The sequence below is a fragment of the Lagenorhynchus albirostris genome, chromosome 10, assembly GCF_949774975.1.
Source record: "Lagenorhynchus albirostris chromosome 10, mLagAlb1.1, whole genome shotgun sequence".
NCBI classification, from domain to species: domain Eukaryota; kingdom Metazoa; phylum Chordata; class Mammalia; order Artiodactyla; family Delphinidae; genus Lagenorhynchus; species Lagenorhynchus albirostris.
The window spans coordinates 63,270,747-63,327,419 of NC_083104.1; the positions used below are offsets into that span (position 1 = coordinate 63,270,747).

Here is a 56,673-nt window from a genome sequence, read left to right on the forward strand (position 1 = left end):
AAGATTTTGACAAAATTCAACATCCATTTATGATAAAAACCCTCCAGAAAGTGGGCATAGAGGGAACTTACCTCAACATAATAAAGGCCATATATGACAAACCCACAGCCAACATCATTCTCAATGGTGAGAAACTGAATGCATTTCCTCTAAGATTAAGAACAAGACAAGGATGTCCACTCTCACCACTATTATTCAACATAATTTTGGAAGTCCTAGCCACGTCAATCAGAGAAGAGAAAGAAATAAAAGGAATACAAATTGGAAAAGAAGAAGTGAAACTGTCACTGTTTGCAGATGACATGATACTATACATAGGGAATCCTAAAAATGCCACCAGAAAACTACTAGAGCTAATCAATGAATTTGGTAAAGTTGCAGGATACAAAATTAATGCACAGAGATCTCTTGCATTCCTATACACTAACAACGAAAGATCAGAAAGAGAAATTAAGGAAACAATCCCATTCACCACTGCAACAAAAAGAATCAAATACCTAGGAATAAACCTACCTAAAGAGGTAAAAGACCTGTACTCAGAAAACAATAAGACACTGATGAAAGAAATCAAACATGACACAAACAGATGGAGAGAGATATACCATGTTCTTGGACTGCAAGAATCAATATTGTGAAAATGACTATACTACCCAAAGCAATCTACAGATTCAATGCAATCCCTATCAAATTACCAATGGCATTTTTTACAGAACTAGAATAAAAAATCTTAAAATTTGTATGGAGACACAAAAGACCCCGAATAGCCAAAGCAATATTGAGGGAAAAAAAAACAGAGCTGGAGGAATCAGACTCCCTGACTTCAGACTATACTACAAAGCTACAGTAATCAAGACAATATGGTACTGGCACAAAAACAGAAATATAGATCACTGATACAGGATAGAAAGCCCAGAGATAAACCCATGCACCTATGGTCAACTAAGCTATGACAAAGGAGGCAAGGATATACAATGCAGAAAAGACAGCCTCTTCAATAAGTGGTGTTGGGAAAACTGGACAGTTACATGTAAAAGAATGAAATCAGAACACTCCCTAACACCATACACAAAAATAAGCTCAAACTGGATTAGAGACCTAAATGTAAGACCAGACACTATAAAACTCTTAGAGGAAAACATAGGAAGAACACTCTTTGACATAAATCACAGCAAGATATTTTTTGATCCACTTCCTAGAGTAATGGAAATAAAAACAAAATAAACAAGTGAAACCTAATGAAACTTTTGCAAAGCAAAGGAAACTACAGTCAAGACGAAAAGACAACCCTTAAAATGGGAGAAAATATTTGCAAATGAATTAACGGACAAAGGATTAATCTCCAACATATATAAACAGCTCATGCAGCTCAATATTAAGAAAACAAACAACCCAATCAAAAAATGGACAGAACACATAAATAGACATTTCTCCAAAGACATACAGATGGCCAAGAAGCACATGAAAAGCTGCTCAACATCACTAGTTATTAGAGAAATGCAAATCAAAACTACAATGAGGTATCACCTCACACCAGTTAGAATGGGCATCATCAGAAAATCTACAAACAACAAACGCTGGAGAGGGTGTGGAGAAAAGGGATCCCTCTTGCACTGTTGGTGGGAATGTAAATTGATACAGCCACTATGGAGAACAGTATGGAGATTCCTTAAAAAACTAAAAATAGAATTACCATATGACCCAGCAATTCCATTACTGGGTGTATACCCAGAGAAAACCATAATTCAAAAAGAAACATGCACCCCAATATTCGTTGCAGCACTGTTTACAAGAGCTAGGTCATGGAAGCAACCTAAATGCCCATCAACAGACAAATGGATAAAGAAGATGTGGTACATATATACAATGGAATATTACTCAGCCATAAAAAGGAACGAAATTGGGTCATTTGTAGAGACGTGGATGGATCTAGAGACTGTCACACAGAGTGAAGTAAGTCAGAAAGAGAAAAACAAATATCGTATATTAACGCATACATGTGGAACCTAGAAAAATGGTACAGATGAGCAGGTTTGCAGGGCTAAAATAGAGTCACAGATGTAGAGAACAAACATATGAACACCAAGGGGGGAAACTGATGGTGGGGGGTGGTGATGGTGGGATGAATGGGGAGATTGGGGTTGACATATATACACTAATATGTATAAAATAGATAACTAGTAAGAACCTGCTGTATAAAAAATAAATGAAATAAAATTAAAATTTTTTTAAAAGAGAAAGAAAGGGAAATATCCCCAATTAAATGAGGAAGTCAAAAAGGGAACTAGGAGGAATGGATTGATCACTTTTTCACATAAAATATTAATTATTCTAAAGCAGAGTTGCTGTGCCAAAGGCTGATTTGAGTCCTTTATCAATCTCTCAGCCCCCTGTAGAATGTGATTTAGACATTGACCCTATTACATTGTTAGTTACATGCCCTACAAAGGTACCTTCAAGAACCTCCATTCCACATGGAGGGTCTTGTAGAATGTGATTTGGACATTGACCCTATTACATTGTTATTTACATGCTCTACAAAGGTACCTTCAAGACCCCCCATTCCACAAGGATTGCCCCCGATAAGCCGCTTTCTCTATGTGTATCCTGGAGGTCCCACTAAACTCAGTGACAGTATCTGGAGACAATCCTGAAAAACTTGGGTGACCATCGCTGACCAGCACAGAGCTGGCTCACAATAGGGCCCCAGTTAAAATGTTACAAATACAACCGGATCAAACCTTTAAAGCACGAAATTAAAACAATCCTCCTAACGAAGGAAATCTGAGTTTCAAAAGAGGAACTTCATATTGAGTATCTAACCAGCAACTGATGATGATATTCACAGATGAATCTGATTGGTTCTCCAAAACTGAGACGACCCAATCCAGGAACAAAGAAATGAGTTCCTTGGTTGGTAATGTTTGAGATGTGGGTTGGAGGAGGGTCCTAGTCCTCACTGAGATTTGTCTGCTCCCCTGCACCCTGTCTTCTTCTCTTCTTCTGCATGGTGTGCCTTTGGTTCCCCGCAGGCTCCTGGACAGTAATACTGACAGTGATACTGATGGTGCTGAGCCCGCTCCTGGCTTGGGCTGGAGAGGTAAGCGCACACCTTGGATGGTGAGCTATTTTGGGGTGTGGGGGAAGGGAGGGAGTTAGCTTTGTCTGGGTCCAGGCCATGTCACTTAAAACACCGACATCTTCTTCAGTGACTACTTACCTTTATCACATGGATCCTCAATTCCTTCCACAAACAAAAGGAGCCTGGATACTTGCCCTCTTTATAAGACCAGCATAAGGTGCCTTCGTATATATACATATAGGCTATTTCTTGTCAACTCTCTTCTAATAAAACCTCTCCAGCCTTATATCCCATTCCCTCGGGGTTTTGAGAGGATTTAGAAATGCTTTCAAAAATAATCTAAAATGATTATTAATGATTTCAAAACAATTCCCATCCGTGGTTCCCTTTATTCTGTTGAGTTATGCCAGAAAATGGGAATAATCCTCTGAAAATTTTATGGGGACTCAAAAGGAATTAGAAAGATCTCTCCTAGAAGATCCTGTGTTATGTCCATGGGATCTGTGATGCGGCTACCTCTCACTAATACGTGAGGATGTATCAAGAGACCTCACCATTGTCTCCTTTTCTTTTCTTTTTTTTAAGTTGAAGTATAGTTGATTTACAATATCAAGTTAGTTTCAGGTATACAGCACAGCACTTCAGTTATATATATATATTATATATTATACATATATATATTCTTTTACAGATTTTTTTCCCTTATAGGTTATTACAAAATATTGAGTAGAGTTCCCTGTGCTGTACAGTAAGTCCTTGTTGGTTATTTATTGTCTCCTTTTCTTTCTCCCTAAACCCCACTGTTCATAAGGCCTGTATGCCTGTACTGGAGGTACTCTGACAAAAGCTGGGGTTAGTTTTCTCCCTATTTCTCCTGCATAAAGCACTCTGGACCTGAAGCAGGGATCCTTAGTACTAAGAATGACCCTGTAGTTAAGGAGCATCTAAGGGGCATTCTGTGATGCCTTAAAGAACTCGTAAGAACTGAAAACCTGACACAGGTTAGTTCTTATTAGTGCTTATTCTATTTTGAACCTTTCTATCCTATCAGTTTCTCCTATATCTCCTCTTTCTGTGGCCTGAACCCACAAGAAGAGATTCAACTAGTATAGAATAAATTATGAAATTATATTTTTATAAACTCCAAATAGTCAAATATCAGCAATTTCATATGGTTCAAACCATACACCCTGAGCAGGATACAGAGCATGTGAAGGCTGTTTCCATCCCATAGGGCTGAAAGCCACTAAGGAAATCAAGGGAACTCATTGACCTCTTGGAGTCTTGGGCCCAAATTTCATAGGTTCATTCATCATGCCATCTATTTTCCATAATTAGCCGTCTTTGGTTACCTCTCCTTCCAGTTTTTCCCTATTCTTTCCCCTACTATGTCGTCACCGTTACTAAAAATCCCCGGTTTGCACAAACCCTCAGCACTATAACAGACGCATTGGATGAAATGAAACTTCATGAAATGTTCCCTATCTCTTAAAAATCACCTTTTCCTTACCTGTGAATGTTTCTTCCAAGTAGTAAGAGGAGAAAGAGGAAGTTAGTCTGAATTTCTCACAGGAAAGTAGAAGAGACATAGGTGTCATGATTACAAAAGTGTGTTGGAACTGGAGCCCCTTCTTGCTTTACCAGGAGTCCCACAAAGATCCATTCCCAAAACTATGGCTTTATTCATTTAGATGACAAATACTTCTTTGAGCAACTATTATATACTGGGCTCTGTCCTAGGCACAGGGGATTCTATTTGAATAACAGAAAAAAAAGTCCCTTATGATCATGGAAGTTACCTAATGACAAGAGAGAAAGACAACAACCCAATAAACATTGAACCAAGAAGAACATTTCAAACAGCAATAAATGTTCTGAAAAAAAATATAAGGGTTAAGGGACTGAGAAAATTGTATTCACCTGACTTCAGTGCAAGTGTCTACAGGGCTCTTCCTGTGACATTCAATTGAGACATAAATGATGAGAATAAGCCAGACATGGGAAGGATCTAAGGGACAAATGCTCCAGGGAGAGGAACCAGGGGAAAGGTCAAAGTGTGGGAAGATGTTTGCTGTGTTTAAGGGATGGAAAGAAGGTTAGAGGAGCTGAAGCAGAGAAAGCAAGTTGGGGAGTGGAATAAGATGAGGTTAGAGAGAAAGTCAGGAGTCAAATCATGTTAGGCCCTGATGGCCATAGTGAGAAATTTGACTTTTATTTACAGAGCTATGTGAAGCTACTAAGGGGTTACAAGGAGAGTCCATTTATATTTATTTTAAAAACTAATTCTAGCTACCACATGGAGATTGGATTGCAGGGGTTCCAAGTGAAGTTACAGAGACCAGTTAGGGGAGAGTAGAAGGGTTCTCCAGGGAAGATGTGCCTGTGACTTCATTTAGTGTAGTAGCGATGAAGTGAACAGATTTGGGATAGATTGTTGAGTGACTTGTTAATGAATTAAATGGTGGGAGTTGGAAGATAGAAAATCAAAAGCTTATCCCTCAGGATTTTGTCTTGCATGATAACTAGGTGGATGGTGGCGCTGTTTATTGAGATAGGGAGGACTATGGACCAGTACATCTCCTTAGACTGGATCCAAAAGTCACCTAATTAATATAAAAGACTCATTTATTGATTTTACCCCTTAGGAAATTTCCAGGGTTTTAGGAGACCTGTGGCAGAAACGGGGATGAAGAACAAATACATGTTTCTTATCATAAATCACAATATCACAGTGACTAATTGCCAAGGCAAAGAAATCAGTCAACTTTGGTTGGACTGAACAAATTTATTTTATTGGATAAAACAGCTCTTCACTGGGACCGGCTTCCCAAAAAACATATTTCATGTAGGACCAAGATTTTCAACAGAAATAATATTGGCAAATTTTTCTATGTCACTCTCAGCTGCTCCATACTTGAGAGTGGTTTCTCCAGGACAGTTTTTTCATATGATTTACACCCATGGTTCTCACCCAACGACAGCTCAGCACTCTTTCTCCCCGTTCCTTCACCCGCCGCAGAACACTGGCTCCAGATAGCGCCATTTTTAGTTGTCACACAGGGGGTTTCTTTTGACAACTAGTGGGTAGAGGCCAGGAAAGCTGATAGACAGGCTACTATGCACAGAACAGCTCCCTCTCCCCAGCCACAAAGAACCACCTGGTCCAAAATGTCTATAGTGCTGAGGTTGAAAACACCGCTTTATATACACTATGCTGCTTCTAGAAATTCTAGACTTACACTTTCTACACACATTCACCTTCCAGTTCAACTCTTCATGGTTTTATTTAGCTTGTTTCATTACCCCCAAAACTAGACAGTTGAACAAATTCATTACTTTCTTGTTGAATCCATTCAATCAAAGCAAGTTCAAGATCTTCATTTTTATTTTTTGCCTTACGCCATGTTTTTCAAAATGTCACGAGTTCTTGGTCATCACATCTCTATTTGATTTCAACAACTTGTCTTTTTAAGTCATAAATAGTGGTGGCTGTTACAATATTTTTCAGTAAAATGCCTCAAATTTCTGCAGCAATGCTACTTTCCACACTATTAATGATATCAGAAACTTCCATTTATTCTTCTTACCTTTAACCACAGGGTTATTCTTTAACTCTTTTTGACATTTTCACAATTCAACTAAATCTAAACACAAAAATATTTTCATTTTTGAAAGAAACAAAAACATTCATTTGAAAACATACATGCAACCCAATGTTCACTGCAGCATTATTTACAAATATCCAAGATGCAGAAGCAACCTAAGTGTCCATCAACAAATGAATGGGTAAAGATGTGGTTTGTGTGTATATATATATATATATATACACACACACACACACACACACACACAGAGTGGACTATTACTCAGCCATAAAAAAGAATGAAATTCTGCCATTTGCAACAATGTGGATGGACCTACAGAGTATTATGGTTAGTGGAATAAGTCATATAGAGAAAGTCAAATACTCTATGTTATCACTTATAAGTGGAATCTAAAAAATAAAACAAATGTATATGACAAAACAGAAACAGACTCACAAAGAGTAAACTAGTGGCTACAAGTGTGGAAATGGAAGGGGAGAGGGGCAAGATAAAGGTATGGGATTAAGAGATACAAACTACTGTGAATAAAATAAATAAGCAACAAGATATACTGTACAACACAGGGAAATATAACCATTATTTTGTAATAACTTTAAATGGAGTATAACTTTTAACAATATTGAATCATTATGTTGTACACTTGGAACTAACATAATGTTAATGATACTGTAATTTAATACCAAAAAATCAAAAATATGTGCATTCATATGATATATATGTGTATATTTATGTCTATATGTATCTTTACACACAGTGAAGCTACAGAACCATATGTAACCAATAAGAGCTCTGAGACACGTTTGACCCCTTCCCTCAGCAGGTCAGATTTGCCAAACGAATTTTTGCAGCAAATTTTTAGAAAATCTGATTTTCTGAGCTATCCAGATTTGGAAATGCAGAAAAGGCATTGTGGACCTGTATTGGGGTTATGGTTTTAATCGCCTAAAACTCTTCAATAGTTCTCATTACGTTTAGCATAAAGTCAAAATCCTAATGTCACCTACAAGGAATTTAAGTGCCTGGTTCCATGTGATTTTTCCAGTCTAATCTTTTCCCCTCCTTCCTCTCACTCTCTGTGCTTCAGTGAACTTTCTAGAGGAAGTTCATCAATTCTTTCAGCTTTCCACACAGTATTACCATTACCTAAAATGTGTCTCTTTTTCCCCTAAACACACACACACACACACACACACACACACACACACACATTTCCTCTAGCTCACATCCACGTAACCTTTTATGTTACCACTTAAAGTGGTCTTCAGAGACCACTTCTCTGGCACCCTAACCTAATTTAGGTCATCCTATCATTCTCTGCTATAGAACGCCACACTTTTATCCTGACTTTTCTCACTTCTGTATAAATTCTTGCGTGTTTGGCTTTTGTCCATCACTTTCACTAAATTTTAAGCTCCACAAGTAGAGGGGAGACGGCTGTGTTCCCTTCCTCGGAGTCCCAAGGGACAGCGAAATTTGGACACAAGCACAGCCCTAACCAAGTACTTACAGAATGAAGGAGGCTCCTAAGAGGAGATGGTGATGGGGCAAATCCCAGTCCAGTTCACACTTGGAGATGTCCAGGCGAGCATGGAAGCCAAGTGGAGCCCGAATGGCTCAGGAGCAGAGGGGTCTCTTCCGCCCAGCACGTCCTTCCTCCACCTCTGGCAGGTGGAAGATGAACCCGTGGGGTGCCGGTAGAGCCTCCGAGGGAGTCCTAGCGCCCCCCGCCTGCGCTCGGGCGCCTGTCATCGGTGGGCGTCACCGCCAGTCTCTTCCCATGCGCGCGGGTGACAACATCATTTCTGTCCCCACAGCACTTTTCATGGTGCAGGTAAAGTCCGAGTGTCATTTCTCCAACAGCACGCGCGGCAGGTGCACTTCCTGGACAGGTACCTCTATAACCGGGAGGAGCTGATGCGCTTCGACAGCCACGTGGGGGAGGACCCGGCGGTGAGCGAGCTGGGGCGGCCGGCCGCGGAGCTCTGGAACCGCCAGAAGGATGCCCTGCAGCGGGCGCGGGCCGCCGTGCACACCTTCTGCAGGATCAACTACAAGTTCTTGGAGAGAAGCAGCGTGCGGCGGCGAGGTCGTGGGGGGGCGGGGGGGCGGTGACAGAGACAGAGAGACACAGAGACAGAGGGACTGAGTCCAGGGTGAGTGTGTAGGATTGTGGACAAGTGCAAGTTACGAGGGTACACGTGAGAGCCTTCTGTGGGAAAACTAAAGTGAGATTTTGTCGACGTGTGCTGGTGAGAGGGGAGAGAGTGTATGTATGGTGGGGGGAGTGGGCCTGGGGTCTGAGAGGACCGGGTGGGAGGGGGGTATGGGGAGAGGGATGCAGGAGCGAGGGCTCCAGGCAGCCTCCGCTGCCGCCCTGGGAGAGTCTGGGGGAGGGGAGACGAAGGAAAAGGCTGACTGGGGTGGGTGGTCAGAGATGCGGGAAGGAACCTCCAGGTGTCTCTGCTTGGGGGAGGGTAGGGGAGGAGAGGTGAGGAATGTAAGAGGTTTAGGAGAACGTGAGAGGAGCCCCAGTCTGCTCTGGTCACACACCCTCTTACTCCTGAAACCCCTGAAATTAAATGTGCCGGCGTGGCGTCTGTGTGCAGGCGCGTTTCTTTGAGAATGAAATTTGTGAGGGAGACTAATCTCTAGGGGTGCAACGGAGAAGAACCTTCCACTCACCTCCGACCTTTCTGAGGCTACTTTTAGGTCTAAATTTCCAACTACTCTTTTGTTTTCTTAGTGTGTATATTTTTACATACTTGAAATTATTGTGAAGCTAGCTTTTCAGATATAATTTTGTTACTTAATAATACCATACTGATGTTACTATTTTTATAATGCTAATAGTACTTAGGTAGTTGTGTTTTCCCTTTGTATGGCTGTAAGCAATTTACCTCACATTCCCCATTGTTAGATTTTATTTTCCATATTGCCACTTAGTTAGAAATTTATATCTTATTATTTTTAACTTACATTTCTTTTATTTCTAAAATTCTTCTCTCTTTTTTTCCCCCCCAATTTTAATGACTGCCCAAAGCATTATCTATTAATCTGTTGCCACTAGGGTCCTAGTGTTTTTCTCAGTAATTTTATGGGTTGTCTATGCAGTAAGATTATTAACACTTTGCTGATACTTGATTCAACATTTTCTCCAGTTTGTGGTTTCTACTAGATTCTGTTCAATATTTTCCATGTTGAGAATTTAACGTTTTTTACTTACTGAAATAGAAACTGAAAAATTGTGACTAATGATTTACCATCGATCTTAAATCTGCTATTTTGTGGTACTGTACAAATGTGTCCCCCATTTCTCCTTTCTTTTTTTTTTAAATTAATTTATTTATTTATTTATTTTATTTTGACTGTGCTGGGTCTAGTTGCCACACGACGGCTTCTCTAGTTGTGGCACGCAGGCTTAGTTGCAGTATGTGGGATCTTAGTTCCCCAACCAGGGATCAAACCGAGGCCCTGAGCATTGGGAGGGCGGAGTCTTAACCACTGGACCTCCAAGGAAGTCCCTCTCCTTTCTTTTAAAATAATTGTATTTATTGAGGGCCTGAGAGTGCTAGAGGCTGTCTCAGACGTGAAGAGTCCCAGACCCTGCCCTGATCTCAAATGTCAGTTTAGAAGGAGAGAGAATTCTAAAATGATAACAATTGAAAAACTAGATGTGGCTTTTTTGGGGGAAAAAAAAAAAAGAGCGAGAGAGAGAGAGATCCATCAGCTGAGTATAAAACAATAAAAACTTTTTAAATGATTAACTTTCCTTGTTCCTTTTCCTCTGCAGGACTCATGCTTTCCTTGAGACACAACTCATAGAGTTAGAGAATGACCTCTGTTTATTTCTGCTTCTCAGGGGAAGAACCATTTCTGTGCTGTTCTAAGATGTGAGTCCATTGAGGCAGTGTAACCAGGATTTCACACTCTACACCTCTATCTACCCCACTACTGTTCCCTAATTTACCCTTAAGCTGTGAATCACACTTTCTTTCACAGTAAAAACATTCAATAAGTAACTGACGTATACTGAAGGCTAAGTTCTGGTCATTTCTTTTTTTTCTTTTTTGGCCCTCCCTGTGCGGCTTGTGGGACTTTACTTCCCTGACCAGGGACTGAACCTGGGCCTTCAGCAGTGAGAGCGCAGAGTCCTAACCACTGGACCGCCAGGGAATTCCCCCAACCATTTCCTTACATAGTTTAAGTCCATTAACTCTTTTTTTTTAATATGATGATCAATATTTTTTATTGAAGTATAGTTGATTTACAATGTTGTGTTAATCTCTGCTGTACAGCAAAGTGATTCAGTTATACATATATACATCCTTTTTAAAATATTCTTTTCCATTATGGTTTATCATAGGATATTGAATATAGTTCTCTGGGCTATACAGTAGGACCTTGTTGTTTATCCATTCCATATACAGTATAATAGCTTACATCTGCTAACCCCAGCCTCCCACTCCATCCCTCCCCCAGCCCCACCCTCCTTGGCAACCACAAGTCTGTTCTCTATGTTCGTGAGTCTGTTTCTCTTTCGTAGATAAGTTCATTTGTGTCATATTTTAGATTTCACATATAAGTGATATCATATGGTATTTGTCTTTCTCTTTCTGACTTACTTCACTTAGTATGATCATCTCTAGGTCCATCCATGTTGCTGCAAATGGCATTATTTTGTTCTTTTTTATGGCTGAGTAGTATTCCATTGTATATATGACTCATTTAACTTGAAGAGGTAAATTCATATCATTATCCTCCTTTATAGGAGAGAAACTGAGGCACAGAGGGATTTAAAAACTCTCGCAGGATTAACCAGTTAGAAGTAAAGCCTGGATTTGAACACAGGCAGCCTAGTTACAGAAATCACCCTTTTATTGAATGCACCCTGTGTCTTGCAAAATTTGTAAACACTTCAACAATAGGTAACTGTTTCAAATTATGAAAAGAAACCCCACAATTTTGCTCAACATCTCTCAACTCTAATAGGCCCTGTTATAGGGGTTAAATTCAAGACCCATGACACTGACTTCTCCTAAGCCACATGGCAGTCTGGTCTGCCCAAGGCTACATCTGGTCAGGAGGCTTACTGTCTCCCTCACTATTCCCTCTACATTTTCTCTCCTACTGGAGCCTACAGTGACTGTGTATCCTGCAAAGACCCAGCCCCTGTGGCACCACAGCCTCCTGGTCTGCTCTGTGAATGGTTTCTATCCAGGCCACACTGAAGTCAGGTGCTTCCAGAATGGCCAGGAAGAGGAGGCGGGGGGTGGTCTCCACAGGCCTGATCCCTAATGGAGACTGGACCTTCCAGACCATGGTGATACTTGAAATAGTTCCTCAGAGTGGAGGGGTCTACACCTGCCACGTGGAGCACCCCAGCTGGACGAGCCCTGTCACAGTGGAATGGAGTGAGAAGCTTTCTGACCTTGAAAATTCCTTACCCATCAGGGAGGAGACTTGCTTACCCCCGAGTGTCAGGTTTCTCCTCTCCCCACAGCATATGTGCATTTTCTCCATGTTCTTCTCTCCTTCAGCTTAGGTTATTGGGGCAGCCCTGTGATATCCTGTGATAGAAATCCCCTGATTGTTTACAGACATCCCGTGATGGTTTCTACAAATACCTATACTCCCTGGGGAGGCAGTTCTGCCTGACAAGCAGAATAGAGGATGTCCCTGTTTTGAGCCTCCCATGACATCACAGGTCGTGGTCACCCCTTGGCCCTGGGCACCAGTCCCCTGCGTCGGGCTGGGCTTGTGCTTCTGACACTGAGTTGTTATTGTGACCTGAGAAGGGGCACATCCTCTACAGGGATGTTCCTGTCCTGAGGGGAGTTCAATCTCAACCAGTCCCAGGCTCCTCGTCCATCAGATGTTGAGGACGTGTGGCCTTATGCCAGGGCTGTGATATTTAAGCGATTCACTGCCTGAACCTTGTAGCCATTCCTTTTCTAGGAATGGCCAATTATTCTAGTTCTTTCATATCAGGCTTCTCCCCCCAGTCAAAGCTCTCAGAGTCTCAGAGAAGTTGGATTCAGGGTAAAAATCACCCAAACTAGCTTCTTTTCTCAGGGACACGGTATGAGCCTTCACGAGGCAAGATGCTGAGTAGAATCCGGGCCTGTGTCATGGGTCTGCTCTTCCTTGGGGTGGGGCTGCTCTTAATCAGGAATTAAAATGGTAAGGAAGCTGTTAGCAGCTGAGATGCCCCGCAGGTTTCTTGGAGGAAGAAATATGGCTTTGCTCAGTGAGTTCTCTGAATATCAATGACCCTATCCTACAGGGTCATCGTACAGGGTCATCGATATTCAGAGAACACATCGAGCAACACTTACCTAGTCAATCTCAAATTTCCTGGAAATCCAGAAATCAACAGTCCGCGGTTATTTATGAGTGAAATATAAGAGGTGATGGCCTGTACAGATAAGAGAAGGGTTATCATGCATGGAGATCTCAGATGGAGATCCTGGGGCAAATGCAGGAAGAACCGCTAAGCCTGATGAAATGATGCTGGATTTGCGTGACGGAAGCTTCCTAGGTCACATGCTCTCAGGGTCTGCTCTCCTCTCCACCCTGGCATCAGGTGATATGGATGGTGATGTAGAGAAATCTCAGGTGAGGGGGGAAGTCAGGGGCTGGGGACATTGTATCTGGGAACAGACTTGCCTCCGTATCTTTTAAGTATACATCCTCCCTTCCCTTTCCTAGGATACTCTGGACTTCAGCCAACAGGTAATGCCCCTTCAGCCTCTTTTAGAGATGGATTTGGTCTCCTAGAAACGGTGGTGGAGATGACAAGACAGGAGACAGACAAAATGAGAAAGACTTTGAATTCTGATTAGGTGGTTTGCAATAAAGCTTTGCACCAGCTAGTAAGAGAACAGACTTGTGTTTGCCAAGGGGGAGGGGGTGGGGGAGGGATGGATTGGGAGTTTGGGGTTAGCAGATGCAAACTATTACATATAGGATGGATAAACAACAAGGTCCTACTGTATAGCACAGGGAACTATATTCAGTATCTTGGGATAAACCATAAGGGAAAAGAAAATGTGTGTGTGTGTGTGTGTGTGTGTGTGTGTGTGTGTGTGTGTGTAACTGAATCACTTTGCTATACAGCAGAAATGAACACAGCATTGTAAATCAACTATACTTCAGTTAAAAATAAATAAATAAATAATATAAGAGGCTGTGCTCTAAAGTATCTTTGGCTCAGGGAGGCTTAAGAATGATTTCCCGGGCTTCCCTGGTGGCGCAGTGGTTGAGAGTCCGCCTGCCGATGCAGGGGACACGGGTTCATGCCCCGGTCCGGGAAGATCCCACATGCCGCGGAGCGGCTGGGCCCGTGAGCCATGGCCCTGAGCCTGCGCGTCCGGAGCCTGTACTCCACAACGGGAGAGGCCACAACAGTGAGAGGCCCGCGTACCGCCAAAAAAAAGAGAATGATTTCCCCCTTCTTACTACAGGGCTTTAACGTGAGGCCCCCCAAAAGAGGGAACGAAGCAGCATGAAGAGGTAGGTCTGGAAAAAACCCTCTCCTCTGTCTCCTGTAGGACTCCTGAGCTGAAGCGAAGATGGTGACACTCAAGCAAGAACCTTCTGTCCCATCAACTAGAGGTGATCACACTAAGTGAAGTAAGTCGGAAAGAGACAAATACCATATGATGTCACTTATATGTGGAATCTAAAATATGGCACAAATGAACCTATCTACAAAAGATAAACTGACTCATAGACATAGAGAACAGATTTGTGGTTGTCAAGGGGGAGGGGAGGTGGGGGAAGAATGAAGTGGGAGTTTGGGATTAGCAGATGCAAACTATTATATATAGGATGGATAAACAACAAGGTCCTAATGTATAGTGCAGGGAACTATATCCAGTCTCCTGTGATGAAGCATAATGGAAAAGAATATAAAAAAGAATGTCTATATGTGTATAACTGAGTCCCTTTGCTGTACAGCAGAGATTGGCACAGCACTGTAAATCAACTCTACTTCAATAAAAAAAAATTTTAAAAACAAAGAAGAACCTTCTGTCCCAGCTTCTTCACAGCACGAAAAGTTTTCCTGCTTAGCACTCATTCTTCACAACAAGAGTACTTTCTCAGGATCTGGTTTGCTCAGGATCTGGTTGAATGACCCTGCAGGAAATGTCCTGGATGGCTTCCTCAGCCCTAACCTGGACCTGGAAGTTCCCAGTGTTGATTCCAGTACCTTATTTCATTCTTTCCTGATCCTCTTTGCTTTCTACCCTTGCTGCCTCCTTTGGCCCTCATTTCCTTATATTTATTTTCTGAAATACACAGGGAGTGAATCTTCTGCTTCATACAGCATCAAGGACAAGAAACAGAAGGAAAAGAGAAAGGAAGAGTTGCATCACAAAACAAAGATCGTTTTCATTTACATTCCGGAATTTTGGACACATGTGATCTGGAAGGTTTCCTTGCTTCCTTCCCTGTTTTATCTCGGGGGTTTTCTGCATTCTGTATTTAGGCGTGTTGCCCTGAGCTAGGAGAAAGCCCTTACTGAACCCACTTCCTGGTCTCCTACATCTTTGCATTCTCAAAGACAAACACACAAGTCCCTTCACACCATGGGATACAGAAAGGGGACAACAAATACAAGACATGCAGGTAACTTGTAAGTATATGATGCCTTCAATCACATTCTTTTGTCTCTTTTCCCTGATTTTTTTAAAAGAAAATATCTAAACCTGGGTACTTCTAGAACTTTCCTTTTATTATTAAGGGTAGACTTCAACACCTCAATTTTTTTTTCTATCTCTTGAATAAAAATCAGTGGCATGCTGACTCTGACTTGGGATGTGCTCTTTTCAGAAAGCTATCAGGACAAAGCCACTGTAGTGGAAAAAGATGTATTTCTGAGGCCCCCCACCAGATAGTGTGACAAACTGTCTGTCATGAGAGAATCCTGTGTGGACCTTACCTTAGCAGAAAACAGAAAATGCTGGGAAACAAAAGGGAATGCATGAATACACTGATATAAACGATGAAGTACCCTGCAGCTAGAAAAAAATGAGAAGCTCTCTGTACCCTGCTATGGAATAATCTCCAAAATATATTTGGAGCAAGGTACAGGAGAGTATGTGTAGTATACAACATTTTGCTTAATAAATTAGAGGAGGAGAATAAGAATATCTAGCTATACCCATTCTATTCCATTATATTCTACTCACATGTGTATATAGAAACAATGGAAGGTTTGTAAAAGTGGTTGCCTAAATGACAATGAGAAAATACGTTGTAACGGACAGATTTGAAAGCTTGACTTGTCTGAATATCTTATTTAATCATTTTAAATTGAAGAACATTCAAATATTTTATGTAATCAAAATTTTATTTTTTTATATCACTAAACACTAAATATAGTGTGCACCAATAAATTAATTAGTTGATTAATTTATTCAGCAAACATATATTAAAAACCCCTTTTATATTAGGTACAACTTTATTTTTTTTTCTTATTAGTCATCTATTTTATACACATCAGTGTATACATGTCAATCCCAATTGCCCAATTCATCACACCCCCACCCCCACCCCCCACCGCTTTCCCCCCTTGGTGTCCATACGTCTTTTCTCTACATCTGTGTCTCAATTTCTGCTCTGCAAACCAGTTCATCTGTACCATTTTCTAGGTTCCATATATATGCATTAATATACGATATTTGTTTTTCTCTTTCTGACTTACTTCACTCTGTATGATAGTCTCTAGATCCATCCATGTCCCTACAAATGACCCAATTTCATTCCTTTTCATGGCTGAGTAATATTCCATTGTATATATGTACCACATCTTCTTTATCCATTCATTTGTCGATGGGCGTTTAGGTTGCTCCCAAGACCTGGCTATTGTAAATAGTACTGCAATGAACATTGGGGTGCATGTTTCTTTTTGAATTATGGTTTCCTCTGGGTATATGCCCAGTAGTGGGATTGCTGGGTCATATGGTAATTCTATTTTTAGTTCTTTAAGGAACCTCCATACTGTTCTCCATAGTGGCTGTATCAATTTACATTCCCACCAACAGTGCAAGAGGGATCCCTTTTCTCCACACCCTCTCCAGCATTTGTTGTTTGTAGATTTTCTGATGATGCCCATTCTAACTGGTGTGGGGTGATACCACATTGTAGTTTTGATTTGCATTTCTCTAATAATTAGTGATGTTGAGCAGCTTTTCATGTGCTTCTTGGCCATCTGTATGTCTTCTTTGGAGAAATGTCTATTTAGGTCTTCTGCCCATTTTTGGATTGGCTTGGTTTTTTTTTTTTTAATATTGAACTGCATGATCTGTTTATATATTTTGGAGATTAATCCTTTGTCCAATGATTCATTTACAAATATTTTCTCCCATTCTGAGGGTTGTCTTTTCATCTTGTTTATGGTTTCTTTTGCTGTGCAAAAGCTTTCAAGTTTCATTAGGTCCACTTGTTTATTTTTGTTTTTATTTCCATTACTCTAAGAAGTGGATCAAAAAATATGTTGCTGTGATTTATGTCAAAGAGTATTCTTCCTATGTTTTCCTCTAAGAGTTTTATAGTGCCCGGTCTTACATTTAGGTCTTTAATCCATTTGGAGTTTATTTTTGTTTATGGTGTTAGGGAGTGTTCTAATTTCATTCTTTTACATGTAGCAGTCCAGTTTTCCCAGGACCACTTATTGAAGAGGCTGTCTTTTCTCCATTGTATATCCTTGCCTCCTTTGTCATAGATTAGTTGACCATAGGTGCATGGGTTTACCTCTGGGTTTTCTATCTTGTTCCATTGATCTTTGTTTCTGTTTTTGTGCCAGTACCATATTGTCTTGATTACTGTAGCTTTGTAGTATAGTCTGAAGTCAGAGAGTCTGAGTCCTCCAGCTCCGTTTTTTTCCCTCAAGACTGCTTTGGCTCTTTGGGGTCTTTTGTGTCTCCATACAAATTTTAAGATTTTTTGTTCTAGTTCTGTAAAAAATGCCATTGGTAATTTGATAGGGATTGCATTGAATCTGTAGATTGCTTTGGGTAGTAGAGTCATTTTCACAATATGATTCTTCCAATCCAAGAACATGGTATATCTCTCCATCTGTTGGCATCATCTTTAATTTCTTTCATCAGTGTCTTATAATTTTCTGCATGCAGGTCTTTTGTCTCCCTATGTAGGTTTATTCCTAGGTATTTTATTCTTTTTGTTGCAATGGTCAATTGGATTGGTAAATGGTAAATTTAATCCAAAAGATTAAAAAGGAGTTACATAAACTGAAAACAGACGATAAGAATGGAAACAAACTTGACAAAAAGTATGTGATTAGAAACAAGCTAGAAAAGTAAATCAAAGAAATATTCTACCCTTGTATAAAACATTGTGCAACTATTAAATCATTATATAATTCTAAATTCCATAGACTTTGGGAATATAAGTAAATTATTATACTAGAAGTAATTATAAGTAATATAGATTATATAAAGTTGTTGGACAAGTCTCAGAGAAAGAAATTGGTTGAGAAAATAGAGGATTCTGCTATTTTATTCCATTTGAAGAGTCAGTGTCAAATAGAAGGAAATCCTAAATGTAAGTGATTGATTTAGAAGTTTATTTCAAAGTAATAATCATTTGAGCACAATTCCTCCAGTGTCAGAGACTATTATTCTATTTTTAAGCAAATTCAGTCATTTTTTGGACATCTTAGTTGCATTGTATATTATTTACACTAAATAAGTCCTCATGCTATAGGAACTTAATAAGGAGATAGTCATGTCTGCAATAGACATACAGTTGAGATAAGTTTTATTTGATCCCAAGGTTGCAGCTTTACTCTTGCTTTGTTATCTGAGATGAAGAAATGATTCCTCTCATTTTATTTGAAACCTGGTGTGAAATTATAAGGTTGAATTAAAATGTATGGCATGACTATTTCAATGAAGACACTTTCTGCTGCTAGTAGTAGAGAAAACCCAATCCATTTGGCTTTGATTTGTTTTTTACTTATTTTACATAGCAGATGGGCCCCAGGTAGGGCACCTCCAGAGCTGATCAATGTAGCTGTCCAATAGCTAAATATATCCATCACCTCCAAAAATTTCCCTGTGTTCCCCACCTTTATTGTCATAAGAATCCTTTCCATGAGACTTATCATCTTAACAAATTTTTAATTACACAAGAGGCAACTTAATTTTTCCCAGGGTGTGATATTGGGTTTCATAAAATGAAATCTATATTTGGTCATTTTCCCCATTCCTGGCACAGTTCTCCTAAAACGCTTGGAATTTCCAAAGTGATGAGAGCCACAAAGGTGTCTCGTTATATTAATGAGGTGACAGTTGGACCCCACTTAGGGGTGGGGGCTGGTTGCGGGGAGAACCAACCCTGTGATCAGACCCACTCCCTGACCTCTGGGAAAGAGAAAGTACTTGGAGGTTGAAACAACAGCCAATGGCAACTCAGGGGACCCCAGACACAGCAGAAGAGCCCCCATCTCAGAGCCTCAGGTGGCAACACCAGCAACACGGGCAGCAGCAAAGCACCAATGACTCCAGAGGCACAAGAAGTGACAGTGAGAGCACCTTGCAACACCTCTGACAGAAGAACTAAATATAACCAGAGGCAGCTCAGGTAAGAGAAACCAAAACCGTGTGCTCTAGTGCCACCTACTGGAAAACAAAAGAAAAGCCTCTAACTTCTAAACCCACGATTCATCAGACCAGAAGTGTGCTCGCTACTTCAAATGTGCTGGCAGAGGACAACTCATCAAGCACCATGAAGAACCACAGCAATAGTGTACCACAAAAGTAAATAATTCTCCAGAAAACAATCATAAGGTCATGGGATATGGTGCTCTAACTGACAGAGAATTCAAAACAACTGTCAGGAAGAAACTCAACGAGCAACGAAACTCACAAAGGCAGAACAGAAGGAATACTTTCCCAAAGAGATTGAAACACTAAAAAAAAAAAAAAAGAACCAAATAGAAATTCTGGAGCTAAAGAACTAATAAACGAGATGAAGAATTCTTTAGAAAGCACTGGAAATAGAGCAGACCGTATGGAAGAGAGAATTTGTGAGCTCAAAGACAGAAATGTAGAAATGATACTAGTAGAAGAGGAAAGAGAAAGATCTTTTTATTTATTTTTTTAACATCTTGATTGGAGTATAATTGCTTTACAATAGTGTGTTAGTTTCTGCTTTATAACAAAGTGAATCAGCTATACATATACATATATCCCCATATCTCCTCCCTCTTTCGTCTCCCTCCCACCCTCCCTATTCCACCCCTCTAGGTGGTCACAAAGCATCAAGCTGATCTCCCTGTTGCTATGTGGCTGCTTCCCACTAGCTATCTATAAAAATATGGAATGCTTCACGAATTTGCGTGTCATCCTTGCGCGGGGGCCATGCTAGTCTCTCTCTTTATGGTTCCAATTTTAGTATATGTACTGTCAAAGCAAGCACGGAAATCTTTTTAGAATGCGGAAATTCTGTGAGAGCCATTTGACTCTTTCAGGAAGGGCAACATTAGGGTGATGGGTATCTCAGAAGAAGAGAGCGAGAAGGGATGAGAGAAGTTTATTTAAAGAAATAATGGCTGAGGGCTTCCCTGGTGGCGCAGTGGTTAAGAATCCACCTGCCAATGCAGGGGACACAGCTTCGAGCCCTGGTCCGGGAAGATCCCACATGCCGCGGAGTAACTAAGCCCGTGAGCCACAACTACTGAGCTTGCGCTCTAGAGCCCACGAGTTACTACTGAAGTCCCTGTGCCTACAGCCCATGCTCCACAACAGGAGAAGCCACCGCAATGAGAAGCCCGCTCACCGCAAGGAAGAGTAGCCCCCATTCGCCTCAACTAGAGAAAGCCCACACGCAGCAACGAAGACCCAACGCAGCCAAAAAAAAAAGAATAAATAAAATAAATAATTTCTTTTAAAATATAATAAAAAAGAAAGAATGGCTGAGAACTTACCAACCAGGGGAAGGAACTGAATCTACAAGTCAATGAAGCAAATAGAGCCCCTCATTAACTCAATGCAAAAAGACCATCTCCAAGACACATTATATTAAAATTGTCAAAAGTCAATGACAGGGACTTCCCTGGTGGTCCAGTGATTAGGACTTCGTGCTTCCACTGCAGGGGGCTCGGGTTCAATCCCTGGTCAGGGAACTAAGATTCCACATGTTGCACAGCACAGCCAAAAAAAGAAAAAAAAAAAAGTCAATGACAGAGAATTTTTTAAAGGCATCCAGGGAAAAAAGGATAGTAACCTGCAAAGGAACCCCCATTAGTTTATCAGCAGAGTTCTTAGCAGAAATTCTACAGGTCAAGAGGGAGTGGAATGACATTCTCAAAATACTGAAAGATAACTCTTAGCCAAGAATACTCTATCCAACAAGGTTGTCATTCAGAGATGAAGGAGAAATAAAGACTTTCTCAGACAAACGAAAGCTGAGAGAGCTCATCAACATATACCTTCCTTACAAAAGATGTAAGAAGGAGCTCTTCTACCAGAAATAAAAATGTAACTGAACCCAGGTTCAGTTGCTCGCCATTCATAAGCCAATAATTTGAGAGGCAAGTGTCAGTAGGAAGGAAACGTGCTTTAATCAGAAAAGCCAGAAATCTGGGGAGAAGGTGGACTTGTTTCCCAAACCAACTCCAAAGATTCTGCTCAGCCATGACAGTTTTTAAAGGGAAAAATGGAAGGAAAGAATCTCAGTGAATCACCAAGGCAGGAGGCTGGGTTCTGCATCATTCTCCATTGAGTGCAGACTGGCTGACTCTCTCTTCAGATGTTATCTTGCCTGCGTGATCTCCTGCAGGATTGCTTGGTGGGGGGGGGCGGGCGGGGGTTGAGCTGCTGGGGGTAGAGAGCTAGTCATTTTTTAAAAAAGAATCAACAGGTTAGACGAGGCATGGTGTGCATTCAAGAGAGCATAAGTCGGGAGTTAGTTTCAATTGCCTAGTGATCTCATTCCTATAATTAGGTTCTTTTAAGGTTAGAGAGGAAAAGAAATGGGCAAATAGGAAAGGGGCAAAAGAGCTGCTTTCAAAAAGGTAAAAAGTACACACAACTTTGAGTAAGGTGATACACAGACAGAATCAGAAAATTGCAGCTCTATATCAGAATAGGTTTTCAAACATTTATTGTAGCGTAAAGGTAAAAGGGGGGCGAGGCATAAAAATAACTATAGCTACTTCAATTTGAGAACAAACACAACATAAGGGATAATTTGAGACAACAAAAACATAAAAAGGGAAGAGGAAAAATACAGAAGTCATATAGGTAAATGAAGATAAGATGCTATCAGCAGAAAAAAAGACTATTTTATATATGAGATGTTTTATACAAATCTCATGGTAACAACAAAACATAAACCTAGAGCAGAGACATGAAACATTAAAAAAGAGGAAACTGAGAAAAACGTCCTTTAACACCACCAAACTAAAATGGCAGACAGAAACACAAGGAAAAAAGGAGCAATAGAGACATAAAACAACCAGAAAACGGGCTTCCCTGGTGGCGCAGTGGTTGAGAGTCCGCCTGCCGATGCAGGGGACACGGGTTCGTGCCCCGGTCCGGGAAGATCCCACATACCCCGGGGTGGCTGGGCCCGTGAGCCATGGCCGCTGAGCCTGCGTGTCCAGAGCCTGTGCTCCGCAATGGGAGAGGCCACAACAGTGAGAAGCCCGCATACCGCAAAAAAAAAAAAAAAAAAAAAACCAGAAAACAAAAGATAGAACGGCAGTACCATGTCCTCATCTATCAATATTCACCCTAAATGTAAATAGATTGAATTAACGAATCAAAAGACACCACTGTAACCACTACTCTGTTCTCTGTATCTAAGCATTTATTTTTGTTTGATCTGTCTTGTTTATTTTGTTTTTATTTACTTGTTTTTGCAGTCCACGTATCAGTAAAATCATACAGATTTCTCTATCTGATTTATTTTACTTAGGGTCATACACTCAAGGTCCATCCATGTGGTTGCGAATGGCAAGACTTCATCTTTTTTTATGCTGATAGTATTCCATTGTGTGTGTGTGTGTGTGTGTGTGTGTGTGTGTGTGTGTATACATATATATATATATATATATGTATGTATATATATATACCACATCTTTTTTTTATCCGTTCATCTGTTGGTGGGCACTTAGGTTGTTTCCATATCTTGGCTACTGCAAATAATGCTGTGATAAACATGGGGACGCATACATCTTTTCGAGTTAGAGTTTTCATAGTCTTTGGATAAATACCCAGAAGTGGGAGGAGGGTGAAATGGGTAAAGGGGATAAACTCTATGAAGATGAATGGAAACTAATCTGGCAGTGAGCATGCTCTAGTGTGTACAAAAATAGAAATATAAGGTTGTAACATAAAACTTATATAGTGTTATAAACCAATGTTACCTCAATAAAAAATAAAAGAAAAAAACTATAATTCACTGAAAGCATTAAATTTTACAAGTACAAAGAGTGAATTTGTGGTAAGTAAATTATACCTCAAGAAGCCTGTTAAAATAATCTTTCTTAAAAGAAAGAGTCTTCCTAAGCAAGACAGAAAGTGTAGAAGACATAAAGAAAAATATGTATTTGAATAAAAATTTTAAATTTATTTGCATGGATTAAATAAATTTTAAAGAAATATATAAAGCTCAGAAAACTTTGCAACACACAAGGCTGACAATGGGCTAACTTTCTTATTATGTAAAATTGCCAACAAATCAACAAATAAATGAACAAAAATAAACAACAGAAAAGTGGGCAAAGATACAGACTATTTACAGAATCAAATACACCAAAAGCCAATAAACATAAAATATTTACTCAAACACACCAATAATCAGAAACAAATTCAAATAGCAATGTGATGAAATATTTCTCCCCCAAATTGGCAAATATAATAGTCTGGGTTTTTTAAATAAAGGATTTACAAGAGTCTGTGGGAATAGATTCTCTCGTATATTATTAGTAGCATCATGAATGAGTGGGAGCTTGGTGGTATCTATTAAAATATTAAAGTGCAAATGTTACATGATTGACACAACAATAAAATCCACATCCATATATCTGCAATGTTCTGTGCCTCTACAAAATGTATCTGCTGAAACCTAGTCCCTAATGTGATGGTATTAAGACGTAGAGATTTGGGGGGTGATTAAGTCCTGAAGGTGGATCCCTTATGAATGGGATTTGTGCCCTTATAAAGGGCCAAAAAGACCAGGGTCTTCCCTTCCACCATGTGAGGCCATAGTGAGATATTGACAGTCTGCAAACCTAGAAGAGGGTTTTCACCAGAACTCGACCTTGCTGGTATCCTGATCTCAGACTTCCCACCTCCAGAACTGTGAGATATAAATTTCTGCTGTTTATAAGCTACTCAGTTTATGGTATTTGGTTGTAGTATCCTGAATGGACTAAGACAATATCTGTCTAAAAGAAACAATCCTACATGAGCTTAAAGAGACTTGTAATTGAATGTTTGTTGCACCAGGTTAGGAATAACAAAATTATTTCCAAATTCAAAAAGAAAAACTGACAACTTTGTCTTGATTATGAAAATTCTGTACATCAAAAAATTATAAAATATGTTAAATATTGGTGTATATCCCTTTGGGTAGTTGGATAATCCCAGACTTCCATCCTAGATAAAAACATTCTAAATAAATTCTCATACATGTGCCAAGATGACATATAAAAAAAGTAACTGAAGAGAAAAGAAACAGTCTTAATTTTAAGAGAGAGAATGGATGAATTGTGGTATAGCCATGCAAAGGACTAATATACCAAGTTTTAAGTGAATGATGTAGGACTAGCAACCTGTCTAGCAAAAAAATCATAAACTACAAAAGACCCAGAATACCCAAAGCAACCCTGAGAAGGAAGAACAAAGCCAGAGGTATCGTACTTCCTGGTTTTAAACTATAGTAATAAAAACAGTATAGTACTGACATTAAAATGGACACATAGACCAGTGGAACAGAAAAGAGAGCCCAGAATTAAACCCTTCCATATATATTCAACTAATATTTGACAAGGGAGCCAAGAATATCCAATGGGGAAAGGATAGGGTCTTCAACAAATGGTGCTGTGTAAACTGGAGAAACACACGCCAAAAAAAAGTAGAAGAAAGGAAATAATGAAGATAAGAGAGGAAATAGAATGGACAATAGATGTATAATAAAGAAAATCACAAAGCTAGAGTTTTCTTTTTTTCTTCTTTTTTTTTTTTGATAAACCACCTGCAAGACTGATAAGGAAGAAAAATCCAAATTACAAATTATTAACGTCTGTAACAAAAAGATGCAATTGCTACAGATTCTACAAACATTAAAAGATACTAACAGGATATAAAGAATTTTGTGCCGGTAGATTTGTCGTTTTGATAAAATTCTTTGAAAAACAACATTTCATGATCTATTTCTGTATAACAAATTACACCCAAAAACAGCATTTCATGATCTATTTCTGTATAACAAATTACACCCAAATTTAGTGGCTTAAAACTACAGCCATTTAATGATTTTTCACAGTTCTGGAAGTTGACTGAGCTTAGAAGGTGGTATTCACAGAGGGTCTCTCATGTGGTTGCAGGCAGATGGTAGCTGGGGCTGGGGTCCTCTGGAGGCTCAACTGGGACACAGAGACACTCTCTCCCTCAGCAATTCCAGTGCCTCTAACGTGGCCTATGTGGTCCCATCAGCAATAAAGGCAAACTTCTTTCCTGATGGCTCAGGACCTCCAATAGGAAAGTAAAAGCTGTAAGCCTTCTTTAGACGTACTCTCAGAATGGTCTAAGTCCAGGGCCAGCTACATCTCCATGAGATGAATGACAAATACTTTGTACCCTAATCAATCTACCCCACAAAATTTACCAAAGCTGACCCCGAAACTAGACAATCTGTATAGTCCTACAGATGATTTTTTAAAAATTGTTAAGTGTAATAAAATCATCCCTCAAAGGAAATTCAAGGCCCAAATAGTTTGCAAGGATATGACTACTTTTGAGAGGAGGGAGTGGGCTTTGATTGGCCTGCAGCAGGGAGACTTATGCAGCAGCAGGAAAAGTTCTATTTCTTGAACTGAGCATTGATTACAGGGGTTTTGCCTTAAGTCATGTATTGAATTATACATTTTATGTGGTAATCTCTATCTCAGTTTTATTTTAAAGGAAAAAGTCTTTTAAAAAACAATGAAAAGGGAGCAGTGACTATCTGAACGTTTGTCTTCTGAAGACTGTGGGGCTGCCTTTGGAAGAGAGAAAGATGGAGATCACGACTTAGAGGGTTAGGGCTGGACCACAGAAAAGTAAAAAGTTTGGGATTGGAAGGAGCTAGGTCTTAGGGGAATTTCTGGTCCTTGGAAATGGGGACTATTATAGACAAGGAGGAGGAAGAAGGGCACAAAGATGAGAGATGCGTGATCTCAGAACACAAGACTCTAGAATCAGTTCAGGACTCCGCCAAGCTCTCATGGAAACGAGTCATCCAGAACATTGACCTCATGAATGTCCTTCACTTAATCCAGGGCCACTCAATCCCTCTTCAGGCTCCAGGGGGAGAAGCTTCTATTAGGACCTTAATGTGGCTGTGGACGAAGAACTGCTCTTGGGACCTGCAGGGACAGTGATAAAGTCCCGTGAGTCCCCCACCCTCCAGCACAGGGACTCAGCAGACAGCGCACCCAGCCAGAGTCACTTACATCTTATCCCAGTGATCCCTGAGAGGTATGATCAGCCCTCCCTGCCTTGCATCTTAGACGTTAGGAAAAGTGGGAAGCGGGGAAAGCCGGGGGGCAGGTGGCAGGGGTACTCCTCAGAGCTCATTACCTTTCCGAGCCCTGGTGTGGATGACGATCCCCACCAGAAGGAAGACTAGCCCAACCAGGAAGGCTGCAATTCCACTCAGCATCTTTCTCCAAGGATATTCAGACTGAGCTCCTATGGAAAACATGTATTAAAGTGAGCCAAAAGCTCCCAGTATTTGGTGTACCTTCCTGAAATCCCAGAACCTGTGCTGGACACCAATCCAATGCTATCTAGGGAAGGACTACATCTTGGAAGCCAAGGTTTGTACTCATGGAGTTTCTGTTAATGATTCTTATAATGCCCCCCTAAATGCCAAGACCAAAGCATTAGAGGACAGTAGTTCCCAAAGTTGGAAGTAAGTGACAAGGTGATTACACCTCCATATTTCTTGGAAGATCCAAGGATAGCCATGTTTTTTCCCACCCCAACCCAAAGACCCCAATTTCTATGACTCCCTCAGATCAGAGGGAAGAAGAACTAGTGTTGAAGCCAAGATGAACACAGAGGTAACACAGGTCTTGAGTCAGATTGAGCCGAGTTTTGTCCAGAAAGTATAAGCTGATTCTCACTCCACTCCACAGAAACAGGGCTCAGCAGGCTGGGATGATCAACAAGGCAGGTGTAGACCTCTCCAAGTTCAGGAGTCATTGCCAGCATCACCATTGTCTGAAAGGTCCAGTCTCCATTCCTAATGAGGCCAGTGGACATGACCCCCTCTCTCTGTTCCTGCCCATTCCGGAACCACGTGATCTTGATGTCCCCTGGATAGAAACCTGTCACAGAGCAAAGCAGCAGATTGTGGTGCTGCAAGGCTGGGATCCTCTCTGGATACACTGTCACCTCTGGTTGCACTAGCGGGGGAGAGAAGACATGAGACATGGTGAAGGAAATCCACAAAGCCAACACAGGAGTTTCATTAAAGGTTATCTCAGCCCCATATTTCTTTCCCAAATCACCCAAGTAGAAACTGGAAATGTGGGAAAATCTCACCCCCAAAGACTCAAACACTGGATATGTTAGTGTCGCAAGGAGGATTTAGGCTTTATCACATGCCCACAATTGCCCCTTGTATTTGGGAAGACACTAGCCCTTAAAGTCCCTGAGAACTGGGGGTCTGGGACCCAAGACCACCATGAACTAACCCCTGAGGATAGTGAGTGAGTCACAATTGAGGACAGAATGTATACAGACTCCCCTTCTCCTGACCCATCTATCCTGAAGCAGGAAACTGCCCAGTACAAGGAAGAAGAGCCACAGCCAGGCTCACACGGGGGAGATTCCTGAATCCCTGCAGTCCCCACCTTACACCTCACCTTTTCTCCCCACAGTGAAGGGTGCACCCAGCTTGTAGTTGTGTCTGCAGAGCGCATCCACAGAGGCTCTACTCCTTGCCAGTATATCGGGCCGATTGTTCCACAGCTCAGCGTCAGGCTGGCCCAGCTCCGTCAAGGCCACAAACATCCCCAAATTGCTGTCAAAACGTGCATACTCCTCCAGGTTAAAGATGAATCTGACCACAAACTGCACATTTTCTGTCCCATTGGTGAAGTAACAGTCAGCCTTTGCCTGAATCACAAAATCTTCTAGAAAACCAAAAAAAAGACTATGAACCAGCCCCAATTAGGAAACCCATACCTGGTTTATTATGCCAGACCACATTGATTGGAGAAGAGGCCTTTGACCTCAGTAAATCGGCCAAAGTAGCCTCTGCTCCCCTGGGCCCCACCCTGGTTCCTCTTAGCAAAGAGACATCCATTCTTCTTTGAAAGAAGCCTGAGGTCCAGCCTACCAGGCCAGCCAAACAGGAGACCTGTAACCCAAAGAAGCAAGTCAGAATGTGTCCAGAGACATAAACTTTCATTCAACAAATATTCATTCCTTTGACCAATATTTATAGACTGTTTGCATTTTGCCAGACACTGTGCTAAGTTTCTCCAAGCCAAGCTTTCAGAAGCCCAAGAATGCCCAGCCCTGTATGGAATAGTTCAATAGTATTCTTGCCGTTAGTAGGTTAATTCTACATATTCCTTCTGGAGTAAAGTGAAAGGAGGATGGAGGTGGGGTAAAGAAATGCAGAGTAGGTTCATAGTAGGTGTGAAATAAACTACCCTTCTGCTTTCCACTCACTATGGGTTTTCTCAAGAATTTTCTTCTGTGGACTTCCCTGGTGGTCCAGTGGTTAAGACTCTGTGCTTCCACTGCAGGAGGCACAGGTTCAATCCCTGATTGGGGAACTAAGATTCCAGGTGGCACAGCCAAAAAAAAATTTTTTTTTAATGAATTTTCTTCTGGACATTTTCCTTTGCACGATTACTCAGAGACCTCATCCCCTCTGTTGGCTCTAGTAAGGTAATGACCTCATTACCTCTATCTATGTTGGGTAAAATAGTATTAACTCATGACTTGAAGATGCCTTTTATCATCATCATCATTGGCCCTGTATGCACAGTTCTAGTGGTTGTAATAATATGGTGAATATAGGGTTAACTTAAACCTTTTCTGGAAACTTTTATATTAAACACTTCCACTGAAGAATGAATTAAAAAATCCAAATCCTTCAATATCCTGTGATAAACCATAATGGAAAAGAATATGAAAAAGGATGTATAACTGAGTCACTTTGCTGTACAGCAGTAATGAACACAACATTGTGATTCAACCATACTTCAATACAAAATAAATTTTAGGGACTTCCCTGGTGACATAGTGGTTAAGAATCTCTCTGCCAATGCAGGGGACATGGGTTTGAGCCCTGTTCCAGGAAGATCCCACATGCCACGGAGCAACTAAGCCTGTGCGCCACAACTACTGAGCCTGCACTCTAGATCCCAAGAGCCATAACTACTGAGCCCGTGTGCTACAACTACTGAAGCCCGCACACCTAGAGCCTGTGCTCCGCAGCAGGAGAAGCCACCACAATGAGAAGTCCGCGCGCTGCAACTAGAAAAAGCCCGTGTGCAGCAACAAAGACCCAACACAGACCAAAATAAATAAATATTTTTAAAAATAAATTTTAAATAAATAAGTAAAAATGCAAATCCATTCTCCATTATGATTTTCCACTTTCAAAGTACCTTATTAGTATTGATAGTGATTAGTTTGAAATCTATACTGACTTTCATACAATGTAACTCTTTTCTAATTGGCATGTTCTCCAAAACAATTTAATTTCCCAAAGCTATTTAATCAGTCTTCATAGGTAAGAAAAAGTATGATTGTGTATTGTGGTCTGGATGTTTGTGTTCCCTCCATTCACATGTTGAAACCCCAACCCCCAAGGGTAATGGTATTAGTCGGCAGTGTTGGGGGAGGTACTTAGGTCAGGAGCATGGATTCCTGATGAAAGGGATTAGTGTCCCTAGAAAAGAGGTTCCAGAGAGCTCCCTAGCCCCTTCCACCATGTGATGGCACAGAGAGAAGGTGCCCGCTCTGAACCAGAAAGAAAGCCTTTCCCAGAACACAACCATGCTGCAGCCTTGATCTCGGACTTCCCAGCCTCCAGAACTTTGAGAAATAAATTTCTGTTGTTTATAAGCAACGCGATCTGTGGCATTTGTCATAGCAACCCAAACAAACTAAGGTGGTGATAGTTGTCTTAGATTTGAAGATCTGGACAATTTTAAGAGACAAACTGGTAAATGGACCTGGATTGGTCTCAATTCACTTAAGTTCTAGTTCATTTTACATAGAAACAGACACTTCCCCTCCCTGATCTGCTTCCCTATCAATAAAGACAGGTTTGGATTCACGAACACCAACACCGAGGTAGAGCTCAAAAGCATTGTGTTAGGTAAGAAAAGAAACAGAATGTGATTCATCGCACAATGACATTCATTAAAATTTAAAAATACAGGAGGGAGCGGAGTCAAGATGGCGGACTAGGAGGATGTGGAGATCGTGTCTCCCCACAACTAGGGCACCTACCAGAGGCTTATGGGGGACCTTGACACCCAAGGGGATAGAAGGAACCCCCAAGTGACTGGGGAGGACATGGGGGAGAGCGAGGGGGAAAGAGAAGTGGAGGTTGGAGGGAACCAGTGCCCCTGAGGGGTGGCTGGGGGAGGGGAGGGGTTCCTGTGCCTGGAGGGACCCTTGGAGTTTCAGAGGACTCGGGGGAACGTGGATAGCATTTCTCCTGCCCACTCGGGCCCTGAGTCCTCCACCATCCGGGGACCCCTCCTGCCATGTGGGTCCTAAGGGTGTGGGAGAGAGGGGGTAGGGGAAGAAGAGTAAAGGTGAATGGGGAGCCTGCTAAGGTCTCAGGCCTGATCATCCCTACTCTGAGTCCAGAGGCACATCAGGGCCCCTCCAACAGCACTGAACCTAATTCCCACCCCCCACCCCAAGGGCTTAAGCATAAGGCCCCGCCCCCACCTAAACGATGCCCATGCCTAAGCCCCACCCCACATAGCCAAGGCCTTTTCCGGCCTTTTTTTCCCTATATTTTTGCTACTGTGATTCTGTTTTACCTTCTGGTTGTTGTTTCATTTATATTTTATTTTTTCTAACATATCTGTTAGTTTTCTAATCTTTTATTATTGTTTACTCTTTGTTACTTTCTGCCCTTTTTTATTTTTTTGCCACCCTGTGCAGCTTGCAGGATCTTGGTTCCCAGGCCAGGGGTCAGGGGTCAGCTCCTATGGTGGGAGCACTGAGTCCAAATCGCTGGATGAACAGACAGCCTCAGACCTCAGGGAATATTAATCAGAGTGAGGTCTCCCAGAGGTCCTCATCTCAGCACCAAGACCCAGCTCTACCCAACAGCCTACAAACTCCAGGGCTGGAAGCCTCAGGCCAAACCACCAATAAGACAGGAACACAGTCCCACCCATCCAAAAAAAAAAAAAAAAAAATGAGACAATAAAAAAATATCTTACAGATGAAGGAGCAAGATAAAAACCGACAAGACCAACTAAATGAAGAAGAAATAGGCAACCTACCTGAAAAAGAATTCAGAGTAATGATAGTAAAGATGATTCAGAATCTTGGAAATAGAATTCAGGCATGGATCGAGAAAATACAAGAAATGTTTAACAAAGACCCAGAAGAACTAAAGAATAAACAAAGATGAACAACACAGTAACTGAAATAAAAAATACAATAGAAGGAATCAATAACACAAAAACTGAGGCAGAAGAACAAATACGTGAGCTTGAAGATAGAATGGTGGAAATAACTGCCAAGGAGCATAATAAAGGAAAAAGAATGAAGAGAATTGAAAACAGTCTCAGAGACCTCTAGGACAACATGAAATACACCAACGTAAGAATTATAAAAGTCTCAGAAGGGGCTTCCCTGGTGGCGTAGTGGTTGGGGGTCCGCCTGCCGATGTGGGGGACGTGGGTTCGTGCCCCAGTCCGGGGGGATCCCGCGTGCCGCGGAGCGGTTGGGCCCATGGGCCATGGCCACTGGGCCTGCACATCCGGGGCCTGTGCTCCGCGGCGGGGGAGGCCGCAGCAGTGAGAGGCCCGCGTACCGCAAAAAAAAAAAAAAAGTCTCAGAAGAAAACAAAAAGAAAGGGTCTGAGAAAATATTTGAAGAGATTATAGTCAAAAACTTCCCTAACATGGGAAAGGAAATAGCCACCCAAGTTCAGAAAACACAGAGAGTCCCATACAGGAGAAACCCTAGGAGAAACACACCAAGACACATATTAATCAAACTAACAAAAATTAAATAAAAAGAAAAAATTTTAAAGCAGCAAGGGAAAACAAAAAATAACATACGGGGAATCCCCATAAGGTTATCAGCTGATTTTTCATCAGAAAGTCTGCAGGCCAGAAGGAAGTGGCAGGACATATTTAAAGTGATGAAAGGGAAATACCTACAACAAAGATCACTCTACCCAGCAAGGATCTCATTCAGATTCGATGGAGAAGTCAAAAGCTTTTCAGACAAGCAAAAGCTAAGAGAATTCAACACCACCAAACCAGCTTTACAACAAATGCTAAAGGAACTTCTCGAGGCGGAAAACACGAGAGAAGAAAAAGACCCACAAAAACAAACCCAAGACAATTAAGAAAATTGCAGTAGGAACATACATATTGATAATTACCTTGAATGTAAATGGATTAAATGCCCTAACCAAAAGACTCAGACTGGCTGAATGGATACTAAAACAAGATCCATATATGTGCTGTCTACAAGAGACCCACTTCAGATCTAGGGACACATACAGACTGAAAGTGAGGGGATGGAAAAGGATATCCCATGCAAATGGAAATCAAAAGAAAGCTGGAGTAGCAATACTCATATCAGATAAAATAGACTTTAAAATAAAGACTGTTACAAGAGATAATGAAGGACACTACATAATGACCAAGGGATCAATCCAAGAAGAAGATATAACAATTATAAATATTTATGATTTAAATAAAATAAATATGATTTAAATATCCTCCCAACATAGGAGCACCTCAATACATAAGGCAAATGCTAACAGCCATAAAAGAGGAAGTCAACAGGAACACAGTAATAGTGGGGGACTTTAACACCCCACTTACACCAATGGACAGATCATCCAGACAGGAAATAAATAAGGAAACACAAGCTTTAAATGACATAATAGACCAGATAGATTTGATTGATACTTATAGGACATTCCACCTAAAGCGGCAGAATACACTTTCTTCTCAGGTTCACGTGGAACATTCTCCAGGGTAGGTCATATCTTGGGTCACAAGTCAAGCCTCAAAAATTTAAGAAAACTGAAATCGTATCAAGCATCTTTTCCGACCACAACACTATGAGATTAGAAATCAATTACAGGAAAAAAAAACTGTAAAAAACACAAATAGATGGAGACTAAATAGTGCACTACTAAATAACCAAGAGATCACTGCAGAAATCACAGAGGAAATTAAAAAATACATAGAAAGGGCTTCCCTGGTGGCGCAGTGGTTGAGCGTCCACCTGCCGATGCAGGGGACACGGGTTCATGCCCCGGTCCGGGAAGATCCCACATGCCGTGGAGCGGCTGGGCCCGTGAGCAATGGCCACTGAGCCTGCGTGTCCCGAGCCTGTGCTCCGCAGCGGGAGAGGCCACAACAGTGAGAGGCCCGCGTACCGAAAAAAAAAAATACATAGAAATAAATGACAACGAAAACACGACGACCCAAAACCTATGGGACACAGCAAAAGGCTTCCTAAGAGAAAAGTTTATAGCAATTCAATCTCACCTCAAGAAACAAGAAAAACCTCAAATGAAAAATCTAACCTTACACCTAAAGCAACTAGAGACAGAAGAACAAAGAAAACCCAAGTCAGTAGAAGGAAAGAAATCATAAAGATCAGAGCAGAAATAAATGAAATAGAAACGAAGAAAACAATAGCAATGTCAATAAAACTAAAAGTTGGTTCTTTGAGAAGATAAACAAAATTGATACACCTTTAGCCAGACTCATCAAGAAAAAAAAAGGAGAGGATGCAAATCAATAAAATTAGAAATGAAAAAGGAGAATTACAACTGACACCACAGAAATTCAAAGGATTATAAGAGACTACTACAAACAACTATATGCCAATAAAATGGACAACCTGGAAGAAATGGACAAATTCTTAGAAAGGTACAATTTTCTAAGACTGAACCAGGAAGAATTAGAAAATATAAACGGACCTATCACAAGTAATGAAATTAAAACTGTGATTAAAAGTCTTCCAATAAACAAAAGTCCAGGACGAGTTGGCTTCACAGGCGAATTCTATCAAACATTTAGAGAAGAGCTGACACCTATACTTCTCAAACTCTTCCAAAAGATTTCAGAGGGAGGAACACTCCTAAATTCGTTCTATGAGGCCACCATCACCCTGATACCAAAACCAGACAAAGATATCACACACACAAAAAGAAACTTACAGACCAATATCTCTGATGAACATAGTCACAAAAATCGTCAACAAAATACTAGCGAACAGAATCCAACAACACATTAAAAGGATCATACACCATGATCAAGTGGGATTTGTCCCAGGAATGCAAGGATTCTTCAATATACGCAAATCAATAAACATGATACACCATATTAACAAATTAAGGAATAAAAACCATCAGGCTTCCCTGGATGCTCAGTGGTTAAGAATCCACCTGCCAATGCAGGAGACATGTGTTCGAGCCCTGGTCCAGGAAGATCCCACATGCCGCAGAGTAACTAAGCCCGTGATCCACAACTACAGAGCCTGCATGCCACAACTACTGAAGCCTGTGTGCCTAGAGCCCGTGCTCTGCAACAAGAGAAGCCACCACAATGAGAAGCCCACACACCGCAATGAAGAGTAGCCCCCACTCACCACAACTAGAGAAAGCCTGCATGCAGCAACAAAGACCCAATGCAGCCAAAAATAAACAAACAAACAAATAAATAAATAAACCATATGATCATCTCAGTAGATGCAGAAAAATCTTTTGACAAAATTTAACACACATTTATGATAAAAAAAAAAATTCTCCAGAAAATGGGCATAGAGGGAACCTACCTCAACATATTGGGTGGGCCAAAAGGTTTGTGTGTTTTTTTCTGTTATATGGCTCTAGTAGAACTTAGTTGTCTTTAAATTCATTCAAAACAACTTTGTTAGATTGTATACGACAGCTGTCATATCGGCATACATTTTTTAAAAATTATCAAAATTGGTGAATATTTGTGTAGCCATTTTAATATTGAAGATGGAAGAAAAAAGCAACATTTTCAACATATTAGGCTTTACTATTTCAAGAAAGGTAAAAACGCAACTGAAACGCACAAAAATGATTTGTGCAATGTATGGAGAAGGTGCTGTGACTGATCAAACGTGTCAAAAGTGGTTCACGAAGTTTTGTACTGGAGATTTCTCGCTGGACAATGCTCCACTGTCGGGTAGACCAGTTGAAGTTGATAGCGATCAAATTAAAACAGTAATTGAGAACAGTCAGCGTTATACCATGCAGGAGACAGCCGACATACTCAAAATATCCAAATCAAGCACTGAAAATCATTTGCACCAGTTTGATTATGTTAATGGCTTTGATGTTTGGGTTCTCTGTAAGTTAAGCAGAAAAAACGTTCTTGGCCATATTTCCGCATGTGATTCTCTACTGAAACATAATGAAAGAGTTCCATTTTTAAAACAAATTGTGATTGGCGAAGAAAAGTGGTTACTATACAATAATGTGGAAAGGAAGAGATCGTGGGGCAAGCGAAATGAACATCCAACAACCACACCAAAGGCCGGTCTTCATCCAAAGAAGGTGATGCTGTGTATATGGTGGGATTGGAAGGGAGTCCTCTATTATGAGCTCCTTGCAGAAAACCAAACGATTAATTCCAACAAGTACTGCTCCCAATTAGACCAACTGAAAGCAGCACTCGATGAAAAGCTTCCAGAATTATCAACAGAAAATGCATAATCTTCCATCAGGATAATGCAGGACCTCATGTTTCTTTGATGACCAGGCAGAAACTGTTACAGCTTCACTGGGAAGTTCTGATTCATCTGCTGTATTGACCAGATATTGCACCTTTGGATTTCCATGTATTTTGGTTTTCACAATATTCTCTTAATGGAAAAAAATTCAATTCCCTGGAAGACCATACAAGGCACCCGAAACAGCTCTTTGCTCAAAAATATAAAAAGTTTTGAGAAGATGGAATTATGAATTTGCCTGAAAACTGGCAGAAGGTAGTGTAAAAGAAATGGTGAATAAGTTGTTCAATAAAGTTCTTGGTGAAAATGAAAAATGTGCCTTTTATTTTTACTTAAAAAATGAAAGGCACTTTTTGGCTCACTGAATAATAAAGGCCATATATGACAAACCCACAGCAAACATCATTCTCAATGGTGAAAAACTGAAAGCCTTTCCACTAAGATCAGAAACCAGACAAGGATGTCCACTCTCACCACTATTATTCAACATAGTTTTGGAAGTCCTAACCATGGCAATCAGAGAAGAAAAAGAAATAAAAGGAATACAAAATGGAAAAGAAGTAAAACTGTCACTGTTTGCAGATGACATGATACTATACATAGAAAATCCTAAAGTTGCCACCAGAAAACTACTAGGGCTAATCAATGAATTTGGTAACGTTGCAGGATACAAAATTAATGCACAGAAATCTCTTGCATTCCTATTCATTAACAATGAAAAATCAGAAAGAGAAATTAAGGAAACAAACTCATTTACCATCACAACACAAAGAATAAAATACATAGGGATAAACCTATCTAAGGAGGCAAGAGACCTGTACTCAGAATACTATAAAACACTGATGAAAGAAATCAAACATGACACAAACAGATGGAGAGATATGCCATGTTCTTGGATGGGAAGAATCACTATTGTGAAAATGACCATACTACCCAAAGCGATCTACAGATTCAATGCAATCCCTATCAAATTACCAATGGCATTTTTCACAGAATTAGAACAAAAGATTTTACAATTTGTGTGGAAAACAAAAGACCCTGAATAGCCAAAGCAATCTTGAGAAAGAAAAGCAGAGCTGGAGGAATCAGGCTCTCCAACTTCAAACTATACTACAAAGCTACATTAATTAAGACAGTATCGTATTGGCACAAAAACAGAAATATAGATCAGTGGAACAGGATAGAAAGCCCAGAGATTAAACCCACGCACCTATGGTCACCTAAACTATGGCAAAGGAGGTAAGAACATACAGTGGAGGAAAGACAATCTCTTCAATAAGTGGTGCTGGGAAAACAGGACAGCTACATGTAAAAGAATGAAATTAGAACACTCCCTAACACCATATCCAAAAATACACTCCAAATGGACTAAAGACCTAAATGTAAGACTGGACACTAGAAAACTCTTAGAGGAAAACATAGGAAAAACACTCTTTGACATAAACCACAGCAAGATCTTTTCTGACTCCACCTCCTAGAGTAAGGAAAATAAAAACAAATGGGACCTGATAAAACTTAAAAGCTTTTGCAGAGCAAAGGAAACCATAAACAAGATGAAAAGACAATCTTCAGAATGGGAGAAAATATTTGCAAACAAAGCAACAGACGAAGGATTAATCTCCAAAATACACAAACATCTCATGCAACTCAATATCAAAAAAAACAAACAACCCAATCAAAAATGGCAGAAGACCTAAATAGATATTTCACCAAAGTAGACATTTCACCAAAGTAGACATACAGATGGCCAAGAGGCACATGAAAGGCTGATCAATATCACTAATTATTGGAGAAATGCATATCAAAACTACAATGAGGTATCACCTCACACCTGTCAGAATGGCCATCATCAAAAAATCTACAAACAATAAATGCTGAAGAGGGTGTGGAGAAAAGGAACCTCCTTGCACTGCTGGTGGGAATGTAAATTGATACAGCCTCTATGGAGAACAGGATGGAGGTTCCTTAAAAAACTAAAACTAGAACTACCATATGACCCAGCAATCCCACTACTGGGCATATACCCTGAGAAAACCATAATTCAAAAGGACACGTGTACCCCAATGTTCATTGCAGCACTATTTACAATAGCCAGGACATGGAAACAACCTAAGTGTCCATCGACAGATGAATGGATAAAGAAGATGTGGTACGTATATACAATGGAATATTACTCAGCCATGAAAAGGAACGAAATTGGATCATTTGCAGAGATGTAGATGGACCTAGAGTTTGTCATACAGAGTGAAGTAAGCCAGAAAGAGAAAAATAAATATCATATTAACACATGTACATGGAATCTAGAAAAATGGTACAGATGAACCTATTTGCAGGGCAGGAGTAGAGATGCAGACGTAGAGAACAGATATGTGGAAAGGGAGGCGAAGGAGAGGATGGGACGAATTGGGAGATTAGGAATAACATATATACACAACCATGTGTAAAATAGATAGCTAGTGGGAACATGCTATAACACACAAGAAGATCAGCTCAGTGCTCTGTGATGACCTAGATGGGTGGGATCGGGGGTGGGAGGGAGGCCTAAGAGGAAGGGGATATATGTATACATATAGCTGACTCATTTCATTGTACAGGAGAAACTATCACAATATTGTAAAGCAGTTACACTCCAATAAAAAAATATTTTTTAAAATACAGGAAAACAATGCTACATCTTCCTAAAAGCCACCCTCATACTTAAAGACATACCAGACACATTAGAATGGAAGGGAGGGAGTGAGAATGTAGACAAGGGAAGAGAGGAGAGCGTCCTTGCTCTGATCAGTGATTACAAGGTGCTGTGAAGTCACTGGGGAAGATTAACTCCATTCTGTGCACTTGAGAACAATATAAAAGGACATTCAAATGGGTTAATAATGTAAGTTGATCAGGAAAGATCTCCCTGAAGAAATGGCATTTCAGTTGAGACTTGAAGGATAATTGTTACTGATCTCGAGTAGTAGATTTTCCTTCATTTCTACGTTCAGAGGAACTATTGGACTGAGTGTCAGGACAGCAGCATCCTTCCTGGGTCAGCCAGACTCATCTCGAACTCAGCTAATTTCAAACAATGCTCTAACCTCCAAATCTCTATTTTGTCTTACATTCTAAATAAAAATATTTTAAAAGTTAGTTTTCAGTCAGATCTGTGTCAGAGTTTAGATCTTACTGATTGTGCATGTGTTGTTGTTGTTCAATGGATATCATAAGCTCAGAGAGGTTTCTGTTCTCCAAGAATAATGATCTCCTCACACCCACCCTCCACACCCCTAGGTTTGTTCCTCTTTTGTGTTTAATGAGACTTTGACGTTCAAAGGGGTTCTGTTTTTTAGCATGTTATATCCTGTTTTCTTCTGATAAATGTTTTCAGAATGTAATATCACTTCATGTTTGCATAGCTTAACTCCTCAGCTAGAAAAATAACAGCAGTAAATACATGTACCTGGTAACACGAGGACAGGCATTCAATTTCTAATACATTCTAATACATCTAATACATGTATACCCTCCCTATAACCCCAGTTAATAATAAAAATTTACAGAAGATTATTCAAATACCTGAGTTTTTTTTTAATACTTGTACAGAGGAGTACACAGGATGATGAGTGCATTAAAATGTAATCCAAAGTAGCCATATGATTGACTGATACCATGTATACTGTATCTTTTTCTGATTTAATAAAAAGTACATTTACATCTGAAAAAAAAAAGGTGGGGGATTTCCCTGGTGGCACAGTGGTTAGGAATCTGCCTGCCAGTGCAGGGGACACGGGTTTGAGCCATGTCTTAATACAATTTCTAATACATTCAATTTCTCTCATTTCTCAAGATCGCTTCGTACAATCTGACCATATTATAGGGGCTTAAAAATGTCAAATGAAGCAACCTTCGTTTCCAAGTTCTTTTATTCACATATACCTCAATTGGATACATATGGAAACAGTCACAATCATCAAACTCCTGGCTGAAGGATAGCAGCTATTCTCAGACTGCCTCCATTTATTACAGCTCTCCAGACTGACATTAATACCATAAGGACCCTAAGCAAGCAATGTTTCCCTTTTTCCTGCCTCCGGACTCCTTGAATCCGTGGCTGTGGGACAGGAAGACCCTTTTCCTGCCGGTCCATTGCATGTGGTAAAGAGGGAAGGAATAATTTCCTGTCAAAGGGAAGAAGACTCTCTTTGAACCTAGAAGCCCCTTCCGGTCTGGACTGGAGCCTGGACCTGTAGGGAAAGGCCTTCCTCCCCCACGCCAGTTTTTGCATGTACACATGAAAGAAATCACTGTGTCCTTACCTGGAGCATCTCTGCCTTGAGTCATGGAGGAATCCAGCCTGACTACCGTCACTAACAAAGCCACCACCCAGGGAACCCAGCTAGAACCCATTCTGGAAGAAAACAAGCGAGACAGAAAAATCGTCCACCTCTTCAGAATGGGGCTTGCCCACACACAACTCAGTCAAAAATATTCATGAAGAATAGAGATACCTTTCTGGCCTCCCCAGGATTGGAAACTCCTCACATGGATAACCAATCAAGACAGAGGGGCTTTGTGTCATTAGGTGCTGGGTAGAATACTTTCATAAAGTAGTTACCACTCAAGAACTCTTGACCTGCAGAATCACTGGCAGCAGTCTAGGTACATGGAAACCGGCTAGGAGAAAAAGGTCTTAGAAGAACTGGGCAGATTGTTTATCATGGATCTTACTATCCTCATATAGCACTGTCCCTGGCCTGCTGTGACTAATAGATCTCCATGCCGATGGGGTCGTTCACATTGCCTACAGAGAGTGTGTAAATAAAGAAGATAGTAGACAGCATTTTGAAGCATGGACCTTATAAGGAGTTAGGGAAAGGATTATCAGAGAAGAAATTGAAGAGACTGAGAATTACCTGAAGAGGATTTCCTGTAAACCAAGACAGGGGGAAGAAAAAAACAAACAAAACATGGAGACAGGATTCTCAAAAGAATAAAATGCTGCAAGAAATGGCTAAAAGGATAAAAGAAAAGAAAGCATTATTGTGTTTTATAAGTAATGGGGCACCAAAAACCTTCAATGGAACAGAGTGTTAAAGGTAGAAGCAATATTTCAAAAAGGTAAAGAGTGAATGAAAATGAGAAAATGAAGGCAGCAGATGTAAGCAGTCCTTCGAGAATTTTGGAAGTGAAAACAAGGGAAAAGATGAGACTCTCTCTTGAGAGAAAAGCAACACTAAGGAAAAATAGCTTTTAAGCTAGAAAAGATCTTCCTAAGTTTCTGAGTCAAGTGAAAGTCAACTGTACTTAGGATAAATTGAAGATAAAAAGGAGAAGAAAAGAGAAATTACTCTCCAAATGTTGATTGGAATCCAAATAATTGTCACACATGGCAATAAAAAGAGAAAGACTTTTTCAGATACATGAATGAAATAGGAAGGTTTGGGGTGATAGAGGGGAATGAGGAAGTTCCAGTTGTGTGGCTTCAATAAACTCAGTTTAGAACAAGGCAAGATCTTCTGCTAAAAGGAAACTGGAAAAAAAAATTTGATAACTAAGGAGAGCAAGACTCCTTTTTTGCCAAAGTGGTCTGTAAGTGCATTATCATTTAATTAGCATCACGCTCTATGGCCCAATATTGTGGACAGTGCAAGGTGAAACAGACATGTTTCTTGTCCTCAAGAAATGTAAAACCTGGGTGGAGTGACAGGGAAACAATCCACTGTAATGTCAGGAAGAATCAAATCAACATTGTAATGCTTGAGCACACAAGAAGAGAAAATTCTAACCATCTAAGAAAGAGTTCATGATGAAATTGATAAAGTTGATATTTGATACATGTGGCCAAGAGAGAATTTTATAATTCCACATATGTGCATGTGGACAAAAGAGAGGAAATAAACAGTTAAACAAAAAGTGTATCTGGAATTCCTTAAAAATTACTGATTAGCCAAAATAAATATGTATATATATTTTATACACACACACACACACACACACACACACACACACACACTACTTCATAGAATGAGAAGATACAATAGAATTTTTTTCTCCTTCATTTCCCTAAAGGAACACATGCTTTGATGGACGCGTAATATGGGATTATGATGGTAATTGACCAGGTGAGCCTGGAATACTTGAATTATGCCTTACCAAATATGCTGAGATGCCCTCAGGACAGCTCTACCCATAAATGTAATAGCAAATTGTAAATCAAAGGCTTTATTAGCTGGTCAAATCCCTGATACTCTAATAGAGAGTTTTATGCTAAGCTTCTGTGAAGCATGAGACCCCAAGCAAGGTCTCATGTTCCCACTTTTACTGCTAGCCAGCTGTAAATCCTGAAGGATTAGAACTTGCAAGCATATGAAGTGTGGGAAGAAGAAAGATGACAGGGGGAGTCAAGATGGCAGAGTAGGAGGACACAGAGTTCACGTCTCCTCACAACTAGGGCACCTACCAGGCACTGGTGGGGGACCTTGGACACCTAAGGGGATAAGAGGAACCCCCGCACAACTGGGTAGGACTCGGGAGGGAGGGAGGGGAGGAGGAGAAGTGGAGGTGGGACAGGACCAGCACCCCTGAGGGGTGAATGGGGGAGGGAAGGGGTTCCCACGCTCAGAGGGGCCCACTTACAGCAAGAGAATTAGCAGAGATGGGGTAGACTTTTGGGGGATTGGAGGATGGGAAAGGAACGGGTCCAGCATTTCCCCCCATGTAGTTGGGCCCCAAGGAGTCTGCTGGAGTCCCAGGCCTGAACCTCCACCCTCCGAGGCCACCTCCAGGCATGCTGAGCCTAAGCCCTGCCCCTGCCACTCCTCACAAGATTTGCATGGGTCCTGAGCATAAGCCCCACCCCCGCCTAAGCCCCTCCCCACTCCCCCAGCCAAGGACTTTTCTGGACCCTCTTTCTTTTTTTTTTTTTTTGCTGTTGTGGTTTTGTTTTGCCTTGTTGTTGTTTCATTTATTTTTTTCTAATGTATTTTTTACTTTTCTAATTTAATTTTATTTTTTATTCTTTGTTATTCTGCTTTTTTTTTTTTTTTTTTTGCTGTGCCACACAGCTTATGGATTCTTGGTTCCCAGGACACCAGGGGTCAGGCCTGAGCTCCTGTGGTGGGAGCACCGAATCCAAATCTCTGGACTAACAGACAGCCTCAGACCCCAGGGAATATTAATCAGAGTGAGGTCTCCTGGAGGTCCTCATCTCGGCACCAAGACCCTGCTCTACCCAATGGCCTGCAAACTCCAGAGCTGGAAGCCAAAGGCCAAACAACCAGTAAGACAGGAACACAGCCCCACCCATCAAAAAAATGAGATGACAAAAACATATGTTACAGATGAAGGAGGGAGGTAAAACCTATAAGACCAAATAAATGAAGAGGAAATAGGCAACCTACCTGAAAAAGAATTCATCTTTACTGGTGATAGTAAAGATGATCCAAAATCTCAGAAATAGAATGGAGGTACGGATCAAGAAAATACAAGAAATGTTTAACAAGGACCTAGAAGAACTAAAGAACAAAGAAACAAAGATGAACAACACAATAACTGAAATGAAAGATACACTGGAAGGAATCAATAGCAGAATAACTGAGGCAGAAGAACAAGTAAGTGAGCTGGAAGATAGAATGGTGGAAGTAACTGCCAAAGAGCAGAATAAAGAAAAAAGAATGAAAAGAATTGAGGACAGTCTCAGAGACCTCTGGGGCAACACTAAACACACCAACATTTGAATCAAAAGGGCCCCGGAAGAAGAAGAGAAAGAGAAAGGGTCTGAGAAAATATTTGAAGAGATTATAGTCAAAAAGTTCCCTAACATGGGAAAGGAAACTACCACCCAAGTCCAGGAAGTGCAGAGAGTCCCATACAGGAGAAATCCTAGGAGAAACCCACCAAGACACATATTAATCAAGCTAACAAAAATTAAATAAAAAGAAAAAAAATTTAAAGCAGCAAGGGAAAACAAAAAATAACATACAGGGGAATTACCAAAAGGCTATCAGCTGATTTTTCATCAGAAAGTCTGCAGGCCAGAAGGAAGTGACAGGACATATTTAAAGTGATGAAAGGGAAATACCTACAACAAAGATCACTCTACCCAGCAAGGATCTCATTCAGGTTCAACGGAAAAATCAAAAGCTTTACAGATAAGCAAAAGCTAAGAGAATTCAGCACCACCAAACCAGCTTTACAACAAATGCTAAAGGAACTTCTCGAGGCGGAAAACACGAGAGAAGAAAAAGACCCACAAAAACAAACCCAAGACAATTAAGAAAATCGCAGTAGGAACATACATATTGATAATTACCTTGAATGTAAATGGATTAAATGCTCCAACCAAGACTCAGACTGGCTGAATGGATACTAAAACAAGATCCATATATGTGCTGTCTACAAGAGACCCACTTCAGATCTAGGGACACATACAGACTGAAAGTGAGGGGATGGAAAAGGATATCCCATGCAAATGGAAATCAAAAGAAAGCTGGAGTAGCAATACTCATATCAGATAAAATAGACTTTAAAATAAAGACTGTTACAAGAGATAATGGGGCTTCCCTGGTGGCGCAGTGGTTGGGAGTCCGCCTGCCGATGCAGGGGACATGGGTTTGTGCCCCGGTCCGGAAGGATCCCACATGCCATGGAGCGGCTGGGCCCGTGGGCTGAGCCTACGTGTCCAGCTGAGCCTGCGTGTCCAGAGCCTGTGCTCTGCAATGGGAGAGGCCACAACAGTGAGAGGCCCGCGTACCGCAAAAAAAAAAAAAAAAAAAAAAGAGATAATGAAGGACATTACATAATGACCAAGGGATCAATCCAAGAAGAAGATATAACAATTATAAATATTTATGATTTAAATAAAATAAATATGATTTAAATATCCTCCCAACATAGGAGCACCTCAATACATAAGGCAAATGCTAACAGCCATAAAAGAGGAAGTCAACAGTAACACACAGTAATAGTGGGGGACTTTAACACCCCACTTACACCAATGGACAGATCATCCAGACAGAAAATAAATAAGGAAACACAAGCTTTAAATGACACAATAGACCAGATAAATTTGATTGATACTTATAGGACATTCCACCTAAAGCGGCAGAATACACTTTCTTCTCAGGTTCACATGGAACATTCTCCAGGATAGATGACATCTTGGGTCACAAGTCAAGCCTCAAAAATTTAAGAAAATTGAAATTGTATCAAGCATCTTTTCCGACCACAACACTATGAGATTAGAAATCAATTACAGGAAAAAAACTGTAAAAAACACAAATAGATGGAGACTAAATAGTGCACTACTAAATAACCAAGAGATCACTGCAGAAATCACAGAGGAAATTAAAACATACATAGAAATAAATGACAATGAAAATATGACAACCCAAAACCTATGGGACGCAGCAGAAGACTTCCTAAGAGTAAAGTTTATAGCAATTCAATCTCACCTCAAGAAACAAGAAAAACCTCAAATGAAAAATCTAACCTTACACCTAAAGCAACTAGAGACAGAAGAACAAAGAAAACCCAATGTCAGTAGAAGCAAAGAAATCATAAAGAATCAGAAATAAATGAAATAGAAACAAAGAAAACAATAGCAATGTCAATAAAACTAAAAGTTGGTTCTTTGAGAAGATAAACCAAATTGATACACATTTAGCCAGACTCATCAAGGAAAAAAAGGAGAGGATGCAAATCAATAAAATGAGAAGTGAAAAAGGAGAATTACAACTGACACCACAGAAATACAAAGGATTATAAGAGACTACTACAAACAACTATATGCCAATAAAATGGACAACCTGGAAGAAATGGACAAATTCTTAGAAAGGTACAACTTTCCAAGGCTGACTTAGAAAATATAAATAGACCTATCACAAGTAATGAAATTGAAACTGTGATTAAAAACCTTCCAACAAACAAAAGACCAGACCCAGATGGCTTCACAGGCAAATTCTATCAAACATTTAGAGAAGAGCTGACACCTATACTTCTCAAACTCTTCCAAAAGACTGTAGAGGGAGGAACACTCCCAAATTCATTCTATGAGGCCACCATCACCCTGATACCAAAACCAGACAAAGATATCACAAAGACGAGAAAATTACAGACCAATATCACTGATGACCATAGATGCAAAAATCCTCAACAAAATACTTGCAAACAGAATCCAACAACACATTAAAAGGATCGTACACCATGATCAAGTGGGATTTGTCCCAGGAATGCAAGGATTCTTCAATATATGCAAATCAATGTGATACACCATATTAACAAATTAAGGAAATAAAACCATATGATCATCTCAATAGGTGTAGAAAAATCTTTTGACAAAATTCAAAACCCATTTATGATAAAAACTCTCCAGAAAATGAGCATAGAGGGAACCTACCTCAATATAATAAAGGCCATATATAACAAACCCACGGCAAACGTCATTCTCAATGGTGAAAAACTGAAAGCCTTTCCACTAAGATCAGAAACCAGACAAGGATGTCCACTCTCACCACTATTATTCAACATAGTTTTGGAAGTCCTAGCCATGGCAATCAGAGAAGAAAAAGAAATTAAAGGAATACAAAATGGAAAAGAAGAAGTAAAACTGTCACTGTTTGCAGATGACATGATACTATACATAGAAAATCCTAAAGTTGCCACCAGAAAACTACTAGGGCTAATCAATGAATTTGGTAACGTTGCAGGATACAAAATTAATGCACAGAAATCTCTTGCATTCCTATTCACTAACAATGAAAAATCAGAAAGAGAAATTAAGGAAACAATCTCATTTACCATCGCAACACAAAGAATAAAATACATAGGGATAAACCTACCTAAGGAGGCAAGAGACCTGTACTCAGAATACTGTCCTCTGCCTGCCTTTGGTCTTAGAAAAACTTTAGTCAAAGAATAAATTTAATCAGAGAAGTGAGAAAATGCAGGGAAAAAAGGAAGATAGTCAAGCAAGACAAAACAATAATATTTTAGCCATTAAACGAAGTGAAGGACCTTTAGTTCTTCCTCAAGGGCTATAAATAATATTCTAAGCCGTGTCCTTTGAGCTGTTTTGCAGATACTGAAATCCCCACCTTGTGGAAGAAGTTAACTGTACACTGCCCAGAAGCATATAGACCCCAGACCAGTTGGAACCAGAAGGTTGATGATGCTGACTTCCAATTACCTCACCACCAATCAATCAGAAGAATGTCCACGAGCTGACCACGCCCTGCTCCTTGAACACTGTAAGACTCCTCACCACCCCCTCCAAGGCAGGACACGCAGGCTTGAGGGCACTAGCCCGCTGTCTCCCCCTTTGCCTGGCAAAGAAATAAAGCTATTTCTTTCTACTTCATCCAAAACTCTGTCCCCGAGATTTAATCCAGCACCGGTGTGCAGAGGTCGAATTTCGGCAACACTACCAAGTCAACTAAGACAGCCTTGTGTTATATAAAATGTTGAAACCAGAATATAAAAGCTGTCTAATTAGATGAGTCATCAGGGAAAGAAGGTGCGCTAGAGAGTCACCTGAACCTACAAGAGACACTGCATGAATGAGAAATAACTTGCTTAATTAAGCAAGTTAATTAATAATTGGTAGTGGGAATTTCGTGGCAGTCCAATGGTTAGGGCTCCGTGCTTCCACTGCAGGGGTTCCAGGTTCAATCCCTGTTCAGGGAACTGGGATCCTGCAAGCCACGCGATGAGGCCAAAAAAAAAAAAAAAAGGCACTGGTGGTGGTTGTTACTACAGCCTCACTTAACCTAATAGGACAGGAGCCAGAATGTACCCCCCTCCCCATATCCCTCAGGTAGATTAGAATATTCATGAATTAGAAGCCTGACCACAGGCCAGAAATTCAACTCTGTGTACAGATGCATGAGCCATGGTTGTGAGTGCTTTTTCTAGAAGTGGATGGTTGTGTTGCTCCCAATTGGAAGGGTGTGTGTGACGCTGAGTAGAAAGGTGGCAATCAGAAGGAACGCAAGCCACTGAATTTTAATTTCCTTCTTTCTTCATACAAACACTTACCTCAGTCTTTCCTGTGTAGCTCATCTCATCTGGAAATAGAGAAAAATGTTTTACTTGAGGCTAAGTGAATGAGGACATGATATGGGGGTGATCAGAAGCAGTAAAAGCAGATGACAAGGCTGCTTATGCCTAAGCCTGTCTCCGCTCCTCTGCAGGCAGTACCCCGGCTGGCCTTCTGCAGATTCTCTCGGAGATGAACGAGAGCCCATGAGGAGAAGAGAACTCTGGGGCCCAGAGAACACAGATTAAATTGGGGCTTGTGCTTGGATTTAGAGGGAAGAGGAGTTATTAGATGGCAAGTGGTGGTGAGGGAAGATTGGAAGATACGGATGCTGAACCAGAAATTTAGGAGGGCTCCTTTTACTTCTTCCGGTGTGAATGTACCTAAAGCCCATGAACTCTGAAATCTGACTTGACTACATCGTAACAGTAAGAGCTAATACTTTTTGATTGCTTGTTATGAGTCAATTTTCTAAGCACTATATGACTGTGTGGGGTAGGAGGAGGGAGAGAGAGAGAAAGAGAGACAGAATCATCAGAACAACGCTTCACTGTAGATACCATTATGACCTCCCTTTTACAGGTGAAGTAATGAAAGAATGAACCAAAGGTCACAAGTAGTAAATCCATAGGCTGTGCTATTTCCATTGCACTACATTTCTTACTTGAGAACCCAGGAAACTTTATTTCTACACCTTTAACATCCCTGTAATGATAAGATGCACAGAAGGTCAAAATAACTGAAGAATTGTACTATAACTTTGGTACCAGGACAGATTTCCATCCCCATCTCTTCAAAAGAAGTCAGTGGTTTTGTATATCACAAGCAAGGAATGACATGGAGACCATCTGTAGGAAGAGGTAGCAATGTCAACCAAGAAGAGGAAGCAATACCAACCTGGGAATCTCCCTTGTCAATGGCCTCTGATACATCTTGAATAAATCGAAGCCTCTGATTGGTCCAGTTGGAAACTTTGTTGAGTCATTTTCTGTGCTTCTTGTCAATGTCTACAGTGGAAGGATCTGAGCTTCAGAGGCTCATCAGAGAAAATAGACATTTCTGGGGAGACAACTAATAAAGGGAAAAGTCATGCCCTGGTTGCTTTCTCCCACCTTTTTGTTTTTGTGTTCTACTTGTATGAGTTTGAAAAATAAAGTGGGGCATTTTCATCTATCTCTTCCTGTCTGACTTCAGCCAAGAGCCCTACCTAATAGAGACATGGGCTTTTCTGTGATTTTTCCCCAAAACTCATATTTTGCATCCCTCTTTCTCATTCCCTCCCCATTCCCTAGGGAGTGAGAGAAGTTGGGTGTGGTAGATGTGGTTATTCACTGAGGTGGTAAAAAATCATTCTCCTTATTACCTGACAAAAATATCTCTTCCAGCGGGGTGGGGCTTCCCTGGTGGCGCAGTGGTTGAGAGTACCCCTGCCGATGCAGGGGACACGGGTTCGTGCCCCGGTCCGGGAAGATCCCACATGCCGCAGAGCGGCTGGACCCGTGAGCCATGGCCGCTGAGCCTGCGCGTCCGGAGCCTGTGCTCCGCAACGGGAGAGGCCACAATAGTGAGAGGCCCGCGTACCGCAAAAAAAAAAAAAGAAAAAAAAAAATATCTTCCACTGCTATCTTGGTGACTTTATTAATTTTTATTGAGATATAATTAACCTACAACACTCTGTTAGTTCCAGATATACAACATAGCGATTTGATATTTCTATACATTACAAAGTAATCACCATGATAAGTCTAGTTACCAACTGTCACCATACAAAGTTATTACAATATTATTGACTGTATTCCCCACCCTGTACATTTCATTCCTGTAACTCATTTATTTTGTAACTGGAGGTTTATACCTCTGAATCTCCCTCACCTATTTCACTTACTCTCCCCAGCCTCCTCTCCTTTGGCAACCACTCTGTAACTATGAGTCTTTCTGCTTTGTAATTGTTTGTTCACTTGTTTTGTTTTCAGATACCCACTAGGTCCATCCATGTTGTTGTTAATGTCACGATTTTATTTCTTTTTTATGGCTGGATAATATTCCATTGTATATACGTACCACATCTTTATCCATTCATCTATCGATAGACACTTAAGTTGTTTCCCTTTGTTTGATTTTGTTTTCCTTTCACTTAATTCACTTCATTTCATTCTTTCCTTTCATGGATGTAAGTAACTGAGGTCATGAATTCTCCTCTGAACACTGAGGAACTATATCCCAAAAGTTTGATATGTGATTTAATTGTAACAGGGAAGAGCAAAGTCGGACTCCATGTGGGATCTGTTTCTTTGATTTTAAACTTTGTTTTTCGTTGCTTTTGTTATTATAATCATATATAACGGCCTGCCTCAGGGAACCCTGCCCATCTGCCTGAATGTTATAATAAAGTGCCTTTGTTCAGCTCCCAGGGAGACAATCGGACTCTGCCCACCTGTGAATGGCTGCAGAAAAGAAGAAATTAACATATCCCCTTCCCGATGCTGGCCAAGCCAGGCAAAACTAATGGCCTTTTTACTTTACTTCCTCACCTCCTCCCCCTCTCTGTTCTACAAAAGAAACTGCCCTGATAAGATGGTTTTTGGGGGACCTAGTCCCCCATCTTCTCGGTCTGCCGGCTTTCTGAATAAAGTCGCTATTCCTTGCCTCAACACCTTGTCTCCCGATTTATTGGCCTGTTGTGCGGCAAGCAGAGTGACTTGGTAACAATTTTTAATTGTCATTTTTCTAGAAAATCTTCAGTTGTTTGTTTGTTTGTTTTCTCACTCTCTGGCCCAAGAGAAAGACCATTTCTTTAAGTTCCTATGTGGAAGGGCATTTACCTTTTCTGACCTGATTATTATCAAGCTTGCTCCATTATAGTCAGAGAATAGTACCTGTATCATTCCTATTTTGGGGAAATGATTGAGTGCCAGAATGTGGGGTCTATTTTCATTAATATTTTGCTGAAACTTGAAAAATTATGTTCTCAATTTTCAAGGAAGAAATTTCAGTATAGAGCCATCAGATCTAATTTTTGACTATGTTAGTAATATTTTCTGTGTTCATATTTATCTTTTGTCTACTTGATTTGTTAGTCCTAAGAAAAGTGAATTAAAATCACCTATAACTACATTTCTGAATATTTTCCTGGTATCTACCTTCATTTCTGCTTTGTGAGGGTTACTTATATGCTATTTAGAACTTATATATTTCTTAGATATGCATTTTGAGTTTTACACTTTACATTATAAAGTGTCTTCTTATCTCAACCAATCTGGGGAGATTGGTCTGAATTTCACCTTGTTTAATAAGATTGTGACCTCTGCTTTCTTTATGTTTGCACTCTCTTTTTATGCCTTTGTCCATCATTTTATTTATTGAATAAATGAACGAATCTATTTGAGTCACTTTATTTTTAGGCATATCTTTTGTATATTGCAAGCAGCAGAGTTTTTCTTTTAATCTAATCTGAAAATATTTTTAATTTTAATATTTTAATGAGTTAAGTTCATTTACAATTATTAATATGGCAAATAGTTCAGTGTAATTTGGAGATTATTATTTTCTGTTAAATATGATGTTTATATGAGTATTTCTTTTTTATTTCTTTTTTTTTATTTTTTTGGCTGCGTTGGGTCTTCATTGCTGCATGCAGGCTTTTCTCTAGTTGAGGCGGGTGGGGGCTACTCTTCGTTGCAGTGCGCGGGCTTCTCATCATGGTGGCTTCTCTTGTTGCAGAGCACGGGCTCTAGGTGCACAGGCTTCAGTATTTGTGGCTCACGGGCTCTAAAGTGCAGGCTCAGTAGATGTGGCACACAGGCTTAGCTGCTCTGCGGCATGTGGGATCTTCCTGGACCAGGGCTTGAACCTGTGTCCCCTGAATTGGCAGGTGGATTCTCAACCACTGCACTACCAGGGAAGCCCCGACTATTTCATTTTTAAAATCTTTCACTTTGTCTTTTTGTGGTTTTCTAAATTGCAGTTTTTCAGATATTTAGGAAAGTGTATATGTTGGGATTGTCTTGATAATTTTATTTTTATATACTTCAGTTAGTTCCTCTCTTCTTTAGATAGTTCCTATTAGTTTTCTACTATAAGCATCAGAAAACAAGCTTATATTCTCTCCCTTTCTCTTCCATTGTCTTTGTGTATAACTTTGTACTCTTACATATGTTCTAAATACAACTACTTGATTTATCAGTCTTAGGGCTATCTTTTGACTCTCAGACATTAAAGACTAGGCCATCAGCAAGCTTATTCTATGTCCTTACTCATTTTTCCACTTAATCTGTAATTATTAAGAAATGTGTTTCTATTTGTCAATTTCTTCTATAATTTGGCATACAGATATAGATATAGATATTTTTTTGCGCACGCTGCTCGGCTTGTGGGACCTTAGTTCCCCTACCAGGGATTTAACCCCAGCCCTCAGAAGTGAAAACCGGGGAGCCCTAACCACTGGACCACCAGGGAATACCTGTGGTCTATATTTTCTTACCTATATCTGACTTTACTACTAGGTGCAGACTCATTCAGTTTTAGTATAATGTCCTGGTGACTTCTTGCTATCATTATGCATATTTTAATTTATTTATTTTGTAATATTTACTTATTTATTTATTTTGGCTGTGCCAGGTCTTAGTTGTGGTGTGCAAACTCTTAGTTGCAACAAGCATGCGGGATCTAGTTCCCCGACCAGGAATCACACCTGGGCCCCCTGCGCTGGGAGAGCTCGGTCTTACCCACTGGACCACCAGGGAAGTCCCATTATGCATATTTTTAGATGTCAATGTACATGAACTATCTTCTATTAGTGTTAGCTTTACACATCGTATTACACATTTTGATTTTAACCTTTTCAAGTATTTAAGTTTTCTTTGTGACTCATGTGAAGGGCTTATAACTAGATTTTGTGATAGTATTAATCCAATCTGAGAATTTCTTTCTTTTAACTTCTAAATTTAAGCTATTTACATTTCTGTGACTACTAAGCTGTCTGGATTTGTTTCTATTATCACATATTGTGCTATGTTATTTGCTTCCTTTATTGTCCTTTCATCACTTACATTAAACTAATTAAATATTCTAAGTAATCTCTAATTTCCCCCTACTGGTTTAGGAGTTTTAATTTTTATTAATTAAGATTTACCCCTACATTTTTAACATGACTGCCTAATTTAGCAACATCCGAAGTTAATCAATATCTCTGCCCTCCTGCCAAATACGACCAAGACTTTAGAATTCTTTTACTTTATCTGCCCTCACTCTCATGTTATTTCTGATTATTCCATCATGTTCTTAAATTTAATTGTCATTATTGCCAGTGATTTTCGTAGTTATAGTCATTTTTCATTCCTCAGTCTGATTTACCAATATTTTAGACAGGTTTCAGTTAATGATGGTTGTGGTGGTGTGTGCGCACGTGTGTGTGTTTACTCATCTTTGCTTATTGCATCCCAATTTTTCTTTCTGGGTTCAGTATCCTTCTTCCTTAAGTGGTAACAAAAATAAACCAAATGACAACTTCAGTACGATGCCACTTTTTATCTATAAGAGTCACAAAATCTAAAAATTTTACAACATTCTGTGTTGATGAGAATGCGGGGAAAGAGATAAACTCATATACTGCTGATGGAATTCTACATTCATACAATCTCCATGACGGTAATTTTCCAATATCTATCAATATTAATAATACATAAACATTTAGACTTGGCAACATCCTCTTTCGGATTTTATCCTAGTCCTAGTCTCGCACATGTGTATAACAATGTCTAGACAAGACATTGCTTATAATAGCAAAAGACTTCTGACAGCCTATACTCATCAATAAAAGGAGACAGGTTAAATGAAATATGGTACTTCCATAAAATAGCATACATTAGAGCCATATATTTCTAAAGTTTAAAAAGTAAATTTCAGGACTTCCCTGGTGGTGCAGTGGTTAAGAATCCACCTGCCAATGCAGGAGACACGGGTTCGAACCCTGGTCAGGGAAAATCCCACATGCCAAGGAGCAACTAAGCCCACGTGCCACAACTACTGAGCCCACATGCCACAACTACTGAAGCCCGCATGCCTAGAGCCCACGCTCCGCAACAAAAGAAGCTACCGCAATGAGAAGCCCGCGCACCGCAACGAAGAGTAGCCCCCGCTCGCTGCAACTAGAGAAAGCCCGCATGCTGCAACGAAGACCCAAAGCAGTCAAAAATAGATAAAATAAATACATTTATTTTAAAAAAGTAAATTTCAGAACTGGGAATTTAGGGAGCTGCTATTTGTAATAATAGGGAGCGAGAATATATACATATATATGCTTAAATATACAGTACATTGTTTCTCTGGAAGGATAAAGCTTGAAGTATGCATCGCCAAAGCAAGGGGTACTGGCAAACTGTGGGGAAGGATGGGAGTGAAGCTTTCCTCCACAGACCATGTTGTGCTTTTTGAATTGTAAACCACATTAATTAACGTATTGCTTATTCACATGAATTGTATCTTTAAAAAAGAGAATAGTAAGAGGGTAAGTGGATACAGGCAGTATAGCAAACTCTTTTGAGGAGTTCTGTTGTAAAGTTAAGCAAAGTCCACCTTTTCCTAGCTCTGTGTCCCAGGCAAGTGAGTAAATGTTTCTAAATCTTCACTCTCATTCTTAGAATTGGGATAGTAACACCTGCCACATGGGATTATCTTAAAGATAAAGTAAGATGGTATATGGCAGGCACTTAGCACAGCAGAAGCACACAGAGGGCACTCCGTGAATGATTATCATTGATACTGAATTATTACAATTCATAAAAGCCCTTGAAACTCTAGGTTGAAGACTCAGTCTTTCCTAGGGCCAGCAGGTGGCATCGGACCCAAGTGAACGGATGCTCCTTTCACTCAGCGCCCAGAACAGATTTTTGTTTTCCTTATTCCCTTGTCCTTTCCCCCCCCAAATTCTGACTCCACACTTCCTTCTTCTGAACCACGACTGCCGTGCAGACTACAGGTGGCTGCCCCACTCGGCTGGAGTGTAAAGTACTTTAAGTTCAATGTTATTCCCACACTGGGCAGAGCAGACGGGGCGGGAGGTTGTTTGGGGCTCCAAAGTAATCTGAGAGTTTCCTAAGGTTCCTCCTCTCCATTCATACCTCGCTTTGGAAAGAGTAGTACATGGCTGAGCAGGAAAGGCACTGAAGGTAAGTGACAGAAGAAGGGGAAATTAAGGGGCGGAAGTCAAATGGTGATGGGTAGTAGGAGGAGGAAATGAAAAGAACTCTGGACAAATCAGAATTACTAATGTCTGTGGTTACCAGGCAGACCACACTTGTAAGGATTTGTTGAACACTCTGTCGGGGAACATTGTTCTGTGTCCCTGAAATAAGGCGTACCTGGAAGTTTCCCTGAGATAACAAGTTTTCACGACCGCTTATGATCCTAAGTTCTGCTGTATCTTCCCATACTGCCCATCAGGATGCCTGAGTTTTCCTCCCAGCTCTGTCACTGATTAGCTGTGTGATTTCAGGCCACTTTCCCTATCTGTAAAGTAAGATTTGACAGCTATACTATTTTTAAGATGTCTTCCAAGTTTAAAGTATTTTGAGTCAATGGGTATAATTTGTACTGAGGACATCAAAGATTAATAGATCTTCTTCTGTGAGGACTATAGTTTCCATAAGGTAGGGAGATACAGAAATTATCATTCCTACTTTATAAATAGAAGGAGGACATTTGGTGGGGAGGGGAAGGAATCAGGCCAGCCTTCTCTCTCTCCCAATGCTTATTTCACCCTTGGTGAAATTTGAGAGATAAACAGGTGTGGAGAAGTAGGACAGCAGCAGGATGAAGCAAAGGTTTATCTGCATCAGAAGTTCCTTACTCTGGCCTCACCTTGCTCCCAACAGTGGCCAGGCAGAAAAACAAAAACAAAAACAAAAATATCTGGTGAGTTCATTGCTAGCCGGGAAAGTACCTGCTATTTCTGGGAAAGTGAAAGTTTCAATTTCCTAGAATAGGATCCGTCCACTTTAAGACCCTTCCAATAACCAGTGACGTGCACAGCTTTGGACTTTCCATGATTTGTATGTGTAGGGAGGATTAAGTTGGAAGACAGTAGAGGAAGGAGATTTATTCATTTACCCAACAAACATTTATTTATTGTCCACTATGAATGGAGCCCTGTGCCAGGTAGTAGATATAAAGCTTAATAAGATAGACAGCCTCCCCCGCAAGGGCTCATGGTCTCGTGGAAAGACAGAGGTCTACAGTGGGCAGTGGAGAGTTTAATAGGGACTGTGAGAGAGGTAAGCCCCAGCAGCAGAGCAACAAGAGCACGTAGAAAGGGCACTTTCTCCAGACTGAGAAGATAAAGCAAGGCTTCTTGGGAGACTTGAATCCTGAGTTGAATCTTAAAGAACTGGGGCAAATCCAGGAGCATTGTTCACCGAATGGCAGGAAACAACATATTCAGAGGCACAAAGGCATCAGGAGGGCAGGAAGTTTGTTGTGGACAGAACTTAATCCAACAAGAAAGGGTGAGACAAACGAGCTAGAAAAACTGTCTCTGAGGAAGATGTGAGCAGAAAAAGGGGTGAAGACACAGGGAGGATTTTACAGGAGTGACATCGTCTTATGCGTCTTTTAGAAAGAAGAATGACTTTGTGAACAATGGCTGGAAGAGGTGCACCAACGGTAGGGGAACCTCTCTGAATATGAGATCATCTCACACTATGAATGAAAGTTACAAGAACGAGATCAGAGAGAAGATAAGGGATTCAGAGCTTTTTGGAGCTAGAAGTGAAAAAGCTTTAC

General features: G+C 40.4%; 1 protein-coding gene, 1 non-coding gene and 1 pseudogene across 2 annotated transcripts; 1 reads left to right on the forward strand and 2 right to left on the reverse strand.

Annotated features, from left to right (window-relative positions):
• Positions 1-3,004: 3,004 nt before the first annotated feature.
• Positions 3,005-13,534, forward strand: LOC132527215 (HLA class II histocompatibility antigen, DRB1 beta chain-like; annotated as a pseudogene).
• A 6,488-nt stretch (positions 13,535-20,022) lies between these two features.
• Positions 20,023-20,130, reverse strand: LOC132528348 (U6 spliceosomal RNA). Its single transcript, XR_009543219.1, has one exon. It is a non-coding gene; the product is annotated as a U6 spliceosomal RNA (small nuclear RNA).
• A 5,838-nt stretch (positions 20,131-25,968) lies between these two features.
• On the reverse strand, positions 25,969-40,284 carry LOC132527218 (HLA class II histocompatibility antigen, DO beta chain). Its single transcript, XM_060162548.1, has 5 exons — positions 40,178-40,284; positions 27,794-28,063; positions 27,050-27,331; positions 26,502-26,612; positions 25,969-26,287 (listed from the first exon to the last, which is right to left on the reverse strand). The coding sequence occupies exons 1-5, from the start codon at positions 40,266-40,268 to the stop codon at positions 26,244-26,246; spliced, it is 798 nt and encodes a 265-aa protein (XP_060018531.1). The 5' UTR covers positions 40,269-40,284; the 3' UTR covers positions 25,969-26,243.
• Between the last annotated feature and the right edge of the window lie 16,389 nt (positions 40,285-56,673).

Bases quoted from the DNA above. Each gene is read 5' to 3' on its own strand.
- LOC132527218 (XM_060162548.1), bottom strand. From the start codon at position 40,268: ATGGGTTCTAGCTGGGTTCCCTGGGTGGTGGCTTTGTTAGTGACGGTA. The intron at 26,613-27,049 runs GTGAGAATCAGC...TGTTTTCCATAG, and splicing joins CCCTGTTTCTGTGGAGTGGA to GAGCTCAGTCTGAATATCCT. The intron at 26,288-26,501 runs GTAATGAGCTCT...CTGTCCCTGCAG, and splicing joins CCACACCAGGGCTCGGAAAG to GTCCCAAGAGCAGTTCTTCG.